This window comes from Pongo abelii, chromosome 3, assembly GCF_028885655.2.
Source record: "Pongo abelii isolate AG06213 chromosome 3, NHGRI_mPonAbe1-v2.0_pri, whole genome shotgun sequence".
In the NCBI taxonomy this organism is placed as follows: Eukaryota; Metazoa; Chordata; class Mammalia; order Primates; family Hominidae; genus Pongo; species Pongo abelii.
This window is the reverse complement of record NC_071988.2, coordinates 172,917,840-172,978,787: the sequence shown is the minus strand read 5'-3', so window position 1 is coordinate 172,978,787 and position 60,948 is coordinate 172,917,840. Positions and strand designations below refer to the sequence as shown.

At 44.4% G+C, this 60,948-nt stretch overlaps 1 protein-coding gene and 2 non-coding genes across 3 annotated transcripts; all 3 read right to left on the bottom strand.

Annotated features, from left to right (window-relative positions):
• Positions 1-9,122: 9,122 nt before the first annotated feature.
• On the bottom strand, positions 9,123-14,093 carry RPS3A (ribosomal protein S3A; the record flags this gene model as incomplete). Its single annotated transcript, NM_001133278.1, is given in 6 exon segments — positions 9,123-9,288; positions 9,460-9,569; positions 10,697-10,905; positions 12,603-12,790; positions 13,174-13,277; positions 14,008-14,093. Coding segments are annotated over 3 exon segments (225 nt in total). The 3' UTR covers positions 9,123-9,288; positions 9,460-9,569; positions 10,697-10,905; positions 12,603-12,731.
• On the bottom strand, positions 9,854-9,919 carry LOC112133258 (small nucleolar RNA SNORD73). Its single transcript, XR_002914930.1, has one exon. It is a non-coding gene; the product is annotated as a small nucleolar RNA SNORD73 (small nucleolar RNA).
• LOC112133257 (small nucleolar RNA SNORD73) lies at positions 11,636-11,707 on the bottom strand. The gene has a single exon (XR_002914929.1). It is a non-coding gene; the product is annotated as a small nucleolar RNA SNORD73 (small nucleolar RNA).
• Positions 14,094-60,948: the final 46,855 nt, after the last annotated feature.

The following is a 60,948-nucleotide window of genomic DNA, read 5'->3' as shown; positions in this document are numbered from 1 at the left end:
TGGGTGCCTAGTCCGCCATGGTTGATGTGTTGCCATTGTGAGGACAATCCAGGTGATGCTGGCTTCATCAGCAGCTTGATTCCACTAAGTGTTATCAATCGTAGTGTTATCAGCCCTTAACTATAGTCATCTACATGAATGACCCAGATGTTCTGGTTGGCAGCCACAATTTATTTTCATGGTTTATAGCCTTAAAAGAGATGTCTTTAGTCTGCCTCTCAAGTGGCAGACCAGATGTCTAGGCCATTAGTAACAGCGCAAGTCAGCAAAAACTAGTGTGGTGGCTCACACCTGTAATCTCAACTTTGGGAGGCTGAGGCAGGAGAATCACTTGAGTCCAAGAGTTCAAGACCAGCCTGGGCGACATAGCGAGATGCCCATCTCTACAAAAATTTTAAAAAGCAGGTCATGGGGACACACACCTGTAGCCCCAGCTACTCAGGAGATTGAGGTAGGAGGATCCCTGAGTCCAGGAGGTTGAGACTGCAGTGAGCTGTGATCACACCACTGCACTCCAGCCTGGGCAACAGCACAAGACCCTAACTCTAAAAATAATAATTTTTAAAATAGGGCAAGGTTAATCAAAAGCAGTACTGGCTATGAGAACTGAGTTCCACCCACTGAGCAGGGACTTCATTCACTTTAGTTGCATGGCTAACACTGAGGTTGGATTGCAGCAGCAACACAATGGATACTATCAGCTTTCCATTCTGCAGAGCCATCAGTGAATCAGGCCCAATCATTTAGGAGACTTAGGTGAAGTAAGGACCCCATTGACCCAACAGGTGCAAGTACGCTTCACGCAGTGGAGTGCTAGATAAACAGTTTTCCAGGAGTTTCTACTACCACTTCATGAAAAACCAAGATGATCCTAAGGCTGCTACATCCCAGAACACACTGTTTTTTATCAGCAAGGCTTGTTTAGTGAGGCATGCGGTCTCCAATACCCAAAGCCCTCCAATAAGCCTAGAAGCAGCGAAAGGTTAGAGATAGCAGTTTGTCCTTGACTGCCAGAGGGATTAAGCACTGTGAATCCATCCACACAGTCCCAAGAAACTACTTGATGAACAGGCTCCTGAGTTGTTTTGGAGTTTTATCAAACACTCCTGTTGGTGGAGGTGTGATGAAACCACAGTCAAGGTATGAGATTGAGAATTCTGAGTTGTCAAACAACTGGACAGCATCCTCGCTCTCATGTGAAAACTGTGGCCATCAGAGAGTAGAAACACTTGTGTTTAAATACACACACACACACACACACACGGCAAATGGCAGAGGAGTTTGTTCCATTAACACTTTTCTAAATACAGCAGTGGCATGAATGGGAGAACCTCCTCTGAATACATGAAGTGCACAAGCATGTACACATCAGTCTCACATTTAGCAGTGGAAAATAGAACATTGAATTGGCCCAGAGGGACTCATACACTTAAATATAAAAATATTTTTGCCTGGGCGCGGTGGCTCAAGCCTGTAATCCCAGCACTTTGGGAGGCCGAGGTGGGCAGATCACGAGGTCAGGAGATCGAGACCATCCTGGCTAACACAGTGAAACCCCATCTCTACTAAAAATACAAAATTAGCCAGGCGTGGTGGCGCATGCCTATAATCCCAGCTACTGGGGAGGCTGAGGAAGGAGAATCACTTGAACCTGGGAGGCAGAGGTTGTGGTGAGCTGGGATTGTGCCATTGCACTCCAGCCTGGGCAACAAGAGTGAAACTCCCGTCTCAAATATATATATATTTTTTATAAATTTAAAAAACCTTTTTCTCCACTGCAAGTTTTGCCCAAACCCTGTCAGTTGAATTTGGATGCTTTATTTCCTTATTTACAATAGGCATTGGCAAACTTCTCTGTGAAAAGCCAGATAGATAGTTTTGGCCTTGTGGGCCAAGAAGCAAAACTGGGATGTAGGCATATAACAAGAGGAAACAAATCTCCACAAAATTATTAATGAAGTTCAAACTATCGTGATAATAATTGAGTACTTTTTTTGTAATACAGGTCTACTAATGAGGAAAAAATGGAATTTTTTTCTTTTGGGATGGGGAATAACATTTCATTAAATTAGAGCTTAGTGATTCCCATTATAAAAATGAGTTGCAAATTTTCATCTGTGAACAGTGACTTGTAATGAGATTTTATGTATTTCTTTTTTTTTTTTGAGACGGAGTCTCACTCTGTTGCCCAGGCTGGAGTGCAGTGGCGCAGTGTTGGCTCACTGTAACCTCCACCCACTGCAACCTCTGCCTCCCAGGTTCAAGCAATTCTCCTGCCTCAGCCTCCCAAGTAGCTGGGATTACAGGAGCATGCCATCACGCCTGACTAATTTTTGTATTTTTAGTAGAGACGGGATTTCACCATGTTGGCCAGGCTGGTCTTGAACTTCTGACCTCAAGTGATCCACCTGCCTTGGCCTCCCAAAGTGGTGGGATTACAGGCATGAGCCACAGCACCTGGCCTGTATTTCATTTTTGAAGATGTCTTTTCACAGGTAAAACATGTGGCACTCAAAATGTTTGAGCGCGGTATTGCTGCAGTTTGCAGTGTGCACCTCAGTGTGAAGTGATGAGTGCACCACCTCAGTGTGAACTGCACCTGCACCACTGCAGTTGTAGTGCAGAAAGCAGCAAGTGGGCCAGGGGCTGTGGCTCATGTCTGTAATTCAGCGCTTTGGGAGGCTGGGACAATAGGATCCTTTTGAGTCCCGGAGTTTAAGACCAGCCTGGGCAACATAGTGAGACCCCATCTCTATTTAAAAATAGATTAAAAATTTTAAAAAGCAGAAACAGACAATATTTAAAGATAAATGAGTATGATCATGTTCCAATACGATTTGATTTGTGGATATTTGTGTTTATTTTGAATTTCATATCATTTTCACACATAGTAAAATATTTTTTCAAATCTATAAAAATAGAAAAAACATTCTCAGCTCGCAGACTATACAAAAATGGAAACTGGCCAGATTTACCAAAGGCAGCAATTTGCCAACTCAGCCTGGACTAAGGATTATATCACATGGATGGTTAGCAATTATAACTGCAGCTGCTTATAAGATCATAGGTGAAGAAGTCCCTGATACAGAAAATCAGAGCAAGGACACAGAATGCTAAAAACTGAAATTTAGGAAAACTTTACCTGCAAAAGATTTTTTTTTTTTTTTTTTTTTTGAGACAGATTCTGGCTCTGTCTCCCAGGCTGGAGTACAGTGGCGCAATCTCGGCTCACTGCAACCTCCTCCAGGGTTCAAGTGATTCTCCTGCCTTAGCCTCCCGAGTAGCTGGGATTACAGGCCCACGCCACCAAGCCCGGCTAATTTTTGTATTTTTAGTAGAGACAGGGTTTCGCCACGTTGACCAGGCTGGTCTGGAACTCCTGACCTCAAGTGATCTGCCCAGCTTGGCCTCCCAAAGTGCTGGGATTACCAGCCTGGCCAACATGGTGAAACCCCATCTCTACTAAAAATAACAAAATTAGTTGGGCATGGTGACACACGCCCGTAATCCCAGCCTCTCAGGAGGCTGGGGCAGGAGAGTCGCTTGAACCTGGGAGGCAGAGGTTACAGTGGGCTGAGATCGCGCCATTGCGCTCCAGCCTAGGTGACAAGAGCGAAACTCCGTATCAAATATTAAAAAATATACTGCCTACATAACACTACTTAATCAGAAAAAAACCCTAGTAAGACATATTCAAGCAAAATTACTGGATTTTAAAGAAGCAGAAAGGCTGGGCGCAGTGGTTTACGCCTGTAATCCCAGCCCTTTGGGAGGCCGAAGCAGCCCAGCCCTTTGGGAGGCCGAAGCAGGCGGATCACAAGGTCAGGAGATCGAGACCATCCTAGCTAACACGGTGAAATTCCACTTCTACTAAAAATACAAAAAAATTAGCTGGGCATGGTGGTGGGTGCCTGTAGTCCCAGCTACTCGGGAGGCTGAGGCAGGAGAATGGCGTGAACCTGGGAGGCAGAGCTTGCAGTGAGCTGAGATCACGCCACTGCACTCCAGCCTGGGCGACAGAGCAAGACTCCGTCTCAAAAAAAAAAGAGAAAAAATTGGGGGCCTCTACCCAAAACCAAAGACTTTTAAAAGAAATTTAATTACCATACTTTTCACTAGCAATGCTTTATGTTATTTAAAAAAAAAATGGGAGTAGCATATTTAAGATGCTCAAAGAGTGAGCCAAGGAGCTAAGGATGCAGCAAAAGTGACTTTGAGATATAAAGTACACTGACAAATTATACTCACCATGGAAGAATAAGAACTTCCTAAGGAACCTACAAAAGAACATGCTTCAGACAACCAAAATAACTGGAGAGCCATCAATCTAAAGACTGGTCGTGGGCATTAAACATAGTTACTTGTGGCCAGGTGCGGTGGCTCATGCCTGTGATCTCAGCACTTTGGGAGGCCAAGGCGGTGGATCACCTAAGGTCAGGGGTTCAAGACCACCCTGGCCAACATGGTGAAACCCCGTCTCTACTAAAAAATACAAAAAATTAGCCAGGCATGGTGGCCAGCGCCTGTAATCCCAGCTACTTGGGAGGCTAAGGTAAGGGAATCTCTCGAACCCGGGAGGTGGATGTTGCAAGTGAGCCACGATCATACCACTGCACTCCAGCCTGAGGGACAAGAGCGAGATGTTGTCTCAAAAAACAACAACAACAAAACAGTTACTTGTAGCACTGAGACTAAATGAAGGCTAAGAGGGAGAGTAGTCAAGTGATGGCTGTATACTCAAGCAGTTCTGACACAGTGCAACTATGAAAACTTCATGGGGGAAATTGGGACAAGCACATGCCCCCAAAAATTATAACTGTTTTCAGTAATCACTTTGATCTCCCCTTCCACACTCTTCCACATTTAAGAACTGGTGTCATTACATTAGTCCCACCCAGGTAATTCAGGATACTCTCCCTAGCAGTTTTTCCCCTTTTCACATTAGTATGCACTTTCATTAGTGATATTGCTCAACTGTTCAAATTAAAGAAGCAAAAGCCCATTTCAAATTGAATATTCATTTTGCTGCTAACAACAGCCATGCCTTAATACAAAGGTCTTTTAGTCATGTTTTTGAAGGGTCGTGTATCCCTGATCACAAAAGTTTTCCTATGAGAAACTAAGGTAAAATAGTTCAAGTAAAATCAATAAAGAAAAGCCATCCAGCCGAGATCATGCCATTGCACTCCAGCCTGGGCAACAAGAGCGAAATTCCATCTCAAAAAAAAAAAAAGGAAAAGCCATCCAGATACTTAAAGTGAGAAATTTGCAACACCCCTTACAGTGTTTTCCAGTAGATGGGTATGTTAACCACCTTCGAGTTGGTCTCTGGGAAGGAAACTGGATTAAATCCATCAAATAAGCCAAACCATCTTTTAAAAATAAAATATGGCCACGTGTGGTGGCTCACGCCTGTAATCCCAGGACTTTGGGAAGACGAGGCAGGTGGATCATGAGGTCAGGAGATCGAGGCCATCCTGGCTAACACAGTGAAACCCTATCTCTACTAAAAATACAAAAAATTAGCCGGGTGTGGTGGCGGGCACCTGTAGTCCCAGCTGCTTGGGAGGCTGAGGCAGGAGAATGACTTGAACCCAGAAGGCAGAGGTTGTAGTGAGCTGAGATTGTGCCACTGCACTCCAGTCTGGGTGACAGAGCAAGATTCTGTCTCAAAAAAAAAAGCATTATTTTTGGAACCTTTTTCAAATGAGCCCTTCTAAAAGTAGAATACTATGCCAACCCCTATTCCAAGGTGTAGCAGATTAGAGCTTGATTATGAATTATACCATTATCTTACTAAATGATATCCAGCCTCAGTGCATCAAGAGGAAAACTACCATTTATGTAATAATCGGTCCTCATCCCATGACCTCTGTTTCTACCCTGGGGAGGGAGCCCTTGCCATTTGGGACCAATATCTATGTCTAAACCAGCCTTTAGTAGAAAATAAGGCATTTGCTTCTTGGCTAAGGGGCATTAATAAGGAATATCACTCATTCCTGTATTCAACAAATACTGAACTAGGCAATGACGATCTGACAGTGAATCAGTGCCCTACCACCATCAAAAACACTGTCCTTATGGAATTTTTCTCAGACATGAGTAAACAACTGTGGAAAAAAATCACGAGTGTCACAGGGCATCACCAGATTCTACAGAGGAGACATTATTAGAACAGACTTGTTCCTCATTCAGGTTGCTTAAAAATAAACAAAAAACAGCAGAGACTTCAAGGAGGTGAAATAAACACTGTGGCCATGTAAAGAATATTTCAAGCACAGGGAAGAGCAAGGGGAATAGGAGTAAGAGACAAGTCAGATGCAAGATCACATGGGATCTTTGAATGAATCATCTAAAACAGATTTTCAGGGCCTGGTATAGTGGCTCACACCTGTAATCGGGAGGATCACTTGAGGCCAGGAGTTCCAGACTAGCCTTGGAGCCTTGGGAATATAGCAAGACCCCATTTCCAACAAGCAATATTTTAAAATTAGCCAGCCATGGTGGCACACACCTGTAGCCCCAGCTACTCAGGAGGCTAAGGCAGGAAGATCGCTTGAGCCCAGGAATGGAAAGCTGCAGTGAGCTGATTGTCTCACTGCATTCCATTCTGGGCAACAGAGTGAGATCCTGCCTATAAAAAATAAGACTTCCACAAGATAGGACATAGACAAGGTAGGCAGGAACAATCCAAGTAGTAATGGTGGCTTGTTTCAAATAGTGGAAGATGGTAATAACTGATTAGACTCCAGATATATATAGTTTGAATCAACTGTGAATGGTCAAGGATGACCACAGAGGATTTTGGCCTAAGCAACCAAAAGGGTGGGTACAATTGAGATAATACCATTTTAGAACATTGTATGTTAAATGCCTGTCTGACATCCAAGTGGGGATATCAAGTAGGCACTTAGACAAACCTGGATGTCCCAAAGGTATAGGCTAGAAATACAGAAATCTCATTAATTTAAAACCAAGAACCTAGGGAGAGTATAGAAATGTCTAAGGACAAAGCCCTAGGGCCTTCTTTTTTTTTTTTGAGACGGAGTCTCACACAGTCTCCCCGGCTGGAGTGCAATGGCCCAATCTCAGCTCACTACAACCTCTGCCTCCCAGGTTCATGCAATTCTCCTGCCTCAGTCTCCCAAGTAGCTGGGATTACAGGTGCACACTACCACACCCGGCTTTTTGTATTTTAGCAGAGACAGGGTTTCAGTGTTGGCCAGCCTGGTCTCTAACTCCTGACCTCGTGATCTGCTCGCCTCAGCCTCCCAAAGTGCTGGGATTACAGGCGTGAGCCACTGCGCCCGACCAGCCCTAGGGCCTTCTAAAACTGACTAAAAGTCTAAAAAATAAACTAGTAAAGGAGTAGCCAATGATGTAGGAGGAAAAGCTTGAGTCGAGGATCTGGAAGACAGTTAAAAATCAGGAAGAAATCAACTGTCAAGAGCCACTAATAGGATGAAGTGACAAGCAAGTCACTAATAGAGGTCAAGTAAAAGACCTTTAGTAAAAGAACGGACCACTAGATTTAGCAACAAAATCACTGCTAATCTTGACAATGAAATTTCTTGGAGTGGTGTTGGGAAGAAAGCCTAACTGCAGCAAATTCAAGAAAAATAAAAACTAAAAAATGTGGCTGGGCACCATGGCTCACCTATACTCCCAGCACTTTGGAGGCTGAGGCAGGAGGATCCCTTGAGGTCAGGAATTTGAGACCAGTCTGGACATAACAGCCAAGACCCTACAAAGAACTTAAAAACTAGATTAGGCCTGGTGCAGTGGCTCACACCTGTAATCTCAGCAACTTGGGAGGCCGAGGCAGGAGGATCACTTGAGGCCAGGAATTCAAGACAAGCCTGGCTAACATGGCAAAACCCCCATCTCCACTAAAAAATGCAAAAATTAGCCCAGCATGGTGGTGGGTGCCTATAATCCTAGCTACTGGGGAGGCTGACACGCAAGCATCGCTTGGAACCTGGGAGATGGAGGTTGCAGTGACCCAAGATCGCACTTCACTCCAGCCTGGATGACAGTAAGACGGTCTTGAAAATAAAAAGTTGGGTGTGGCGGCACAGGCCTGTGTCCCTACTGAGGAGGCCTGACAGGGAGGGCTGCTTGAGCCCAGGAGTTTAGGGTTACAGTGAACTATGATCACACCATTCTACTCCATCCTAGGTGACAAAGTAAGATCATCTCTCAAATGTAATTTTCCTTCAAGTCTCACTTTGTAGCCCAGACTGGAGTGCAGTGGTGTGTTCTTAGCTCACTGCAACCTCCACCTCCCAGGTTCAAGTGATTTTCACGCCTCAGCCTCCAGAGAAGCTGGGATTACAGGCGCCCTGCCACCACACCTGGCTAATTTTGGTTTTTTTTTTTAGGTGAGACGGTGTCTCACTATGTTGGCCAGGCTGGTCTTGAACTTCTGACCTCAAACAATCCACCCACCTCAGCCTCCCAAAGTGCTAGGATTACTGGCGTGAGCTACAGCACTTCACCTCTAAAATATAATTTTTTATATGTAAAAACGTTTTAAAAATTAAAAAAAATAAATGATACAGACATATAAAAAATTCCTTTGGGCTTTGCTATAAAGGCACTTAGTAAGGTGCTCTGGGAGGGTATACTAGTATTTGTATGGTGATGGAAAGGACAGCGAAGAATTGATAAAGGTGTGAATTGCTGAAGCTGTGAGGCTGATTAGGCAGAAACAAAAAGGCTGTCTTATGTCTTAGCACAATCCATCCAGTGCTATGACAGAAGGTAGTATGATTAACACATGCATAGGTGGCAGAGTATAGGTAACAGAAATTTGTGGGGTTCTTTTCTCTGCTTTACAACTTTTTTAGTGATTATAGGAAGCAAGGTTATCAGCTAAGCAACAAATGAGAAAACTGAAGGCTTGAGAAGAGGCAGAAACTGAATGAGTGACTGTAGGTGGATAGCACTAAATGCCCACTTGGTAACAGCTTCTCTGCCCCATTTCAGCTTCACAGTAAAGTTGCATAGTAGTATGTTTATATCCAATTTGTCTGGGTCAGAAAAGTTTACCAGCTGTCAAATTTACTAATCCACCAAGCTGTCAGATTATTTTTTTAAAAAGAATGTTCAGAAGCAAACCATCACAAATAGCACTTTTTATTTGCCACTATTTGAAGTCTGAACTTTAAACAGATTCTTGGACTGGTGGTTCATATCCATCAGCTCGTTCAACTTTAGCACCTGTCTCATCCCCAGTGGCTTTTCCAGAACTACTGCCTTCACCATGAAGCTCCATGAGCTTTCCCACTAAAAGGCAAAAAAAAAAAAAAAACCTGTTAGTGTATCTTGAAATAATGGTCATCACTACTATGCAAGCATGACAGGAAGAAAAAGAAGGCCATAATATGGCCCCACACTCCTCCTCCACCCAAAAACAATGTATTTGGCCCTACAGGAATCACATGATTTCTCACTTACATTCAAACTTGGGCTTCTTCAGCATTTTTACTTTTCTAACGAAGACATCATGGAGAGGATAAATAGATTGGCAAGCCTTTTCTATGTCTTTTCCAATGCTGTCTGGAATCCTGCAAACCAGTAACAGTAAATTTTTTTTCTTAAAGTCCTAATTCTCAGATATAAGATACGCCATTTCCTTTAAAAGTAGAGAAGCCTTGGAATAAACCTACACATAAGACCTACCTCATTTAACCTGCATAAATCCTCCTGTAAGATAACCTATTATTTTCCTTTCACATGTAAAGGATGATCTGAATTACATAGCTAGCTAGTGGCAAACTTAGTATTCTGAGTCCAAGCCTTAGGCTTTTTCCATTAACCCTCTTAGCTAATTAATTGTATATTGCATGGGAACATCAGAAAAATGTAAGTTATCACTGGCCATCATCTGGGACCGAAACTTTTTTCATCACTTATTCCCATGCATTATTAATCATGAAAGGTTTTGTCTATTCAGTGTATTTTCTCTTTGTGTGTGTGTGTATATATATATATATATATATGTATGTTTTTTATTTTCTGGGACAGGGTCTCCCTATATTGCCCAGGCTGGCCTCAAACTCCTGGGCTCAAACAATCCTACCACCTCAGCCTCCTGAGTAGCTGGGACTCCAGGAACGTCCCACTCCACTCAACTTATTCAGTGTATTTTCCAAGTAGGGGAAAAATATTTCCTGTCCTTCAACTCCATCTACTGTGAGACAGCTTCATTCAAAATAAATAAACACGAAAAAACTGTTATCATTTACAGAGTACTAGCAGATCACCTGAAGTCAGGAGTTCAAGACCAGCCTGGCCAACATGGTGAAACCCCATCTCTACTAAAAATCAAAAAAAATTAGCTGGGTACGGTGGCAGTCCCCTGTATTCCCAGCTGCTCAGGAGGCTGAGGCTCAAGAACTGCTTGATCCCAGGAAGCAGTGGTTGCAGTGAGCCAAGGAGGATCGCAACACCACTCCAGCCTGGGCAACAGAGCAAGATTCTGACTCAAATAATCATCATCATCATCATCATCATCATCATCATCATCATATTTACTGAGTACTTAACACTCTTTCACTTGAAGAGATATAGCTAGAAGGATTCACAGACAAGATTTCAACAGACCTTTACCTGGTCTCATATGCTTTCCCTCATCTGAGGAATAATCCAATACTCAAGGTTGTGTTGTGTGAGGAAGCAAAGAAACACTTACAATTTATTGACCACTTCTTTCAAGTCATTGGTCTGCACCTCTCGGGTCATGATTTCCATCATCTTCTTCCGGATTTGGCGGACCTGTTGGTGCTGAGCATAAGAGGTCTTCCGTATCTGATTGTTGCGTTTTTTAGTAAAACCAACACAGAACAGACGAAGCAAATAACCATCGGTAGTCTTGACATCAACATGAGCTTCAATCATTGTCTGGAGAAAAAAGATACCGTCAGATTTAACAGGTTTTACGTTATCCATTTATCCCTCAAGTTCTAATTTTAAAAAGCTGGATTGTCAAACACTCATTATTAAAGTATCCTAATATAGGTAACATCTCTTAAGTTTACAGAATTAACTTCGTTGAACTTACCAATAGTTACCCCCAAATTCTTACCCAATTAAATAACCAGGTCCTCTCAACTGCCCTCCCTCCTCCTTTCTACCCTCCATTATATCACCACCACTATCTCGACGGCACCCAACCCCACATCCATTGCACATACATATACCCCTTTAAACAGCTCATACCCCCTCAAGTGTAAAACTACGCCAGAGGAAAATAGGTTGAGAGGATCCATGGTATTCTATGGTATGAACATCTACAGTGATTATGTCATTTTTCAAAAAACTGTTGTAAATAGGTGACTGCTATAACTCCTCTAAATGCACACTTTGAAAGATGTCTTTTATGTTCCAAACTAAAGCCATGTGATGATTAAATACCCAATTTCAGAGCTAATTAAAAACCCCTAGTTAGTGGTCATATTATTGCCTAAATTGAAAAAACAAAAACCATCTTGGGTAGTGATGAAACCGGATTTACCTTGTTTGCATTTTGTAAATTTTATACCTTAGTATAAAAAAAAAACTAATCAAATACAATTTACAGCTAAGGGACCTTAAAATATTTCTAGAAATGTAAACCATAAAGCCTTAGAGGAATGTCAGGATAAATGTAATGGTATAATCAGTATGTATCATTTGGGACCAAAACATTTTGTCATCATTCATTCCCACATACAAAATATTCGAACTATGCCAGGTGCAGTGGCTCACACCTGTAATCCCAGCACTTTGAGAGGCTGAGGCAGGCAGATCACTTGAAGTCAGGAGTTCGGGACCAGCCTGGCCAATATGGTGAAACCTTGTCTCTACTAAAAATACAAAAATTAGCTGGACGTGGTGGCGGGTGCCTGTAATCCCAGCTACTCGGGAGGCTGAGGTACGAGAATCGCTTGAACCCAGGAGGAGGAGATTGCAGTGAGCAGAGATGGTGCCACTGCACTCCAGCCTGGACGATAAGAGACTCAATCTCCCAAAAACAAAAAACTCCCACAAAATATTGCAACTGAATAGTTAGCCAGACATGTCTGAAATATTTTCATTTCATCCTCACAATTCAATAAAATGACACTCTTACTTGCACTTTACAAATAAAGAAACCGAGGCTTAGAAAGCAAGTTACTTTCCAAAGAGAACACAATAGGGAAATGGAGCCCAGATTTTAACCTCACTCCAGAGGCTCTGCCACAATTATGCTCTATTGCCACAGTTAATCAACATTCACTCAATTCTGAGGGCAAAAAATATTCTTAAGACAGGCAAAACCGCCCACCTGCACCTAAACATTCCTCAAAAAAAGCACTAATTTATGCAGCAAGAAAATCTGACTTTGATGATACACCACTATTAAATCTTAGATTTAAATGGTAAGTAAAATATGGTGTGGCAACCCCAGAGTTAGCACTCAACAACGGCAAGAAAACAAAAATTTTAAATGAACTTTGTGGACATTTCACTGGTCTCAATAAATAAATAAAACGAACTTGCTCCTTCCGGTCATCAAACCATGCTATCCTTGGTCAAACACCCATAGCACAACCACTCTAACGAACTTTGGGTCTCACCTGCCATTTTTTGACCATGGAACACATTTTGTCACGGGTAAGATCCATGCCATGGAAGTTAGTCAGGCAGTTTTTACCCTGAACATCTTCAGTAATCAGCTTGAATTTTCTAAATGCAACTTCATCATTCTGCAAATCAGCAAGACTCACTTCAAACACACGACCCTTGAGACCATCAGATGCAATTTCTACAAAAGAAAAAACAAGTATCTTAACATTTAGGAACCATATAAGCAAAGTCAAGCCTGTAAACTGAGGGTAGAAATTAAGTTAATGGTAAATTATAAAGACCTTAACCTTTGTTATCAAATCTATCCAGACACCAGTGACTTATCGACAGTACTTATTAGAAGCTCAGAACTACCTAAGGCACATTTTCTTAATTCAAAAAGCACCATCTTGCTTCTCCAAGTGCTGTACTAAAAACGAGCACCACAGGTGCCAAGGCTGCAACCAAGAGCTGACATTTCCTTAAAGTCTCCCACCACAGGACCAACAACAGACCAAGATGCCTGCTACAATATACAAGCGCCAACTTAAGGAAAATACAAACCAAGAATAAGCTACTTACTGGTTCCTTGGGTCCTGGTGACGAGCGTCTTTCCAATATTTCTTATATTGAACATAGCGGGTGCTTTCACATCATACCAATCTTTCTTAGAAAATGGATCAACCCTGGATTTTAAGAAGATGCTTAAGTTCCATTGCAGATCATTCTTACTGTATTTATCACTGTTAATGTTATTTCCCATTAATATTTTAAAAAGCTAACCGGAAATGATACCAAAGTGTATCTCACAGTGAGGTGAGGGGCACGAACATAAATCTAGCTCTTCCCACTGTACGTTTCACTGCATGCATCAGACTTTGAAAGGTTATATCTATTTCCTACCCTCATCGGTCCTTCCACTACACAGGCACGAATAACATGCAATCTCATTAACTTTGCTGGCACGTAATGGCATGTACTGGTAACTAAGACCCTGCATGGCCTCAAAGCTTAGTAGGAGCTCGCAGATTCCAGCGGGACCACGCAAAGACGGGATTGACGGGTCCTGAATGGATAGAAGGGTGCTTTCCTCAACTCCTGCTGTCGCAGTGCCATCAAACACTCGCGGAATTGAGGCAGCCCGTGAGCCCACAAAACTAACATTCCAGCCGAGTCACGGCGGCAAGCCGACTCAAACGCGACGCGCGCAAGGACCAGAAGGCCTGGGAAAGGCAGCCGACCTGCCGCTACTCAACACCCAGACCCTCCAGGCCGCGTTCCTGGGTGCACCAACCGGCCACGGACCGCACAATCCGACTGGAATCCTCGCCATCCGGCCTACGCCGCGATCTAGGACCAGCCCGCCGATTCCAGCAGACCCCCAAAAAGCAGGACGCCACGACAGTCGCCACTTACACTTTCTTCTTGGCTCCCTTTTTGCCGCCTTTCGTAAGGCGCTTGTTCTTGCCAACCGCCATGGTGCTGGTCAGAGAGCCAAAAGGGCGGAAGTGGGAGTCACGCGAGAACTTAGGCGTATGGGGCGGGGCGCGCCGTCTACGTGACCTTTGCCCTGTTATTCTTCCGGCCTCAAGAATTCCGCGACAGTAGAGAGTGCCACTCTTTCTACTGTGGTTGCGACAGCGCCGTCGTGTGTGGGGAGGTCGCGCGGCATGCCGCGGGCTCACTGGAGGCTGCGCTGTGTAGACCAAGGCTTCGGTGGCCTGACGTGCAGGCGTCTGGTTACCTGTGGTTTCTGTGGCTGTGACGTCGGGAAGTAAGTTTCTGTAAAACGAGACGCCCACTCAACATTGTTCAAAGCTGAACTCACCGTCTAACCCCTAAACCTGCTTTTTGAGAGTATTGGCTTTGGAGTCGGTCCGCGGATCTGATTCAAATGCCAGTTTCAACAGGGCTTTGCTTGAGACCGACCTCTCCATGCTTGTTTCCTCATGCGTAAAATGGGGATGATAAAACGGTCGGCTTCATGAGGTTTCGTAGGGCTAAATGAGCATCACTCCAGAGATGCTAGCAACGTTCTGTTTGTTGATGTGGGTGCTGGTTCATCTCAGGTGTTGTTGCTTTGTGAACATTCACTAAGCTCTACGCTTATTTGTGTCCTTTTCTATATGTCTGTTATACATTGATTAAAAGGTTTTTTTAAAGTAGAGTGAGACCGAACTCGTTGGCTCACACCTGTAATCCCAGCACTTTGAGAGGCTGAGGCAGGGGAATCAGTTGAAGCCAGGAATTGGAGACTAGCCTGGGCCACACAGCCAGACCCCAGGTCTACAAGAAAATGATAAAATTAGCAGGGCGTTGGCCGGGCGCGGTGGCTCACGCCTGCAATCCCAGCACTTTGGGAGGCTGAGGCGGGCGGATCGCCTGAGCTCAGGAGTTCGAGACCAGCCTGGCCAACATGGTGAAACCCCGTCTCTACTAAAAATACAAAAACTTAGCCGTGCGTGGTGGTGGGTGCCTGTAATCCCAGCTACTCGGGAGGCTGAGGCACGAGAATCTGAGCTCAGGAGGCAGAAGTTGCGGTGAGCCGAGATCGCGCCATTGCCTGGCCAACAAGAGTGAAACTGCGTCAAAAAAAAAAAAAAAGTGAGATCTCCAAATTTTTCCATTTTTGCAACTAATCCGACACCCCCTCCCCCATTTTTTTTAACTGTAGGGGTTAACAGAGCACATCCTGGCAAGATGTGGCTGGCTAGCTCAAGTGTGCAACCCTCGGAAAGCATCTGGCCCATACAGGCTTGGTACTCAGCCAGTGGTGTGTTGAGTTCTCTTCTCTAACTTCCCCTCTGGCAGAAAACCCTGTGACCAAGCCAAAAACCAACCCTCACTTACAAGGCCCCCTGCAAGCTTTTAAACTTACAATCCCTTCCAGTCCTGCTAGCCTCCATCCGCTACCTCCCACTACACCCACCCCCCAAGACAACCTTCCTAAACCTCTAGTAGGGTCCTGAAATCTTTCAGTAATTCCATAAATCTCAGTTGCCTGGAGGATAAATTCAAAGTCTTAGTTTCATAATAGTATGAATGTACTTAACACTACTGAACTGTACACTTAAAAAAGGTTACGGTAGCCCTGCCAGGTGCCTCAGGCCTGTAGTTCCAGGTATTCGGAAGGCTGAGGCAGGAGGATCACTTGAGGCTAGGAGTTGGACTCCAGCCTGGGCAACATAGTGAGACCCCATATCTTTTTTAAAAAATGGTTAAGATGGTAAATTTGGCCAGGTGTTGTGGCTCATGCCTGTAATCCCAGCACTTTAAGAGGCCAAGGCAGGAGGTTTGCTTGAGCTCAGGAATTTGATACCAGCCTGGGCAACATTACAAGACCTCATCTCAACTAAAAATCAAAAAAAATTAGCCCGGCATGATAGCTCATGCCTGTAGTCCCAACTACTCGGAAGGCTGAGGTAGGAGGATCCCCAGCACTTTGGGAGGTCGAGGCAGATGGATCACTTGAGGCCAGGAGTTTGAGACCAGCCTGGACAACATGGTGAAACCCCATCTCTACTAAAAATACAAAAATTAGCTGGGCGTGGTGGTGCACACCTGTAGTTTCAGCTACTCGGGAGGCTGAGGCACAAGAATCGCTTGAACCTGGGAAGTGGAGGCTGCAGTGAGCCGAAATCACACCACTGCACTCCAGCCTGGGCTGGACAGAGTGAAACTCCGTCTAAAAAATATATATGTATATATATTATGGGCCCCCATTCTGCCTACTCCAGCATAAAAACCAAACTTACCTTCTTCCTGGTCTGATTCCTCTTTCTGCCCAAGAGTGAAAGCCACAGGGAGAGGCCTTAATGAAGTCAGCTGCATCTAATTTATTTTAGCAGCACCAGCACCTAAGGGATTTGTCAGAGGTCTGTATTTCAATCCTCAACTTTGTTTTGTAGTAAAAGCTTTAAAAATTTTCTATTAATATTATCCTGACCCTTTACATTAAATGGTGCAATCAGCAGTTTTAATGTAATTGTGTTGAATAAAAGTTAGGGGGTGTGAAATTAGTTTATTGGGTCTCAACCATCATTTAATGTTTTCAGATAGAATAAAATGGAACAGGCCAGGCACGGTGGTTCACGCCTCAGCATTTTGGGAGGCTGAGACGAGTGAATCTTTTGAACTCAAGGGTTGCAGACCAGCCTGGACAACATGGCAAAAAACCTGTCTCTACAAAAAATACAAAAATTAGTCAGGCGTGGTGGTGACTTGTGGTCCCAGCTACTTAGGAGGCTAGGTGGGAGGATCGCCTGAGCCCGGGAGGTTGAGGCAGCAGTGAGCCATGATGGCACCACTAAGTGAGACCCTGTCTCTAAAAAAATAATAATAAAATGGAACAGAAAAATGTCAGAATACATCAAACCTAGTAAGGTGTCAATATTGTTTCATTGGCTGGGCATGGTGGCTCACGCCTGTAATCCCAGCACTTTGGGAGGCTGAGATGGGGGGGGTCACCTGAGGTCAGGAGTTGGAGACCAGCCTGGCCAACATGGTGAAACCCCATCTCTACTAAAAATACAAAAATTATCCAGGCATGGCGATGGGCACCTGTAATCCCAGCTACTTGGGAGGCTGAGGCAGGAGAACCACTGGAACCTGGGAGGCACAGGTTGCAGTGAGCCGAGATTGTGCCACTGCACTCCAGCCTGGGTGACAGAGCGAGATTCCATCTAAAAAAAAAAAAAAAAAAGTACAGTATTATAATCTTGTGGGATACTGGTATTGACCGGACACATAATTGTAGTAGACATTCAGTAAATTTAACTTTCCTTTTCTCTGTTCCCCAAAATAAATATAAGATTTATTATCTAGCTTTCTCTCCACTACCCACTGACATTTATATCAACATCTCCCTGTCCTCAACCTTGTGATAACTTTATGCCGCGTGTTGCTCTTGTTGGGGTCGTTTCCCATCCTTGCCTCCCCTGCAGAGTTTGTTGTGATTCCCAGATAGGAAGAAAGAACTTGTTCCTGGATATAAAGCAAGAGGATTGAGAACAAAAGCTGAGATTAAATCTGTACATGGTGGTATTAGTGTCATTATAAAAGTACAGAGGTACAACCAAACTGGATTCCTTCATACCATTGCTGTTCCTAAGAGCGGCACACGTCTAGGGCAGGGGCACTCCCTTTGCTTCACTATCCACACTGCCATCATTGTTGCTGTTTTAACATGGGAATTGAAACCACTGCACTCCAGTGTGGGTGACAGAGAAACTCCATCTCAGAAAAAAAAAAAAACAACAACAACAAAAAACACTTTGCTCATACTCTAAAAGCACAAGTGCTGGAACTTTCCTTCTAGTCAGCAACATTTCACAAAGTGAAAATCTGGGGCTAGAATCTAGAATCTAGTACAATCACTATTTGGTATCATGTAGGTCTAGGTTCAATCCCATCTCATCACATAGTAGTTTTTTTGGTTGTCATTTCTGTTTTTAAAGATTTACTTTAGGTTCAGGGGTACATGGGCAGTTTTGTTATATTGGTAAACTCGTGTCATGGGGGTTTGTTGTATAGTTTATTTTATCACCCAGGTACTAAGCCTAATACCCACTAGTTATTTTTTCTGATCCTCTCCTTCCTTCCACCCTCCACCCTCCATTCTCAAGCAGGCTCCAGTGTCTTGTGTTCTCCTCTTTGTGTCCATGTGTTCTCATTATTTAGGTCCCACTTATACACTTATAAGTGAGAAAATAGTATTTGGTTTTCTGTTCCTGTGTTAGTTTGCTACGGATAATGGCCTCAAGCTCCATTCTTGTTCCTGCAAAAGACATGATCTTGTTCTTTTTTTACGGCTGTGTAGTAGTCCATGGTGTGTATATACTACATTTTCCTTATCCAGTCTGCCATTGATGGGCATTTAGGTTGATTCCATGTCTTTGCTATTATCACGTAGCAGTTTGACTTCACAAAAATTTTTAATCTTTCTGAACTTGTTTTCTCATTACCATATTAGTTCAGTTCAAGGCTGCTGTGTTGAACAAGTCCAGAAGAGCCACTCACATAGATTGCACAGGGAGTTACACAACAACTTGGTTCAGAAGCTGTAACAGAGACTTAAATAACAGTGGCATAAACAAAGTAGAAGTTCGCCAGGTGCAGTGGCTCACGCCTGTAATCCCAGCACTTTGAGAGGCCGAGGCGGGCAGATCATGAGGTCAGGAATTTGAGACCAGCCTGGCCAACATGGTGAAACCCCATCTCTACTAAAAATACAAAAATTGCCTGGGCGTGGTGGCAGGCACCTGTAGTCCCAGCTACTCGGTAGGCTGAGGCAAGAGAATCGCTTGAACCCAGGAGGCGGCGGTTGCAGTGAGCTGAGACAGCGCTGTTGCACTCCAGCCTGGGGTGACAGGGCGAGACTCTGTCTCAGAAAAAAAAAAAAAAAACAAGGTAGAAGTTATTTCTCACTTATGTGACAGTCCAAGTGGATGCAGTCCAGGGCTGATGATGTGTATGCCCCATAGTGTTGGTTACCTAGGTGTCAGTGATTTCATCAGTGCTATTACTCTGCTATCCATACTGTGCTGTCATCCATGTGGTCTGGAATGAAAAGTCAGCATTTACGCTGGGCGTGCAGTGGCTCGTATCTGTAATTCTAGCACTTTGGGAGGCCAAGGCAGGAGGATTGCTTGAACCCCAGAGTTCAAGGCTGGAGGGAGCTGTGATTGTACCACTGCACTCCAGCCTTGTTGACTTGTCTCTAAAAAATAGAAAGAAAAGTCAACATTTAGTCCAGCAGAGAGAGGGAGAAGCAAAGAGGAGGGCACATTCCTTTCCTTACACAATCCCATCCACAAGTTACACACATCCATTCTGCTCATGTCACTTTCCTGTGTCCCTAGCTACAAGATAGGCTGAGAAATGTAATCATAGAACTTAGCAGAAGAGCCATGTGCCCACCAAATATTCTGTTACTTTCCAAGAAGGCAAGAACAGATATTTAGGAACAATTATTATCTGTCTCCCTTACTTATAAGGTTTTTTGTGAAAATTAAATGCATAGCAAAATATCTGGCATAAAGTAGGCACTCAAAAAAAGTTGCTTCCTTTCATTTTTTTCCCATTCTTCTTACCCTCACCCTTTTACCAAAAAAGACAACTTATTTCCAACATTTGTTGATTAACAATCCATTTACAACAGATCAATAACAATTGTTTAGAGTGAATTTTTTTTCTTTTTCTTTTTCTTTATTTTTTTATCTTATCGAGACAGTGTCTCGCTCTGTTGCCCAGGGTGGAGTGCAGTGCTTACTGCAACATCTGCCTACTGCAACCTCCCACCTGGGTTTAAGTGATTCTCATTCCTCAGGCTCCCAAGTATCTGGGACTACAGGCGCGCGCCACCGTGCCCAGATAAGTTTTTTGTATTTTTAGTAGAGGCAGAGTTTCACCATGTTGGCCAGGCTGGTCTTGAACTCCTGACCTCAGGTGATCCACCCATCCCGGCCTCCCAAAGTGCTGGGATTACAGGTGTGAGCCACCATCTCCAACCAATTTTTTTTTCTTAACTGGCTAATCGCAAAGTTCATACATCTGTAAAACTGTGGAATACATTGCGTGAAAGTTTCTGAATATAAACCAAAAATAAAATTCTAAGCCCCCAACCAACTGAACGGACTCCTCGTGTCGGCCAAGAGCATTCCAAAGTAAACCTAAAACACTAGTTCAGGCCATGATGGGTCATACATGCCTCATTATACCCTCCTCCCCTTGGAATTCAGGTACAACTGACCAGCATTAACGTTGACAGAGACCTTAAGACTGACAAAGCCAACTCTTGTGGCAAGAAGATACCAACATGACAGATAGTGGGCCCTGAAAGAAATAAAATATTCTATCCCAAAATATATACTTTGGGGGATATGCTGGGGATTGGGAGGGGAGACAGGGTCCCACTCTATTGCCCAGGCTGGGGTGCAGTGACCTGATCTCAGCTCACTGCAGCCTTAATCGTCCTGGCTGAAGCAATCTTCCCACCTCAGCTTCTCAAGTAGCTGGGACTACAGGCATGTGCCATCAGGTCTGGCTAATTTTTTGGTATTTTTTCTAGAGACAGGGTTTCACCGTGTTGCCCAGGCTGGTCTTGAATTCCTGGGCTCAAGCAATTTGTCAGCCTCGGACTCCCAAAGTTCTTGGGATTACTGACATGAGCCACCACGCCTGACCCCAAAATATATTTCTTTGACATATTTTTAAATGACCTTGAAAAGCTGTCTCTTGTGGAGAAAAAGCTACATTCTGTAGAGAATCCCCTTCCCTCTCCAGGTCTTTTTCCTCATCCAGGAGCGAATTAAGTCTGGCACCTTAATTAAGTCTGGCACCTTTTCATGTCTCATAAGAATCATTTACAATCTATTCTCTCTAAGCCTGCTACCTGGAGGCTTCATCTGCATAGTAAGAACTTTGGTCTCCACAACTCCTTATCTTAACGCAGACACTCCCTTCTATTGATTCTAGGTCTTTAGATAAACTCTTTCAACCTATTGCCAATCTGAAAATCTCTGAATCCATCTGTGACCTGGAAGCCCCTCCACCAGACCTGACTTCAAGTTGTCCTGTCTTTCCTGACCAATGTACATCTTTGTGTATTTTTGCTTTTTGTTTTTTGTGTTTTTTTTTGAGACGGGGAGTTTCGCTCTTGTGCCCCAGGCTGGAGTGCAATGGCGCGATCTCAGCTCACCGCAACCTCTGCCTCCCGGGTTCAAGTGATTTTCCTGCCTCAGGCTCCCGAGTTGCTGGGATTACAGGCACCCACCACCACCACCTGGCTAATTTTTGCATTTTTAGTAGGGACGGGGTTTCACCATATTGGCCAGGCTGGTCTATAACTCCTGACCTCAGGTGATCCACCTGCCTTGGCCTCCCAAAGTGCTGGGATTACAGGCGTGAGCCACTGCACCTGGGTTATACATCTTACATGTATTGATTGATGTCCTGTGTCCCCCTAAAATGTGTAAAACCAAGCTGTAGCCTGACCATGTTGGGCACAGGTTCTCAGGATCTCCAGGGCTGTGTCATGGCCCATGGCCACTCATATTTGGCTCAGAGTAAATCTCTTGAAATATTTTGCAGAGTTTGACTCTTTTCATCGACATGCAGAAATTAAACGCTTGGAAAATAGAATAAGCAGTAAGAACCTTGAATGTGCTGATTTCGATCAGAAGCTTGGGTTATAAAAACTGAGTAAGATAAATTCCAGCACTTTGGGAGGCCGAGGCGGGCAGATCACGAGGTCAGGAGACCGAGACCAGCCTGGCCAACATGGTGAAACCCCATCTCTACTAAAAATACAAAAATTAGCTGGGTGTGGTGGCGCGCGCCTGTAGTCCCAGCTACTCCGGAGGCTGAGGCACAAGAATCGCTTGAACCCAGGTGGCAGAGGTTGCAGTGAGCCAAGATCGTGCCACTGCACTCCAGCCTGGCAACAGAGCAAGACTCTGTCTCAAAAAAAAAAACCACACAAAAAATCTGAGTAAGATAATGGAAATTGTAATAAGCAAATATATGTGAGCAGTCCAGAAGACCCCAACGTAGTCAGGGGCCAAATGACTGTGAGAGTCACCTCGATCTGTCATTTATCTTCCCCTAGATTAAAGGGAAGAAAGGATCTTGTTTCTGGAGGGAATTCAGTCTGGTCCTGGAGTGCAAATATTTTTGACTGAGGACAGAAAGTAGACCCCAAGGGTCAGAAGTAGAGAAAGGTACTTTTGACAAGATGAGTTGGAGAAGGATAATTTTAAAGAAAATGAATTCATTCACTCACTCATTTATGTATTCATTCATTAGTGCTAGGTACTGTGATGTGGGTGTGAGAGGGAACAGGCTCTATCCTCGGGGATCTTGTGGTCTGGAATCTAAGGATATTGAGTAATATGGATCTCTGTTTTCTTACACACTCCCATATCCATATATGGATTGTACTCAGTGATACCTTCACATGGTATACTAAAACAGCAATGTCCTCTACACACTACCATCAAGTCCATGTCAAGTCAAATTACAAAGCTTTCTTTTTTTTTTTTTCTTTTTGAGATGGAGTTTCGCTTTTGTTGCCCAGGCTGGAGTGCAGTGGCATGATCTCGCCTCACAGTAACCTCTGCCTCCCAGGTTCAAGCGATTCTCCTGCCTCAGCCTCCCGAGTAGCTGGGATTACAGGCATGCGCCACCATGCCCGGCTAATTTTGTATTTTTAATAGAGACGGCGGTTTCTGCATGTTAGGCTGGTCTCGAACTCCTGACCTCAGGTGATCCACCTGCCTCGGCCTCCCAAAGTGCTGGGATAACAGGCATGAGCCACCGCGCCTGGCAAATTACAAAGCTTTCAAAAGATTCACTCATTTTGTTTAAACTTTTTATTTTGTTTTATTTTTTTTGAGACAGGGTCTTGGTCTGTCGCCCAGGCTGGAGTGCAGTGATGCCATCACGGCTCACTGCAGTCTCGACCTCCTGGGCTCACAGGTGATCCTCATAGTAACCTCTGCCTCCTGGATTCAAGCGATCCTCCTTCCTCAGCATCCTGGGTAGCTGGGACTACAGGCACGCACCACCATATGCCTGGCTAATTTTTTGTATCTTTTTGGGGAGACCAGCTTTCACCATGTTGCCCAGGCTGCTAAATTTTGATCAGAATAAATATCCATACATATGCTTCCTACCCTCTGTTCCCAAAATCTGTATTGGAAATAGGGATCTCCTCTTAAATAGCATGGAGATCCTCTTTGCTTCCTTTCCTATGGAAATAGCATTCATTGCGTATATGCAATGGTATTCACTATAATAAGATTTTTACTGGCTGGAAGTGGGACTCACACCTGTAATCCCAGCAGTTTGAGAGGCCAAGGTAGGTGGATGACTTGAGGTTGGGAGTTTGAGACCAGCCTCACCAACATAGTGAAAACCCGAGTCTACTAAAATAAAAAAAAAATACAAAAAATACAAAAATTAGCCAGGTGTGGTGGCGAGCGCCTATATATAGTCCCAGCTACTCAAGAGGCTAAGGCACGAGAATTCCTTGAACCTGGGAGGTAGAGGTTGCAGTGAGCGGAGATAACGTCACTGCACACTGCACACTGCACACCAGCCTGGGCAATAGAGGAAGACTCCATCTCAACAATAAATAATTTTTATTTATAAATCAATATTTATTTATTCAATAGTATTATTAACTATTAACTATTGAATAAATAAATATCAGATTTATAAGTGCATAGTGACCCTTATCCTCTCAGTATTACCTTTGTATTGAGATATTCTCAAAAGCTCTGAGACTATGTAATTTGTAATTAATTGACATGACTTCAATTCCAGCTTCCTCATCAAATAGTTTTGTCATCACAGGCAAGTCACTTAATCCCTCTGTGTTTTAGGTCCCTGTAAAATGGAGGTAGTAATGCCTGTCCTACCCACCTCAAAGGATTATTGGCATTCTCTCAGTAAAATAAAAAATACATAGAATGGTGATTTTTTTTCAGTTATTTTTATTTTTTTTATTATTATTTTTGAGACAGAGTCTCGCTCTGTTGCTTAGGCTGGAGTGCAGTGGTGCAGTCTCAGCTCACTGCAGCCTTTACCTCCCAGGCTCAAGTGATTCTCCTGCCTCAGCTTCCCCAGTAGCTGGGACTACAGGTGCATGTCACCATGCCCAGCCAATTTTTTTTTTTTTTTAAGATGGAGTCTCACTCTGTCGCCAGGCTGGAGTGCAGTGGCGTGATCTCAGCTCACTGCAACCTCCGACTCCCTAGTTCAAGGGGTTCTTCTGCCTCAGCCTCCCGAGTAGCTGGGATTACAGGCACGTGCCACCACACCCAGCTAATTTTTTATATTTTTAGTAGAGACGGGGTTTCACCATGTTGGCCAGGATGGTCTTGATCTCCTAACCTCATGATCTGCCCGCCTCGACCTCCCAAAGTGCTGGGATTACAGGCATGAGCTACTGTACCCGGCCTTTTTGTATTTTTATTAGAGACAGGGTTTCACCATGATGGCCAGGCTGGTCTCGAACTCCTGACCTCAGGTGGTCTGCCTGCCTCGGCCCCCCAAAGGTCTGGTATTACAGGCGTGAGCCACCACGCCCGGCCTTTTCAGTGATTTTTTAAAACATTGCTATCATTGCAGGCTTTGAACATACACCAGCATTCAGGGTGGTATGTCAAATAATTTTTCTGAGTACCTTGAAAAATGATCTCATACTGAATTTCTCTTTTTCTTGGAAATACCATGCAACCTCATTTTTCTATTCCTATTCCTGTTTGTGCATTTTTCCTTCCCAATAATTGCCAAAATGAGTAGTTTAAGTAATTTAAGCCTCTGGTAGTTACAATAAAATAATGAGAAAACAGGTAGAAGCTTTCGTTATATTATGGTGTGATAGGAAATTAAAATAAATCTTGGGACCCCAAAATCACTAAGTCAAAGGGAAAAGTCAAGCTGGGAACTACTTGAAAACCTGATTTTCATTCTTTTTATTTTCATTTTTAAAAATTTTTGACAGTCTTGCTCTGTTGCTCAGGCTGGAGTACAGTGGTGCAATCTCTGCTCATTACAACCTCCGCCTTCTGGGTTCAAGGGATCCTCCTGCCTCAACCTCCCAAGTAGCTGGGACTATAGGCACATGCCACCACACCTAGTTAATTTTTGTATCTTTAGTAGGACGAGGTTTCTCCGTGTTGGCCAGGCTGGTCTTGAACTCCTGACTTCAGGTGATCCACCGGCCTCAGCCTCCCAAAGTGTTAGAATTACAGGCATGAGCCACCCCGCCCAGCCCCTGCCTTTCATTCTATTCCTTAAAAAAAATAATAGCTACTAAGATTAAAAAGCTACATACCAACCTCACAGGGAATTCCTTGTGGACAAAGGACAGACAGAACTCAAAGTCATCCCTTTGCTCACTGAGATAAATATCTGATTGCCTCCTTTGGAAAGGCTAATCAGAAACTCAAAAGAATGCAACCATTTGTCTCTTAACATCTATGACCTGGAAGCCTCCTGCCCACTTTGAGTTGTCCTACCTTTCCGGACGGAATCAATGTCTATCTTACACATATTGATTGATGTCTCATGTCTCCCTAAAATGTATAAAACCAAGCTGTGCCCCAACCACCTTGGGCACATGTCATCAGGACTTTCTGATGCTGTGTCAAGGACGCGCGTCCTTAACTTGGACAAAATAAACTTCCTAAATTGACTGAGACCTGCCTCAGATATTTGGGGTTCACAATGACAATGGGAAAGAAAACATCGTGGAAATCCTGACCTAGTAGTGTAACTGCCCGATGGCTTTCACCTTGACTACTGTCGAGATCTAGACAGAGCCGATTCATCAAGACAGGAGAATTGCAATAGAGAAAGAGTAATGCACACAGAGCCGGCTGTGCGGGAGACCAGGGTTTTATTATTACTCAAATCAGTGTCCCCGAGCATTCCAGCATTCAAGCATTCAGGAACCAGAGTCTTTAAGGACAACTTGGTGGGTAGGGGGAATCCAGTGAGCCGGGAGTTCTGATTGGTCAGAGATGAAATCATGGGGAGTCGAAGCTGTCTTCTGTTCCTGGGTGGAGGCCGCAAGATCAGATGAGCCAGTTTATCCATCTGGGTAGTGTCAGCTGATCCATCAAGAGCAGGGTCTTCAAAATATCTCAAGCGCTGATTTTAGGAGCAGTTTAGGGAGGGTCAGAATCTTGTAGTCTCCGGCTGCATGAATCCTAAACCGTAATTTTTAATCTTGTGGCTAATGTTAGTCCTACAAAGGCAATCCAGGCAAGAAGGAGAAGTGCTTTGGGAAAGGGCCATTACTGTCTTTGTTTGTTTTGTTTTGTTTTGTTTAGTCTCGCTCTGTCGCCCAGGCTGGTTGGAGTGCAGTGGCGCTATCTCAGCTTAACGCAACCTCTGACTCCCTGGTTCAAGCAATTCTCCTGCCTCAGCCTCCTGAGTAGCTAGGATTACAGGCACCCGTCACCACGCCCAGCTAATTTTTTATTTTTAGTAGAGACCGGGCTTCACCGTGTTGGCCAGGATGGTCTAGATCTACTGACCTCGTAATCCGCCCACCTCAGCCTCCCAAAGTGCTGGGATTACAGGGGTGAGCCACCATGCCTGGCCTCTGTCTTTGTTTTAAACTATAAACTATAAACTAAGTTTCTCCCAAAGTTAGTTCAGCCTACGCCCAGGAATGAACAAGGATAACTTGGAGGTTAGAAGCAAGATGGAGTCAGTTAAGTTAGATCTCTTTCACTGTCTCAGTCATAATTTTGCAAAGGTGGTTTCAGTAGTAGAATTATTTACATGATCTCATTTACTCTCTTTTAGTCCTCACGACACTGCTGCAGGGGAGGATTAGTGTGGAGCTAGAATTCAAACCCAAATTTGACCTCAAAGATTAACTTTTTTTTTTTTTTTTTGAGATGGAGTCTCACTTTGTTGCCCAGGCTGGAGTGCAATGGTGCGATCTCGGCTCGCTGCAACCTCCTCCTGGTTTCAAGTAATTCTCCTGCCTCAGCCTCCTGAGTAGCTGGGATTACAGGCACCCACCACCGTGCTCAGCTAATTTTTGTATTTTTAGTAGAGACCAGGGTTTTGCCATGTTGGCCAGGATGGTCTTGAACTCCTGACCTCAGGTGATCTGCCCGCCTTGGCCTCCCAAAGTGCTGGGATTACAGGAGTCAGCCACCGTACCCGACCGAAGATTAACCTTTTCATCTAACAAATTCTCGGGTGGTGCCAATGCTGCTAGTCTGGGGTCCCCATTACGTGAACCACTGGGCAAAACTCTGCGGTATTTATTCTCCAGTACCTGTGTTCCGTGTTATTTTATGTGATTATGAGTCAGGTGTGGCCACAAGGGGAGATAAAGGAGATGCACAGGAAAATAGATAATTATACTTACAGGTCCTGAAGAGGGGGTCACTGCATACCATGCAGGGTCACAGGGGAAGCACCAGGTTTGGGTCAGGTGGCAGAAGCTAGAATTGGGTTTGAATTGTAGCTTGGGAAACCAAGGCTAGAGCCTTTATTGGGATTTTGTAGAAAGGCAGGGCAGGGCAGGGTAAATGGTTAAGGCCTGGTGCATGGGTATAAATAGAGGCCATGGGGCTTTGGATTGGTTAGTTTGCATATAGAAAGCATGCTCTCAGCTGAGTTCTTTGCTATCTTTAACTGGCACCAGCCTGGGCAACATGGCAAAACACCATCTCTACAAAACCATAAAAATTGGCTGGGCTTGGTGTCTCATGCCGGTAATCCTAGCACTTTGGGAGGCTGAGGCAAGTGAATCACCTGAGGTCAAGAGTTCGAGACCAACTTGGCCAATATGGCAACCCCCCTCTACTAAAAATGCAAAAATTAGCCAGGCATGGTGGTGCATACCTGTAATTCCAGCTACTCAGGAGTCTGAGGCAGGAGAATCTCCTGAACCCCTGGGGGCAGAGGTCGCAGTGAGCCGAGATAGCGCCACTGAACTCCAGCGTGGGCGACAGAGTGAAACTCTGTCTCAAAGATTAAAAAAAAAAAAAATTAGCCAGCCTTGGTGATGTGCACCTGTAGTCCCTGCTACTTGGGAGGTTGAGTTGGAAGGATAGCTTGAGCCTGGGAGTTTGAGGCTGCAGTGAGCCATGATCACACAACTGCACTCCAGCCAGGGTGACTTTGTGAGCTTGTCTCAAAAAAGTAAAATAAAATAAATAATTGGGATTGAACACAGTAGCGCATGCCTGTAATCCCAGCACTTTGGGAGGCTGAGACAGGCAGATCACTTGAAGTCAGGAGTTTGAGACCAGCCTAGACAACATGGTGAGACACTGACTCTACTAAAAATACAAAAAGTAGCCAGTCCTGGTCCCATGCACCTGTAATCCCAGCTACTCGGGAGGCTGAAGCACAAGAATCAATTGAATCCAGGAGGTGGTGGTTGCAGGTGGGAGCCGAGATGGCACCATTGCACTCCAGCCTGGGCAACAGTGAGACTTTGTCTTTTTGTTTAAAAAAAAAAAAAAAAGCCGGGCACAGTGGTGGCTCACGCCTGTAATCCCAGCACTTTAGGAGGCTAAGGCAGGTGGATCACCTGACATCAGGAGTTCAAGACCGGCCTGGCCAAGATGGTGAAACCCCATCTCTACTAAAAATACAAAAAATTAGCCAGGTGTGGTGGTGGGCGCCAGTAATCCCAGCTGCTCAGGAGGCTGAGGCAGGAAAATCCCTTTAAAAACTCAGGAGGTGGAGGTTGCAGTGAGCCTAGATTGCGCCATTGTACTCTAGCCTGGGCAACAAGAGTGAAACGCTGTCTCAAAAAAAAAAAAAAAAAAAAAAAGAATTGGCTAGCCCTGGCATGGGCAATCACCCTAGACAGAAAAGTTTTTTCAGATATCACAACATCATTATATACAGAAAATAAAAAATGGCCAGGCGCGGGGCCTCACACCTGTAATCCTGGCACTTTGCGAGGCCAAGACGGGCAGATCACCTGAGGTCAGGAGTTCAAGACCAGCCTGGCTAACTGGTGAAACCCTGTCTCTACAAAAATACAAAAATTAGCTGGGCAAGATGGTGGGTGCCTGTAATCCCAGCTACTCAGGAGGCTGAGGCCAGAGAATCGCTTGAACCCAGGAGGTGGAGGTTGCGGCGAGCAGTGAGCTGAGATGCGCCATCGCACTCCAGCCTGGGCAACAGAGCAAGACTCCATCTTGAAAAAAAAAGTAAAAATAAAAAATATATACTATATTGTCTATAATACTGGGCCGGAGGCAGTGGCTCACACCTGTATTCTCAGCACTTTGGGAGGCTGAGGTGGGTGGATCACCTGAGGTCAGGAGTTCGAGACCAGCCTGGCCAACACAGTGAAACCCTGTCTCTATTAAAAATACAGAAATTAGCTGGGCGTGGTGGTGGGCGCCTGTAATACCAGCTACTCGGGAGGCTGAGGCAGGTGAATCACTTGAACCCAGGAGGTGGAGGTTGCAGTGAGCTGAGATTATGCCACTGCACTCCAGCCTGGGCAACAGAGCTAGACTCTGTCTCAAAAAAAAAAAGTAAGAGCACTGAAAAGTAAGAGTTACAGACCAAGATCCTGACAGTACCAAAAAAAAAAAAAATTTTGCCAGGCCTAGTGGTGCATGACTGTAGTCCCAGCTACTAGGGAGGCAAAAGTAGGAATATTATTTGAATCCAGTTCAAGGATAGTGTGGGCAACATAGCAATACCCCTTCTCTTTAAAATGAATATATAGGCCAGTCGTGGTGGCTTGCACCTGCAATCCCAGCACTTTGGAAGGCCGAGGTGGGTGTCGCCTGAGGTCAGGAGTTCGAGACCAGCCAGCCTGGCCAATATGGCAAAACCCAGTCTCTACTAAAAATACAAAAATTAGCCAGGCGTGGTGGCATGTGCCTGTAATCCCAGCTACTCAGGAGGCTAAGACAGGAGAGCCAAGATTTCACCACTGCACTCTAGTCTGGGCAACAGGGCGATACTCCGTCTCAAATAAATAAATATAAATTAATTAATTAAATAAAATAAATAAGAGAAATAGAAAACACATGAGACATAATAGAAAACAAAAATGTAAAATGGCAGATGTAAATGTAATCCAATAACACTGAGTGTGAATAAATTAACCAATCCAATTAAAAGGCAGAGATTGGCCAGGCGTGGTGGTTCACACCTATAATCCCAGCACTGTGGGAGGCCGAGATGGGCAGATCGATCGATCCCAGGAGTTCAAGACCAGCCTGGGCAACATGGCAAAACACTGTCTCTACCAAAAATACAAAAAATTAGGTGGGTGTGGTGACACATGCCTGTGGTCCCAGCTACTCAGGAGGCTGAGGTGGGAGGATTGCTTGAGCCCAGGAGATGGAGGTTTTAGTGAGCCAAAATTGTGCCAATGCACTCCATCCTGGGTAACAGAGTGAGACCTCCTCTCAAAAAAAAAAAATAATAATAAAAGAAAGAAAAGAAAGAAAAAAATTGCAACTATGACTAATTGTGGATCTATCCCAAGAACATGAAGTTGGTTTAATATCTGAAAATCAGTAAGTGTAATGCATCATATCAAATGCATTGACAAAACTCAGCATTCTTTCATATAAAAACCCCTAAACTGGGAATAGAAGAGAACTTCCCTAATCTAATAAAGAGCATCTATGAAAAACTCACACCTAACAGTATACTTAATGGTAAAAATGGGATGACTTTTCCCTAAGATCTGAAAAAGGGAAATGGGGAGAAGTTAGTCAAAGAGTACAAACTTTCTTTCTTTCTTTTTTTTTTTTTTTTGATACAGAGTTTTGCTTTTGTTACCCAGGCTGGAGTACAATGGTACAATCTCGGCTCACTGCAACCGCCGCCTCCCAGGTTCAAGCGCTTCTCCTGCCTCAGTCTCCTGAGTAGCTGGATTATAGGCACCCACCACCATGCCCAGCTACATTTTTGTATTTTTAGTAGAGATGGGGTTTCACCATGTTGGCAAGGCTGGTCTTGAACTCCTGACCTAGGTGATCCTCACCACCTGCCCCACAGCCTCCCAAAGTGCTGGGATTACAGGCATGAGCCACCATGCCCAGCCAAGTACAAACTTTCAATTATAAAAATAAATAAATTCTGAAGAGCTAATGTACAGCATGGTGACTATAGTTAATACTGTATTGTATACTTGAAATTTGCTAACAGAGGAATTTTTTTTTTTTTTAGACTGAGTCTCGCACTGTCACCCAGGCTGGAGTGCAGTGGCGCGATCTTGGCTCACTGCAACCTCCACTTCCCAGGTTCAAGCGATTCTCCTGCCTCAGCCTCCCAAGCAGCTGGTATTACAGGTGCCTGCCACCACGCCCAGCTAATTTTTTGTATTTTTAATAGAGATGGGGTTTTACTATGTTGGCCAGGCCGGTCTCAAACTCCCAACCTTGTGATCCACCTGCCTCGGCCCCCCAAAGTGCTGGGATTACAGGCGTGAGCCACCATGCCTGGCCGTAAATCTTTTTTTATTTTCTGTTTTTTAGTCCTGATCATGGCAAGGACAAGAGAGTAAATCTTAAGTGTCCTCACCGCCCCTCCCCCCGCCCCCACACACATACAGCTATGTAAGGTGATGGATGTGTTTGTTAACTTGATAGTGGCAATTGTTTCACATATATGTATACTTAAATGATCATGTTGTACACCTTGAAAATATATATAATTTTTATTTGTCAATTATACTTCAAACGAGACGATGATGTCTACTCTCACTACTTCCTCAACATTATATTGGAGGTTCTAGCCAGGGAAATAAGGCAAGAAAAAAAAATAGGGATCCAGATTGGAAATGAAGAAGTACATCTACCTTTATTCACAGTTGACATGATTTTATATACAGAAAGTCAGATTGAGCTCAGTGGCTCATGCCTGTAATCCCAGCACTTTGGGAGGCTAAGGTGGGAGGATCATTTAAGGTCAGGAGTTGGAGACCAATCTGGCCAACATGGTGAAACCACATCGCTACTAAAAATACAAAAAATTAGCTGGGCGTGGTGGTGTGTGCCTGTAATCCCAGCTACTCAGGAGGCCGAGGCATGAGAATTGCTTGAACCTGGGGAGGCGGAGGTTGCAGTGAGCCGAGATCACACCACTGCACTCCAGCCTGGGTGACAGAGGCTGGGTGACCCTGTCTCCAAAAAAAAAAGGAAAGAAAATAAAAAATACACAATAAAAACTATTAGAGTTCATAAACCACTGCAGCAAGCTTGCAGGACACAAAATCAATATACAAAAGTCAACTATTTCTATACACTAGCAATGAACAATCAGAAAATAAAATTAAGAAATAATTCTATTTACAATAGCATAAAAATAAGATACTTAGGAATAAGTTTAATAAATGAAGTGCAAAATATGTAGATAAACAGAAATAAACCCATGTGTATGTGATCAACTGATTTTTTTTTTTTTTTTTTGAGATGGAGTCTCCCTGTGTCACCCAGGCTTGGGTGCAATGGCGCAATCTCGGCTCACTGCAACCTCTACCTCCCAGGTTCAAGCAATTCTCCTGCCTCAGCTTCCTGAGTAGCTGGGATTACAGGTGCGTGCCACCATGCCCGGCTAATTTTTTGTGTTTGTAGTAGAGACGGGTTTTCACCAAGTTGGTCAGGCTCGTCTTGAACTCCTGACCTCATGATTTGCCCTCCTCGACCTCCCAAAGTGTAGGGATTACAGGTGTGAGCCACTGCGCCCAGCCAACTGATTTTTGACAAAGGTGCCACGACAATCTAATAGGGAAAGAACAGCCTTTTCAGCAAATGGTGCTGGGACAAATTGATAGCCACCTACAGAAGAATGAATTTGGACCCTTACTTCACACCATATACAAAATTAACTCAAAATAAGTCAAATACTTTTTTTTTTTTTTTCAGATGGAGTTTTGCTCTTGTTGTCTAGGCCGGAGTGCAGTGAATGGCGGATCTCAGCTCACTGCAACCTCCGCCTCCCAGGTTCAAGTGATTCTTCTGCCTCAGTCTCCCAAGTAGCTGGGATTACAGGCAACCACCATCACACCCGGCTAATTTTTGTAATTTTTTTTTTTTTTTTTTTTGAGATGGAGTTTTGCTCTTGTTGCCCAGGCTGGAGTGCAATGGCAAGATCTTGGCTCACCGCAACCTCCATCTCCTGGGTTCAAGCAATTCTCCTGTCTCAGCCTCCCAAGTATCAGGGATTACAGGCACATGCCACCACACCCGGCTAATTTTTGTTTTTTCAGTAGAGACGGGATTTCACCATGTTGGCCAGGCTGGTCTCAAACTCCTAACCTCAGGGGATCCACCTGCCTCGGCCTCCCAAAGTGTTGGGATTATAGGCGTGAGCCACCGCCCTGGCCCAATTTTTGTATTTTTAATAGAGATGGGGTTTCACCACATTGGCCAGGCTTGTCTCAAACTCCTGACCTCAGGTGATCCACCCCCCTCGGCCCCCTAAAGTGCTGGGCTTACAGGCGTGAGGCAGCGCACCCGGCCAGATCAAAGACTTACGTGTAAGAGCTAAAATTATAGAACACTTTAGAAAAAAAATGGTAGCTGGGCACAGTGGCTCATGTTTGTAATCCCAGCACTTTGGGAGGCTGAGGTGGGTAGATCACCTGAGGTCAGGAGTTCGAGATCAGCCTGGCCAATATGGTGAAACCCCGTCTCTACTAAAAATACAAAAATTAGCCTGGCGTGGTGGTGGGTGCCTGTAATCCCAAGTACTAGGGAGGCTGAGGCAGGAGAATCGCTTTAACCTGGGAGGCGGAGGTTGCAGTGAGCTGAAATTGCACCATTGCACTCCAGCCTGGGCAACAAGTGCAAAACTCTGTCAAAAAAAAAAAAAAAAAGAAAGAAAGAGAGAGAGAGAAAGACAGAGCGAGAGAGAGATAAAGAAGAAAGAAAGAAGGAAAGAAAAGAATGAAAGGAAAGAAAGAAAAAGGAAAGAACAGAAAAGAAAAGAAAGAAGGAAAGAGATAAATATTCTTGTTCTCAAAATGTGGTAATAGGGCCAGGTGTGGTGGCTCACACCTGTAATCCCAGCACTTTGGGAAGCTGAGGCTGGTGGATCACTTGAAGCCAGGAGTTCGACACCAGCCTGGCCAACATGGTAAAACCTTGTCTCTACCAAAAAATACAAAAATTAGCTGGGTGTGGTTGCAGGCACCTGTAGTACCAGCTACCTGAGGCACTGCAGCCTGGGTGACAGAGCCAGACCCTGTCTCAAAAAAATAAAAATAAAAAAAGGTATATAAATGATGAATATGCAGAGGTAAAACTGATTCCTGATAGTCATCAGGGAAATGCAAATCACATTTCACCCATTTTACATTTTATCCACTAGAATGGCTGTAACAAAAAAGTCAGATAATAAATGCTGGTGAGAATATGGAGAAATCAGAACACTTATACACTGCTGTTGGGAATGTAAAATGGTGCAGCCACTCTGTTTATTTTAATTAATTTATTTTTATTATAGAGGCAGGGTTTCACCATGTTGGCAAGGCTGGTCTCAAACTCCTGACCTCAAGTGATCCACCTGCCTCAGCCCATGGAGCAGCCACCTTGCAAAACAGACTGATGGTTTCCCAAAATGTTAAACATAAAATTTCCGTATGACCTAGCAATTCCACTCCTGGATATATGTACCCTAAAGAATTGAAAAAAAGGCCAGGTGCAGTGGCTTATGCCTGTAATCTCAGCACATTGGGAGGCCAAGGCAGAGGGATCGCTTGAGCCCAGGACTTCAAGATCAGCCTGGGCAACATGGTGAAATCGTGTCTCTACAAAAAGTACAAAAATTAGCTGGGCATGGTAGCACATGGCTGTAGTGCCAGCTACTCGGGAGGTTGAGGTGGGATGATCACCTGAGTCAGAGGAAGTCAAGGCTACGGTGAGCCATGATCACACCACCATACTCCAGCCTGGGCAACACAATGAGTAAGAGCCTGTCTCAAATAAAAAAAAGAAAGAAAAATGAAAAAAAGAAAATAAGTATTCATACAAAACTTGTCCACAAATATTCATAGCAGCACTATGTGAAATAGGCAAAAGATGGAAATAACTAAAATGTCCATCTTGGTATGAATATTATTCAGGTATATAAAGAATGCAATGCTGATATATGCTACAACATAGATGAAACTTGTGAACATTTTGCTAAGTGAAAGAATTCAGACAGGCTGGGCATGGTGGCTTACGCCTGTAATCCCAGCACTTTGGGAGGCCAAGGTGGGCAGATTACTTGAGGTCAGGAGTTCAAGACCAGCCTGGTCAACACGGAAAACCCCACCTCTACTAGAAATACAAAAATTACTCCAGTGTGGAGGTGCACACCTGTAATTCCACCTACTCAGGAGGCTGAGGCATGAGAATCGCTTGAACCCAGGAGGCAGAGGTTGCAGTGAGCCGAGATGGTGCCACTGCACTCCAGCCTGGGTGACACATCAAGACCCCATCTCCAAAAAATAAAATCAAGAAAGAATCCACCCAAAAGGCCACAATTATATGATTCTGCTTATTGAAATATCCAGAGTCGGCAGATCCTTAAATACAGAAAGCAGATTAGTTCCCTGAGGCTAGGGATGAGGGAGAAATGGGGAGTGATGGTTTAATGGGTACAGGGTCCTTTTGGTGTGATGAAAATATTCAAGAAGTAGATAGTGATGTTTGTGTAACATTGTAAATACACTAAATGTCAGTAATGGTGAGTTTTATGTTATGTGTCTTACCACAATGTAAAATAGAAACAAACCATGTACCTACCATTCAGTTTAAGAAAAATCACTTTCTGCAGCCATAAAAAGAATGAGTTCATGTCCTTTGCAGGGACATGGATGAAGGCGATTTGAAACCATCCTCCCCAGCAAACTAACACAGGAACAGAAAACCAAATACCGCATATTCTCACTCATAAGTGGGAGCTGAACAATGAGAACACATGGACACAGGGAGGGGAACATGGGACACAGGGAAGGGAACATCACACACCGGGGCCTGTCAGTGGGTGGGAGGAAAGGGGAGGAAGAGCATTAGGACAAATACCTAATGCATGTGGGGCTTAAAACCTAGATGATGGGTTGATGGGTGCAGCAAACCGCTATGGCACATGTATACCTATGTAACAAACCTGGACGTTCAGCATATGTATCCCAGAAATTAAAGTAAAATACATTTAAAAAAAAAAAAAAAAGGATAAAAAGGGCCAGGCACGGTGGCTCACGCCTGTAATCCCAGCACTTTGGGAGGCCGAGGTGGGCAGATCACGAGGTCAGGAGATCGAGACCATCCTGGCTAACACAGTGAAACCCCATCTCTACTAAAAATACAAAAAATTAACCAGGTGTGGTGGCGGGCACCTGTAGTCCAGCTACTCAGAAGGCTGAGGTAGGAGAATAGCATGAACCCAGGAGGCGGAGCTTGCAGTGAGCCGAGATTGTGCCACTGCCCTCCAACCTTGGCGACAGAGTGAGACTCCGTCTCAAAAAAAAAAAAAAAAGATAAGAAGAAATAACACTTTTCAAATACAGAATAAAGGTAAACTCTCTTCAGCAATAAAAATGGGCTGGGTACAGTGGCTCACACCTGTAATCCCAGCACTTTGGGAGATTGAGGCAGGCGGATCTCCTGAGATCCGGAGTTTCCTGGCCAACATGGGGAAACCTTGTCTCTACTAAAAATACAAAAATTAGCCAGGCATGGTGGTGGGTGCCTCTAAACCTAGCTACTCGGGAGGCTGAGGCAGGAGAATCGCTTGAACCCTGGAGGCAGAGGTTGCAGTGAGCCGAGATTGCACCACTGCACTCCAGCCTGGGTGACAGAGCAAGACTCTGTCTAGAAAAAAAAAAATAATAAAACTAAAATAAAGAAGCACGTGAGAGCCTTTTACTGCATATGGTACATCAAATGCCAAAATATACAGTTCAGATTTCCTTTGTAGGCTGTGAGGAGTCATCCTAGTTTATTGAGAAGTGAAGTGACAGATTCCAAACTGTGCTTTAGGAAAACCAACTGGCATCACAGGCTTGATTGGTAAGAGATGGAATGGAGTTTGCCCTTTTGTCTTCATTGATGCCCATTTCTCCTATAATCAGGTTTTCACTGTAACTGGAGTTAGCCGACCACAAGATCTATAGCAGTGCTGGGCATAGTGGCTCATGACTGTAATCCCAGAATTTTGGATGGCTGAGAAGGGAGGATCACTTGACCTCAGGAGTTTGAAACCAGCCTGGGCAACATAGTGAGATCCCGTCTCTATTAAAAAAAAATCTATAGCACTGTCCTTCCGGATACAGATATATCTAGGGCTTCCCCAAAGGGAGATATCAGACCAGACTGAGTGCAGTGGCTTACACTTATAATCTCAACACTTTGGCATTTGGCAGGCTGAGGTAGGACGATTGCTTGAGCCCATGAGTTCGAGACCAGACAGGGCAGCATAGGGACACCAAGTCTCTACAAAAAAAATTTTTTTTTGATTAGCTGGATGTGATGGCCCATGCCCATAGTCGCAGCTACTCAGGAGGCTGAGGCAGGAAGATCACTTCAGTCTAAGAGGCTGCAATGAGCTATGATCATGCCACTGCACTCCAGCCTGGGAAAAAGAACCAGACCCTGTTTCCAAAAAAAAAGATATCAGACCAGGAAATATTGAGTAATCTAAAACTTTTTTTTTTTTTTTTTTTTTTGGTTTGAGACAGGCTGGAGTGCAGTGGCACAATCAGGGCTCACTGCAGCCTTAACCTCCCTGGGCTCAAGTGATCCTCCCACCTCAGCCTTCCAAGCAGCTGGGACTACAGGTGTGCACCACCACACCCAGATAATTTTTGTATTTCTTGTAGAGACAGGGGTCTCATTATGGTGCCCAGGCTTGCCTTGAACTCTTGGGCTCAAGTGATCCACCCACCTCAGCCTCCCAAAGTGCTAGTATTACAGGTGTGAGCCACCATGGCCAGCCTTAAAACATTTTTTTGTTAAGGAAGCATTTACAATGTTTGCTTTCTTAGCGTGTATTCATCTGACCTAAGATAAGCAGCAGCTGTCATTTATTGATGATTTGCTAAGTGAATTATATATACTATGTATATATAGCTCACAATCATTTTTACAACCCTGTGAAGTACTGCTTCTGTCCATCTTACAGATGAGTAAGCTGAGGTTCAGAACAATTAAGAAACTTGCTCTTAAGGTTAAGGGAAGTCGAACTTTGTACCTGACTCCAAAGCTTGTGTGCTCTTATGAAGAAAATAGAAAAGAAAGCTGGAATTGAGAAGTATGGTGTTTTTGCTGCTCTAATCATACCTCTAAGCCATCTGAACTTATCATGGTCTTCTTTATGATAATCTGAACCTACCTTAAAGTTTAAAAGTAAAACACAGGACACCAAAGATAGGGGTTAAGCAGCTCAGTCACTTCTCACGATTGCCCATATAGACAATCTCCTTCCCTCCTCTTCCTGCTATGGAAGAGCAGGATTTGTATTAATGGAGCCAGGCATTCCTTATCCATTTAACCTAGAATAATGTGTTTCAAATTGCAGGTCAGGTCTATTAGTGGGTCATGAAATCAAGTTAGTGGATGTGAATCAGTATTTATTTTTTGTTTGTTTGTTTTTGAGACAGAGTCTTGCCAGGCTGAATTGTAGTAGCTATTCACAAGCACCGTTATAGCTTATAGCACACTGTGGCCTCAAGCTTCTGGCCTCAAGTGATCCTCCCATCTTAGCCTCCCAAGTAGCTGGTACTACAAGCACGCATCACTCAGCTAGCACTTGTTTTTAAATCAAATAAAATTGAAAACTATTGCATCCTTGGAAAGTGCAATTGTCATTTTGTGAGCTTCTGTTTCCGTTTTTAAAAACATAACTCTGTGTGTGTGTGTGCCTGTGTGTGTGTGTGCCTGTGTGTGTGTGTGTGTTAGGTCACCATGTAAAATGTATTTCTTATTGTGGTTTATGATCAGAGAGGTTTGGAAACCACTGCTACAGGTATATATCGAATGAAATCAATTAGCTAAAGTCAGACTTATCAAGGGAAAAAAATTGGGTCCTCATATTTTATTTATTTATTTATTTATTTTTGGAGACAGAGTTTTGCTCTTGTTGCCCAGGCTGGAGTGCAATGGCGCTATCTTGGCTCACTGCAACGTCCGCCTCCTGGGTTCAAGCGATTCTCCTGCCTCAGCTTCCAAAGTAGCTGAGACTACAGGTGCGTGCCACCACACCCAGCTAATTTTGTATTTTTAGTAGAGATGGGGTTTATCCATGTTGGTCAGGCTGGTCTCAAACTTCTGACCTCAGGTGATCTGCCCGCCTCGGCCTCCCAAAGTGCTGAGATTACAGGTGTGAGCCACCACGCCTGGCCAGGTCTTTATATTTTATTTTATTTTATTTTATTTTTTCAGAGACACAGTCTTGCTCTGTCACCCAGGCTACAGTGCAGTGGCATGATCTCGGCTCACTGCAACCTCTACCTCCCAGGTTCAAGTAATTCTCCTGCCTCAGTCTCCCGAGCAGCTGGGACTACAGGTGTGTGCCACCATACCTGGCTAATTTTTGTATTTTTAGTAGAGACGGGGTTTCACCATGTTAGCCAGGCTGATCTCGAACTCCTGACCTCAGACAATTGGCCTGCCTTGGCCTCCTAAAGTGCTGGGATTACAGGCACAAGTCACCGTACCCGGTGGGTCCTTATATTTTATTGTTTCTTTCACTTTAGAATTTGTACACTCAGAGTTTGTGAAAAAATAAACTCCCTTACACAATTATTTTTCGTGCTTTCTTTCAGGAATTTTGCACTGTTTAATAGTTCATAGCTCTGTCAACATTTTAGTGTGGCCTTTTGCTTGGCCTGCCCAAGTAAAACAAATCCGCTAGTGAGACACAAATCCACTAGTGAGTTTAGGTGCCTGGAAATGGTGATCTCTTGTGGGATTCAAACTTCTTTAACCTCTTGACTTCCTTCCAGAGTGAAAGGTAGGCATGCCAATGGATGGACACTGTGATGTCACCCGAAAGATATCATTTGTAATCTCTCAATGAACTACTAATCATCACCCCTTAATTTCTTGGTTCTGTAGTCTTTTTATTATTTTTTATTTTTATATATATATACTTTTTTTTTTTTTTTGAGATGGAGTCTCACTCTATCACCCAGGCTGGAGTGAAATGGTGTGATCTTGGCTCACTGCAACATCCGCCTCCCGGGTTCAATAGATTCTTCTGCCTCAGCCTCCCAAGTAGCTGGGATTACAGGCACCCGCCACCATGCGCGGCTAACTTTTGTATTTTTAGTAGAGACAGGGTTTCACCTTGTTGGTAGGCTGGTCTCAAACTCCTGACCTCAGGTGATCCACCCTCCTTGGCCTCCCAAAGTGCTGGGACTATAGGCGTGAGCCACCGTGTCGGGCTGGTCCTGTTTGTGGTCTTTATTATAAATTCAAATATCATAATTTAACTACAACTTTAAAATATTAACTTTGAAAATTTAACAGTGTAAAATTTTTTTACAAATTTAACTTTGTCACAATGCCCCCCTGACACCCTCTGCCCCTTGAGTACAAGTATTTAAATAATTAGTTCTGAATCTTAATCATACCAAATTACGTGACTTTCATCTGTGCATGCCATAGTTCATGTTCATTCATTTATTTCCCAGATAGTTTTTATCACTTTATAAATTTGGTTTACAAGCCAAGGACTCAGAAATCCATTTCCTTCTAGGTTATAGACAGTAGCATCTTAGGACTTCAGAGCTTGGAGGGGAAAAAAATAGAGTTTTGTTTTTACAGACAGGTCTCACTCTGTTGCCCAGACTGGAGTGCAGTGGAGGGAACACAGCTCACTGCAACCTTGACTTCCTGGGCTCAAGTGATTCTCCTACCTCAGCCTCCTGGGCAGCTTGGACTACAAGCACACGTCACCATGCTCAGCTAATTTTCTTCTTTTTTTGGTAGAGGAGGAGTCTCATGTTGCCTAGGCCAGTCTCAAACTCCTGGGCTCACTTGATCCTTCTGCTTCGGCCTCCCAAAGTGCGGGATTATAGGCGTGAGCCACCATGCCCGGCCAAGGGTAGAGTTCTTTACCAAGACAGATGAGCAAAGAATATTGACTGACATCTCTAGTAATATCAGTCAATAATTAATAAGTTATAGACAATTTAAGGGAAATTTAAGGAAACCCCAACAAAAGTAAAATTCAGTTTTTGGTTTTTTTTTTTTGAGATGGAGTCTTGCTTTGCCACCCAGGTTGGAGTGCAGTGGCGTGATCTTGGCTCACTGCAACCTCCATCTCCTGGGTTCATGCAGTTCTCCTGCCTCAGCCTCCTGAGTACCTGGGATTACAGGCATGTGCCACCATGCCTGGCTAATTTTTGTATTTTTAGTAGAGACAGGGTTTAATCATATTGGTCAGGCTGAAACTCCTGACCTCAAGTGATCCACCCACCTCAGCCTCTCAAAGTGCTGGGATTACAGGCATGAGCCACCATGCCCGGCCAATTTTATTGAGTATAAGTACTTGACTCCCTGTCATTTATTCCACCTCAGATAACTAGTCTAATCCAATTCTGGTTATTCTATCATCCCCTTGGCAGTAATTGGTTTTAGAGTAGGAGTGTGGCCAACTGTGCAGGGTTCTTAGAAATACTTTCTTGTGGTCGGGCGCGGTGGCTCACACCTGTAAGCCCAGCACTTTAGGAGGCCGAGGCGGGTGGATCACCTGAGGTCAGGAGTTTGAGACCAGCCTGACCAACAGGGAGAAACCCCGTCTCTACTAAAAATACCAAATTAGCTGGGCGTGGTGCATGGTGGCGCATGCCTGTAATCCCAGCTACTTGAGAGGCTGAGGCAGGAAAATTGCTTGAACCCAGGAGGCAGAGGTTACGGTGAGCCAAGATTGCACCATTGCACTCCAGCCTGGGCAACAAGAAGGAAACTGTCTCAAAAAAAAGAAAAAAGAAGAAATACTTTCTCACTCCTAAGAGTACTCTTCTTCCTCTGCATATTGGCATGGTTGAGTTAAAAGAATTTCTGCCGTTATCTTGCTACTGCCTGAGGATAAAGCTCTTACTAAGAATGGGACAGGGTAAAGGGATGGATGAACCCTGGATCCTTCATGACATTGTAATACAACTGCATCAATCAACCCTGTCCAATCTCTGAGCTTCCTTGTTGTATGACATAGTAAATATCCTCACTGTTTGATTATTATTCATAGTGTGAGTGGGTTTTATTAATTATTTACAACCAAACCATTCTAACTGATCTGCTGAACATTAGTGCCAATTGGTAACACTGATTTTCCCTAGATTCAGGTAAAATGCTTTCTTCAATTCATCCTGTATTTTCCAGTATAGTTAGAGAACCCTCTGAAGAATACACATGGCTCCAAAATTTTAGAAACTCTACCAGGTACCCAGTCCTCAACATCTTGTCAGGATTAGTTTACATCAGAAGCTGCGACTCTCTTCCTTTCAACCAGATACTCCACTGACCTCCATGGCAAACGCAGGCCAGGTTGGAGAATTCAATTCTTCCCTTAAGCATGTAAAAATTTCCAGGTGTGAAGATCCTGCTTACTGCTGGTGCCTTATATCTTCTACTTAACTCTGCTTGAATTCCGAATTCTTTTGGCTAGACTTCTTGAATAGGTTCCTCACCCACATATTGCCCTTCTTGCCTGTGCTGCTGACCCAAGCTGATGAGACTGCTTCCAAACTTACCTTCAAGAGCTCCCCTGTTGTTTCAGCCTCACCTGCCTACCAGAATTCCTGATCCATTCCTTCTCCAACTTTCAGTATCTTCATGTTTATTTAAAGCACTGTATTTACAGGAAGGAAATAAATAGCCCAAAGTACACTGGAGAAATATTTTAGCAGGAGTGACCACAATAATGGTTCATGGTTTTTTATGTCTGTTTTCTTTCTTAAGGTTAGGAGAATTTATAAGCTGTTAACTTTGTAGGCTCTACATGAACTGTTGTAAAAGTTTCAGATGTAATTGAATGTAGTTTTTTTAACTACTAAAGATTCAAAAGAGAGAAGATAAATTAATAAAAAAGTTTTATCTCAAGAGCAATTTTTATTAATTAAAATATAACTAGCAGAGTTCATTATATAAAGTTAATAACTTCTTTCATATAGCCATTTGTCATTTATAGACATCAACCCCTTAACTTGACTAATCAACTCTGGTTTCCTTTCAGTCCCATTTAGTCAGGTTTAGGGGTAAGTATGGATTTTTCTCTGGCTTTTGTTTTGTGTAATAACCTCTTGCAATCTGCTTTATGTGCATTTACACATATGAAAAAAGTCCAAATATATTACCAAGTCTTTATTCTTATATATTAACTGTGTGAAATTTAATTTCCTACCCATTAAAATATTTTTCCTTTCAATTAATTATCAATTAGTTCCTCTTGTTCTTCTTGTAATACACTCCTGAATTACTTTCCTACTTGCTATAAAATTCTATGAAACTATTCAGTATGTGTTAGGGACACCCTATCCTCTATCCAGATTTCCAAAGATATTTTTAAAAAGCAATTTATCATTAAAATTAAAAAACTTTTTTTTTTTTTTTTTTTGAGACAGAGTCTCGCTACGATGCCCAGGCTGGAGTGCTATGGCGTGATCTTGGCTCACTGCAACCTCCGCCTCCCGGGTTCAAGTGATTCTCCTGCCTCAGCCTCTTTAGTAGCTAGAACTACAGGTGTGCGCCACCACGCCTGGCTAATTTTTTTTTGTATTTTTAGTAGAGACGGAGTTTCACCATATTGGCCAGGCTGGTCTCGAACTCCTGACCTCAGGTGATCTGCCCGCCTTGGCCTCCCAAAGTGCTGGGATTACAGGCTTGAGCCACCATGACTGGCCCTCACAGTGGCTCAAGCCTGTAATCCCAGCACTTTGGGAGGCCAAGGCGGGCAGATCAAGAGGTCAGCAGATCGAGACCATCCTGGCTACCACGGTGAAACCCCGTCTCTACTAAAAATACAAAAAAATTAGCCGGGTGTGGTGGCGGGCACCTGTGGTCCCAGCTACTCAGGAGGCTGAGGCTGGAGAATGGCGTGAACCCAGTAGGTGGAGCTTTCAGTGAGCAGAGATCGCGCCACTGCACTCCAGCCTGGGCAACAGAGCAAGACTCAGTCTCAGAAAACAAACAAACAAAACAAACAATCAAAAAACTTTTATGCTTCTAATCATACTGTCAAGAAAATGAAAGGCTGGGCGTGGTGGCTCATGCCTATAATCCCTGAACTTTGCGAGGGCAAGGCAGGTAAATCACTTGAGGTCAGGAGTTTGAGACCAGCCTGGCCAACATGGTGAAAGCCCATCTCCACTGAAAAATACAAAAATGATCCAGGACTGGTGGCGCATGCCTGTAATCCCAGCTACTCAGGAGGCTGAGGCATGAGAATTGCTTGAACTCAGAAGGCAGAGGTTGCAGTGAGCAGAGATCGCACAACTGCACTCCAGCCTGGGCAACAGAGTGAGACTGTCTCAAAAAAACCCCAAAAAACAAAAAACAAAACACCAGAAAACCAATGTACATCTATTAGGTATCAATTAAAAAAAAAAAAAACCCAAAACAACCCAATTTAAAATTGAGCCAAGGAACTGAATAGACATTTCTCTAAAGAAGATATACAAATGTCCAATAAGGACATGAAAAGATGCTCAATATTATTAGTAACTGGGAAGTGAAAATCAAAACCACAGTGAGATACCACTTCACACCCACTAGAATGGATGGTGATAATAAAAAAAGACAGGCAATAACAATTATCGAGAATTTGGAGAAATTGGAACCCTCATACATTGCTGGTGAGATTGTGAAGTTATGCAGCCACTGGGAAAATCAGATTGGCAGTTCCTCAAGTGATTAAGTAAAGAGTTGTTATATAACTTAGCAGTTCTACTCCTGGGTATACATCCAAGAGAATTGAAAACGTATGTCCACATAAAAACTTGTACACAGATGTTCACAAAAGCCAAAAAGTAGAAACAACCAAGTGTCCCTCAACTGATGAATGGATAAATACAAGTGGTATATATTATACAAACAGTGGAATATTTTTCTGTCATATAAAGGAATGAAGTGCTGATATATGCTATACATGGACGAAACTTGAAAGCATGCTAAGTTAAAAAAAAGCAGACACAAAAGGCTACATATTGTATGATTCCATTTATATGAAATGTCCAGAATTGGCAAATCTATAGTTTGAAAATAGATTAGTGTTGCCAGGAGTTTAGGGGGAAAAGGAGGCATGATGAGTGACATAATGGGTATAGGATTATTTTTAGGGTGATGAAAATGTTCTAAAATTAGATAACAGTGATGGTTATCTAAATAACTAAATGGTTAACTCTGAATATGTTAAAAACCAGTGAATTGTATACCTTAAAATTATGAATTAACCAGGGATGTGGCACATGCCTATAGTCCCAGCTACTTCGGAGGCTAGGGCCAGAGGGTCGCTTGAGCCCAGCAATTCAAGGCTGCGGTGTGCAATGATTGTTCCTGTGAATAGCCACAGCACTCCAGCCTGGGCAACATAATGAGATCACATCTCTTAAAAAAAAAAAAAAAAAGCTTAAATTAAATTTATATCTATTCAGCTTCTGTTTTATATCTATTTGGGTTCTGTTAAAGTAACAAAACTTTAACTCTAGAAATATATTCAGAATTGAGATAAGAAGTAAATGGGAAAAAAATAGTCAACAACAATGAATCATGTACAAATTCACATTTTACTCTCTCAAGTATTTTCCCCATGATTGATACTCACATGTGTTTTCCCTGAAGTACTTACTGTTCTCTGCATTGAAATAACAAGGTAACTATCCCTGGAGACCTCTCTAAATATTCTAGAGGAGATAAAGGGTACAATTAGAGTAATAGACCATTTATTGCCACTGACTAAGGGTGAAGTCAAAATTAACACTCATCTTTATCTGCTCCATCCAATTTGTTTCCAAACCTTTAGAGATTTTTAAAAGGTGTCTCTAGGTTATCTACAGAATGCAATATTTTTCTCTTTTAAGAAGTACAGCTTTTAAAAAGAAATATTTTAGGAACCTTAGAGTCAAATTAAATTTGCCATTTATTACATTTGCCACCATTCCTTAATAAATATAACGAGAATCCCATAGATGATGACTACTCATAGGAGTGTAAGTGAATCTGAAAAGATGCTAAACTTCACTGAAAATTAAGGAAGTGCACCTTAATATGCCTTTTTTCTTTTTTTTCTCACATTTATTTTTTTTCTTTTCTTTTTTCTTTTAGAGACAGGATCTTGCTCTCTCAAGGTTGGAGCAACAGTGCAATCATAGCTCACTGAAACCACGAACTCCTAGGCTCAAGTGATCCTTCTGCCACAGCCTGCTGAGTAGCTAGGGCTATAGGCACAAGCCACCATGTCCAGCTGTGCACATTAATATAATAACAATAAATTATTTTACCCCACTCAGATTAGCAAAGATTTAAAAGATTGCTAATATTCAGTGTGGAAGAGAGTGTTTGGAATAAGCACTCTCACTTTACTGGTGATGGGAGAATAAAAATATAGGATCATTTTGGGTGGTAATTTGCAATGTTATAATTTTAAATGTGTACACTCTTTGACTCAGCATTTCCATTTCAAAAAATGTGTTTTAGAAAAATGTATATAGATTTTGACAGGGTCTTGCTCTGACACCCAGGCTGGAGTGCAGCAGCACAATCTCAGCTCACTGCAACCTCGGCCTTCCAGACTCAAGCAATTGTCCCACCTCAGCCTCCCAAGTAGCTGGGACTACAGAAGTGCACCACTATGCCAGGCTAATTTTTGTATTTTTTATAGAGACAGGGTTTCATCATGTTGCCCAGGTTGATAATTTTATTTATTTATTTATTTATTTATCGAGACCAAGTCTCACTCTGTCACCCAGGCTGGAGTGCAGTGGCATGATCTCGGCTTACCACAAACTCCGCCTCCCTAGTTCACGCCATTCTCCTGCCTCAGCCTCCTGAGTAGCTGGGACTACAGGCGCCCGCCACAACGCCCAGCTAATTTTTTTTGTATGTTTAGTGGAGACGGGGTTTCACTGTGGTAGCCGGGATGGTCTTGATCCCCTGACCCTGTGATCCACCCGTCTCGACCTCCCAAAGTGCTGGGATTACAGGCATGAGCCTAACATTAATTTTATTTCAACTGGATTAGGAAAGTAAGGTTATTTTGTGTCACAAATAAACAGTGATTTTAAGTAACCCAAAGAAATTTAATTAACTACTATTCAGTTCCTACAAGGCTTGGGTACTCAGAAATTGAAAGGGCCCTTAGAGACCAACAGAGATATAATAGTGTACAGTCATCTTCTATTAATTTAATAAAGAATGTTTATTTAGGTTTTTTTTTTTTTTTTTTTTTGAGACGGAGTTTCGCTCTATTGCCCAGGCTGGAGTGCAGTGGCGCAGTCTTGGCTCACTGCAAGCTCCGCGTCCCGGGTTCACGCCATTCTCCTGCCTCAGCCTCCTGAGTAGCTGGGACTACAGGCACCTGCCACCACGCCTGTCTAATTTTTTGTATTTTTAGTAGAGACGGAGTTTCACTGTGTTAGCCAGGATGGTCTCGATCTCCCGACCTTGTGATCCACCCGCCTCGGCCTGCCAAAGTGCTGGGATTACAGGTGTGAGCCACCGCACCCAGCCTGTTTTAGTTTTATAAGAGACTTTGAAGGCTTAATAAGAATTGCATTTACTCATGATACAACTTTAAACCCCCAACTCTCAGGAAGTATTACAGAAGTTACTGAAAGCAGCCAGGCATGGTGGCTCACACCTGTAATCCCAGCACTTTGGGAGGCCAAGGTGGGCAGATCACTTGGGCGGGCCAGGAGTCTGAGACCAGCCTGGCCAACATGGTGAAACCTCGTCTCTACTAAAAATACAAAAATTAGCTGGGTGTGGTGGTGGGCATCTCTAATCCCAGCTACTCAGAGGCCAAGGCAGGAGAATCGCTTGAACCTGGGAGGCGGAGATTGCAGTGAGCCAAGAGCACGCCACTTCATTCCAGCCTGGGCAATAGAGAAAGACCTTGTCTCAAAAAAAAAAAAAAGTTAGAGACAAATTAAATAAAATGTATTAGAGATAATATCCTGCATTAAGCTTCAAAGGATTAATTGCCAAATCAATGGCTCTTTAAAAAACAAGTAGAAGGCCAGACTGGATGGCACATGTCTGTAATCTCAGCACTTTGGGAGGCAAGGTGGGCAGATTGCTTGAGCCCAGGAGTTCGAGAACAGCCTGGGCAACAAGAGGAAACCCTGTTTCTACAAAAAAATATAAAAATTGTCTGGACATGGTGGTGCATGTCTGTAGTCCCAGCTACTTGGGAGGCTGAGGTGAGAGGATCGCTTGAGACCAGGAGGTCGAGGCTACTGTGAGCTGTGATCACACCACTGCACTGCAGCCTGGGTGACAGCATAAGATTCTGTTTCAACATAAATACATAAATAAAACAAATAGAAACTTTTTGTCTTTTAGTTGACTAGAAGCTCAATATAAACCATTGGCACAAAAATCATTCTGCAATCTTAGGCTGCATGCATAGAAGATGGTATTCAGGACCGAAGCAGGCAGCATCTAAGATGGGTCATTGCCTATATGTAATCCTTTGGACTGGACCTAGTGGCTATTCTAACAAATAGAATATGGCAGATGTGAAGGGATACTCCTTCTGAGATTATATTATAACAAGACTGTGATTTCTGTCTTAGATGTCTCTCTCTCATTCTTCCTCCTTCCCTTCCTCTGGGATCCCTTGATCTAGAATTAGCAAGCTGCCACGATGCATGATGGAGAGGCCTATGTGGTGTGGTGAGTAACTGAGGCCCTCAATTTAATAGCCCGTGAGAAAGTTAAATCTGACAACAACCCATGAGTGAGCTTAAAAGAGGATCCTCAGCCCCAATTGAGTTTTTGTTTTTGTTTTTCTTGAGACAGAGTCCTGCTCTATTGCCCAGGCTGAGAGTGCAGTGGTGCTATCTCAGCTCACTGCAACTTTCCCCTCTCGGGTTCAAGCAATTCTCGTGCCTACACAGTTACCCAGCTGATTTACTTTTCTTTCTTTTTTTTTTTTTTTTTTGAGATGGAGTCTCACTCTGTTGCCCAAGCTGGAGTGCAGTGGTGCTATCGCAGCTCACTGCAATCTCTGCCTCCTGGGTTCAAGCTATTTTCCTGCCTCAGCCTCCCAAGTAGCAGGGGTTACAGGTATGTGCCACCATGCCCAGCTACTTTTTGTATTTTTGGTAGAGACAGGGTTTCGCCATGTTGCCCAGGCTGGTCTTGAACTCCTGGGCTCAAGTGATCCGCCCGCCTTAGCCTCCCAAAGTGCTGAGATTACAGGCGTGAGGCCTGGCCCCTAGTTGAGTTTTGAGATGACTACAGCCCTGGCTGATGACTTCAATGCAACGTCATGAGAAACCTTGAGCTGTTATGCTTCTCCTGAATTCCTGACCCACAGACTTGTGAGAAATAAATGTTTTGTTGTTGTCCTAAATTGTTAATTTTTAAGGTAATTTGTTACTCAGGAATAGATAATGAATGCAAGGATAATGAAGTACAGTCATGCCCGGTATCTGACAGGGATTGGTTCCAGGACTCCCACAGATACCAAAACCTAGGGATGCTCAAGTCCCACAGCTGGCCATGTGGAACCCGTGGATATGGTGGACCAGCTGTACTAGTAACATGGAACTCCGTAGGGAGATCACATCTAGAACATTTATTTATTTTATTTAGTTTTGAGTGCTATCTTTAAGCATGTTGACAATTTGGAGAGTATTTGTGGGGTGGGCAGTAAGGATTGAGAGGAAGGTAGAAATCATGTCACAAAAGTCACAAAAGGAAACTTTGGCCCTCTCCCTCTCCCTCTCCCTCTCCCTGTCCCTTCTTCCATCTCCCTCTCCCTCTCCCTTCTTCGGTCTCCCTCTCCTTCTTTTTTCGGTCTCCCTCTGTTGCCGAAGCTTGACTCTACTGCTGTGATCTCGGCTCACTGAAACCTCCCTGCCTCGGGCTCCTGTGATTCTCCTGCCTCGGCCTGCCCAGTGCCTGAGATTGCAGGCGCGCGCCACCACGCCTGACTGGTTTTTGTGTTTTTGGTGAAGACGGGGCTTCGCTGTGTTGACCGGGCTGGTCTCCAGCTCCTGGCCTGGAGTGATCTGCCCACCTCGGCCTCCCGAGGTGCTGGGATTGCAGATGGAGTCTCGCTCACTCAATGCTCAATGTTGCTCAGGCTGGAGTGCAGTGGCGTGATCTCGGCTCGCTACAACCTCCACCTCCCAGCCGCCTGCCTTGGCCTCCTAAAGTGCTAAGATTACAGCCTCTGCCCCGCTGCCACCCTGTCTAGGAAGTGAGGAGCGTCTCTGCCTGGCCGCCCATCGTCTGGGATGTGAGGAGCCCCTCTGCCCGGTCGCCCCGTCTGGGAAGTGAGGAGCGCCTCTACCTGGCCGCCCCGTCTGGAAAGTGAGGAGCGCTTCTGCCCGGCCGCCCCGTCTGGGAAGTGAGGAGCACCTCTGCCCGGCCGCCCCGTCGGGGAGAAGGGGAGCGCCTCTGCCTGGCCGCCCAACATCTGGGAAGTGAGGAGCGCCTCTGCCCGGCCGCCCCGTCTGGGAGGTGAGGAGCGCCTCTGCCTGGCTGCCCCGTCTGGGAGGTGAGGAGCGCCTCTGCCCGGCCGCCACCCCGTCTGGGAGGAAGTGAGGAGCACCTCTGCCCAGCCATCTGTCTGGGAAGTGAGGAGCGCCTCTACCTGGCTGCCCCGTCTGGAAAGTGAGGAGCGCTTCTGCCCGGCCGCCCCGTCTGGGAAGTGAGGAGCACCTCTGCCCGGCTGCCCCGTCTGGGAGAAGGGGAGCGCCTCTGCCTGGCTGCCCAACGTCTGGGAAGTGAGGAGCGCCTCTGCCCGGCCGCCCTGTCTGGGAGGTGAGGAGCGCCTCTGCCCGGCCGCCACCCCATCTGGGAGGAAGTGAGGAGCACCTCTGCCCGGCCATCCCGTCTGGGAGATGAGGAGTACCTCTGTCCGGCCGCCCCGTCTGGGAGGTGAGGAGCGCCTCTGCCCGGCCGCCCATCGTCTGGGAGGTGAGGAGCGCCTCTGCCTGGCCGCCCATCGTCTGGGAGGTGAGGAGCGCCTCTGCCCGGCCGCCCCGTCTGGGAGGTGAGGCGCACCTCTGCCAGGCCGCCACCCCGTCTGGGAGGAAGTGAGGAGCACCTCTGCCCGGCCGCCCTGTCTGGGAGGTGAGGAGCGCCTCTGCCCAGCCGCCCCATCTGGGAGGTGTACCCAACAGCTCCGAAGAGACAGTGACCATCGGGAGCGGGCCATGAGGATGATGGTGGTTTTGTTGAAGAGAAGCGGGGGAAGTGTGGGGAAAGGAAGGAGAGATCAGATTGTTGCTGTGTCTGTGTAGAAAGAGGTGGGCATAGGAGACTCCATTTTGTTCTGACTAGGAGAAATTCTTCTGCCTTGGGATGCTGTTGATCTACGGCCTTGCCCCCACGCCCGTGCTCTCTGAAACATGTGCTGTGTCAACTCAGGGTTAAATGGATTAAGGGCAGTGCAAGATGTGCTTTGTTAAACAGATGCTTGAAGGCAGCATGCTCTTTAAGAGTCATCACCACTCCCTAATCTCAAGTACCCAGGGGCACAAACACTGCAGAAGGCCGCAGGGACCTCTGCCTAGGAAAACTAGAGACCTTGTTCATGTGTTTATCTCCTGACCTTCTCTCCAGTATTATCCTATGACCCTCCCATATCCCCCTCTCCGAGAAACACCCAAGAATGATCAATAAATACTTAATTAAAAAAAAAAAAAAAGGAACCTTTGGCACTAGGGTGGGGAAAAAGTATACTTGGGGGGAACACAATCACTACTTTCTGATATCATAAGATACTGTTGAAGGGCTATTAGATACATGGAATTTAAGAGCTAGAAGAGGGATCCAATGGTCCAAACCCCTTCATCTTACAGACCAGAAAAGTGAGACTCAGCATGATTATGGTTCTGACCTAATGTCACACAGTTAGTTACTGGCTAACTTGGGAATCGAATTTTGAATGTCTGATAGAAGCAATAGAAAGGCCAAATTTAGTTGTGAGAAGGAACTTTCTAGCAATTAGATCTCTTTAAAAATGAGATGAATGAGGCTGGGCGCTGTGGCTCACTCCTGTAATCACAGCACTTTGGGAGACCGAGGAGGGCGGATCATGAGGTCAAGAGATCAAGACCAGCCTGGCGAAAATGGTGAAACCCCGTCTCTACTAAAAATACAAAAACCTGTCTCTACTAAAAATACAAAAATTAGCAGGGTGTGATGGTACGCTCCTGTAGTCCCAGCTACTGGGGAGGCTGAGGCAGGAGAATCACTTGAACCTAGGAAGCGGAAGTTGCAGTGAGCCGAGATCGCACCACTGCACTCCAGCCTGGTGACAGAGCGAGACTCCGTCTCAAAAAAAAAAAAATGAATGGACTGCCATACGGTATAGAGGGCTCCCTAATACTGACTATGGTTTAAAAAATGAGCTGGGTACAGGCACAGCGACTCACATCTGTAATCCCAGCACTTTGGGAGGCCAAGGCATGAGTATCACCTGAGATCAAGAGTTTGAGACTAGTCTTGCCAACATGGCGAAACTGCGTCTTTACTAAAAATACAAAAATAAGCTGGGCATGGTGGCACACACCTGTAATCCCCGCTACTCGTGAGGCTGAGGCAGGAGAATTGCTTGAACCTGGGAGGCAGAGATTGCAGTGAGCTGCACTCCAGCTTAGGCAAGAGAGTGAGACTCTGTCTAAAAAAAAAAAAGAAAAGAAAAGAAAATGAGCTGGGAAACTGTAATTAGACATTAAATTCAATCAGATTATTTTCAAGCTTCTCATCAATTCTAACATGTGATTCCATATTAATTTTAAGGTTGAAAAGAATGTAAAACAGATAAATATTTTTCATGCATTGAAAACAAAATTCTAGGCGGGCGTGGTGGCTCATGCCTGTAATCTCAGCACTTTGGGAGGCCAAGGTGGATGGATGACTTGAGGTCGGGAGTTTGAGACCAGGCTGACCAACATAGAGAAACCCTGTCTCTACAAAGTATACAAAATTAGCCAGGTGTGGTGGCACATGCCTGTAATCCCAGCTACTCGGGAGGCTGAGGCAGGAGAATTGCTTGAACCTGGGAGGCGGAGGTTGCAGTGAACCGAGATCACGCCATTGCTCTCCAGCCTGGGCAACTGGAGCGAAACTCTGTCTCAAAAAAACAAACAAACAAACAAAAAACTTGGCATGGTGACACATGCCTATAGTCCCAGCTGCTGGGGAGGCTGAGGCAGGAGGATCACTTGAGCCCAGGATTTCAAGGCTGCAGTAAGCCATGATCACACCACTGTACTCCAGCCTGGGTGGCCAAGATCCTGTTGCATAGAAAAAAAAAAAAAAGTAAATCTCTGAAAGCAAAGAGTTTTCTTTTTCTCTTTCTTTCTTTCTCTTTTTTTTTTTTTTAAGATGGAGTCTCGCTCTGTTGCCCAGGCTGGAGTGCAGTAGCATGATCTCAGCTCACCGCAAACTCCGCCTTCTGGGTTCAAGAGATTCTCCTGCCTCCGCCTTCCAAGTAGCTGGGATTACAGATGTGCACCACCACGCCTAGCTAATTTTTGTATTTTTAGTAGAGACGGGGTTTCGCCATGCTGGCCAGGCTGGTCTCAAACGCCTGACCTCAAGTGATCCGTCCCCCTTGGCCTCCGAAAATGCTGGGATTACAGGTGTGAGCCACCGCACCTGGCTGCAGCTTAATCCTAGCACTTCGGGAGGCCGAGGAGGCAGATTGCCTGAGGTCAGGAGTTCGAGACCAGTCTGGCTAACATGGTGAAACCCAATCTCTACTAAAAATAAAAAAATTAGGCCAGGCGCGGTGGCTCATGTGTGTAATCCCAGCTACTTTGGAGGCTGAGAATTGCTTGAACCTAGGAGGCAGAGGTTGTGGTGAGACGACATTGCGCCACCGCACTCCAGCACGGGTGACAGAGGGAGACTCCGTCTCAAAAAAAAAACAAATACAATTATTAGCCGGGTGTAGTAGTGCATGCCAGTAGTCTCAGCTACTCAGGAGGTTGAGGCAGGAGAATCGCCTGAACCCAGGAGGTGGAGGTTGCAGTGAGCCGAGATCACACTACTGCACTCCAGCCTGGGCGACAGAGCAAGACTCTGTCTCCGAAAAAATAAAAAAAAAAGTAAGAAATGAAAAGAGATTAGATCTGATTGGTGGCCTTAAAAGAAGAAAAAAAGGAAATGAAAAGGGAAGAGAAGAGCATATATTTTTAGATTTAGATTATTTGTAGAAATAGAAAGGGATCCTATGGTGAAATATGCCCTTCTGAAATTATCAATAGAGAACATATTCTTGTCCTATTTACATCATAATGAACAAGTTTAAGAATTACCAGTATAGAACAGTGGGTAGTCACTGTAGAAATTCTGTGTATAATTCTCTTTAAAGATAATTTAAAGGCTGGGTATGATGGCTCACACCTATAATCCCAGCACTTTGGGAGGCCGAGGTGGGCAGATCACCTGAGGTCAGGAGTTGAAGACCAGCCTGGCCAACATGGTGAAACTGCGTCTCTACTAAAAATACAAAAATTAGCCAGGTGTGGTGGTGGGCGTCCATAATCCCAGCTACTTGGGAGGCCGAGGCTGGAGAATTGCTTGAACCCAGGAGGTAGAGGTGCCAGCCAGTGACTGGAGATTGCACAATTGCCCTCCAGCCTGGGTAACAAGAGCGAAACTCCGTCTCAAAAAAAAAAAAAAAAAAAGATAATTTAAAAATCGGAAAATAGGCCAAGAGATAATTCCTGCAATTAAAGTGCTATACTGACAGTACCAGCATGTATCACCCCTACTTTATCACCCACAATACAATAAGTCAACAAGGATTTGAGCAGCTCAACTAGAACAAAGATTGCAAATTATACTTAACAATTATGTTACAAGTTTTTTTTAGAAGAATGATTGTGAATGTTTTCTCATCAGATTCTCAGGAATAAAAAAGTCACATTCTGATTTAAGTTGCTTTGTAATTAGAAATAATTATCTCTCACTGTAAAGTACTTTGCTCAGTAATGAAACGTTATTTAGAAATAAATTACAACATTTGTAAACCTGGAGGCTCATATTCATGACAGGATATGCCCTTCCCCATCTTAGTAATGGCAACTGAATTCTTCCAGTTGATCAGGCATAAAACTTTAGAATTTTTCTCGACTTTTATCTTTTCCGTACCTAAAACCCATCTTCAAAATATATTCAGAATCTGAACGCTACTCACCACTTCCACTGCTATAACCCTGGTCAAGGCCATCATCATTTCTCTCTCTCTTTTTTTTTTTTTTTTTTTTAGAAACAGAGTCTCGCTCTGTCGCCCAGGCTGTGGAGTGCAGTGGTACCATCTCTGCTCACTGCAAGCTCTGCCTCCTGGGTTCACGCCATTCTCCTGCCTCAGCCTCCCTAGTAGCTGGGACTACAGGCGCCTGCCACCACGCCTGGCTAATTTGTTTGTATTTTTATTAGAGACAGGGTTTCACCGTGTTAGCCAGGGTGGTCTCGATCTCCTGACCTCGTGATCTGCCCTCCTCGGCCTCCCAAAGTGCTGGGATTACAGGCGTGAGCCACCGCGCCCAGCCTATTTTTATTTATTTTTTGAGACGGAGTCTGTCACCTCCGCTTCCCAGGTTCAAGCGATTCTCCGTCCTCAGCCTCCTGAGTAACTGTGACTACAGGTGCGCACCACCATGCCCGGATAATTTTTGTATTTTTAGTGGAGATGGGGTTTCATTATGTTGGCCATGCTGGTCTCTAAGGCCTGACCTCAGGTGATCCACCTGCCTCAGCCTTCCGAAGTGCTGGGATTACAGGCGTGAGGCACTGTACCCGGAGTTTTCTGTTTTCTATATAGCAGCAATATTATATCAATTCCCTTTTGAATGGAATGGTCCAGACATAGGGGTTTTATAAAAACTGAATTTCTTTATTTTTTTCTTTTCTTTTCTTTTTTTCTTTTTTTTTTTTTTGAGACAGGGACTCACTCTGTCGCCCAGGCTGGAGTGCGGTGGTGCAATCACGGCTCACTGTAGCCTCGACCTCCCACACTCAGGTGATCCTCCCACCTCATCCTCCCGAGTAGCTAGGACTACAGGCATGCACCACCATGCCTAGCTAATTTTTGGTATTTTTTATAGAAACAGGTTTCCATCATATTGCTGACCAGTTGCTTGATGATCTCAAACTCTAGGACTAAAGCAATCTGCACACCTGAGCCTCCCAAAAGTACTGGGATTACAGGCGTGAGCCACCATCCCAGCCGTGAATTTATTTTTCTTTTCTTTTTTTCTTTCTTTTTTTTTGAGACAGAATTTCGCTGTTGTGCCCCAGGCTGGAGTTCAATGGCGCGCTCTTGGCTTACTGCAACTTCCGCCTCCTGGATTCAAGCGATTCTCCTGCTTCAGTCTCCCAAGTAGCTGGGATTACAGGCGCCTGCCACCATGCCCAGCTAAAAATGCTGGGATTACAGGCGTGAGCCACCGCCCTTCCGGCCTCTGAATTTCTTTTTCTTTTTCTTTCTTTCTTTCTTGTTTTTTTTTTTTCTTTTTTGAGAGGGAGTCTCACCCTGTCACCCAGTCTGGAGTACAGTGGTGCTATCTCAGCTCACTGCAACCTCAGCCTCCCGGGTTCAAGTGATACTCGTGACTCGGTCTCCCGAGCAGTTGGGATTACAGGCATGCGCCACCACGCCTGGCTAATTTTGTAGTAGAGACGGGGTTTCACCATGTTGGCCAGGCTGATCTCCAACTCCTGAGCTCAAGTGATCTGCCCGCCTCGGCCTCCCGAAATGTTGGGATTACAGGCGTGAGCCACCGACCGACCCCCGGCCCTGAATTTCTTTAAGATCTGAAATCAGGCCGGGGGCGGTGGCTCACGCCTGTAACCCCAGCACTTTGGGAGGCCAAGGCGGGCGGATCACCTAGAGGTCGGGAATTCAAGACCCGCCTGACCAACATGGAGAAACCCTGTCTCTACTAAAAATGCAAAATTAGCCAGGCGTGGTGGCGCATGCCTGTAATCCCAGCTACTTGGGAGGCTGAGGCAGAAGACTTGCTTGAACCCGGGAGGCTGAGGTTGTGGTGAGCCGAGATCATGCTATTGCACTCTAGCCTGGGAAATGAGCGAAACTCCATCTCGAAAAAAGAAAGAAAAAGATCTGAAATCAAAGTTGGTAATGAAACAGAAGCCTCTTTTAAGAAAACGCAGTTAAATAATTTTAATAAAATGCCTATTTAAATTATTTTTTTTTTTTTTGAGACGGAGTTTCATTCTTGTTGTCCCAACTGGAGTGCAATGGTGTCATCTTGGCTCACTGCAACCTCCGCCTCCCAGGTTCAAGCGATTCTCCTGTCTCAGCCTCCCAAGTAGCTGGGAATACAGGCATGCGCCACCACGACTGGCTAATTTTTGTACGTTTAGAAGAGACGCGGTTTCTCCATGTTGGTCAGGCTGATCTTGAATTCCTGACCTCAGGTGATCAGCCCGCCTTGGCCTCCAAAGTGCTGGGATTACAGGCATGAGCCACTGCGCCTGGCCAAGATGTTTCATTCTGAAATGCATCATATATATGGACAGAGTGTTAAATGTATACATATAGTTTAAATAACCATGATAAATCTATGTAACCATCACCTGGGTGAAGAAGTAGCATTAACAGTCCGGGCGCAGTGGCTCACGCCTGTAATCCCAGCGCTTTGGGAGCCAAGGCAGGAGGATCACAAGGTCAGGAGTTTGAGACCAGCCTGGCCAATGTGGTGAAACCCTGTCTTTACTAAAACATACAAAAGTTAGCTGGGCCTGGTGGCCCATGCCTGTTGTCCCAGCTACTCAGGAAGCTGAGGCAGGAGAATCACTTAAACTTGCACTTTGGAGACGGAGGTTGCAGTGAGCCAGAATCACGCCACTGCACTCCAGCCTGGGCGACAGAGCAAGACTCCGTCTAAAAAAAAGAAAGAAAAGATACACAGGAAAACATTTTTGAGACCTTGAATGTCTGAAAATATCTTTGTTCAATGCCCATCCTCTTTTTAAAATATTATATTAAATTTATTACAAATCAAACAACATCATGCCTGATGATAAAACACTGAGGGCATACTATGGGCACATAATTGCACATTGATTTAACAGTACTGACTGTCTACAGCTGATATCTGGGTTTTTTTAGAGACAGAGTCTTGCTCTATCACCCAGGCTGGAGTGCAATGGCTTGATCTCAGCTCACTGCAACGTTTGCTGCCTGGGATCAAGTTATCCTCCCATGTCAGCCTCCCAAGTAGCTGGGACTACAGACGCTGGCCACCATGCTCAGCTAATTTTTAAATTTTTTATAGAGATGATGTCTCACTATATTGCCCAGGCTGGTCTTGAACTCCTGAGCTCAAGTGATCCTCCTGCTTCAGCCTCCCAAAGTGCTGGGATTACAGGTGTGGGCCACTGTTCCTGGCCCTGATATCTGTTGTGACTGGTGCCTCTATTCTGACTGGTCAGGGCCCTTTTCTAGTTTTTACATATTTTTAAAATGCCATCCCTGAAAACATTATTAATATCAAGAACAAGACAAAGTGGGTAGCTTTCACCATTTTGTAAATAATAGCCAATTTATCAGACAAGGAAATGAAATGAGAGATATAAATATTAGGAAGAAATCATCATTACTTACAGATGATTTGACTTTATATCATCTGCTCAGAATTTTCCCATTTCTCTGCGGCCCCAGGAACTATCTCATCCTCATACTTGACCTCCGAGTTGCTGCTGGTGAAAATCTCAGTGCTGTGTATTTGTTTTTGGTTTTCTGTTCGGGGGAGGAGGGGGTGAGTGAAGCCAGTTTGCCTCTATGCTGCCATTTTGGAACTGGAAGTCCTCAATCTCCATTCTTGCTTAATAATTTCTAAGGACAAAATTCTAGGTTGGAGATCATTTTCAGGATTTTGAAGGCATTTCTCTTGCTTCTTGAAAGGCTGTCTTCTTGTTTCCAGTCCTGCTCTTGGGAAGTCCAGAGCTGTTGTGTTTCTTCATTCTTTATATATAACCAAACTGTTTCCTTTTTTTCCCCCCTGGAAGTTATTCGAATTTCTTTGTCCAGTTGTTGTGAAGTTTCACAATGGGTGACTTGTTATGAATCTATCTTCATCTGTTTTCCTCAGCACTTTGTGGGTCCTTTTAATCTGAACCCTCAAGTTCTTAAACTCTGGTGATTTTTCTTAAATTATTTTGATTATTTGCTTTGTTCTACCTTTTTCTGTTCCTTTGGTTTTGTTATCTTTTTTCTCCTATTTCCATCTCTGTTTTGTTTTGTTCCACTTTTAGTAATACTTCATCTTCTCCTCTATTAAGAGTTGTCTTTTTGTTTCTATCATGTCTTTAATTCCCAACGACTCTTTTGTTCTCTGAGAACTCCTGTTCTATAGCATCCTATTCTTGTTTTGTAGATGCTGTATATATTTTTTAATAACTCTAAGGATATTAATGACATTTTGTTTTTCTTTCTAAAGTTTTATTTTCCCTGAACAGTCTTTAATTCCTCCTGAATGCCTTTTTCTTTCTTTCTTTTCTTTTTTTTTTTTAATAGAGATGAGGTCTTCTATGTTGCCCAGGCTGGTCTGGAACTCCTGGCCTCAAGTGATCCTCTTGCCTCGGCCTCCCTAAGAGCTGGGATTACAGACATGAACCACTGCACCCGGCCTAGATTTCTTCTTCCTGTTTGTATTTGCCTATATCTTTCATATTAGAAAACTTTCTCAATGACTCGTAAACCTTTATTATTTTTTTTAGATGGAGACTCCCTCTGTTGCCCAGGCTGGAGTGCAGGGGCACGATCTCGGCTCACAGCAACCTCCACATCCCAGGTTCAAGCAATTCTCCTGCCTCAGCCTCTTGAGTAGCTGGGACTACAGGCATGGGTCATCACACCCAGCTAATTTTCGTATTTTTACTACAGACAAGGTTTCACCATGTTGGCCAGGAGTCTTGAACTCCTGACCTCAGGTGATCTGCTCACCTCAGTCTCCCAAAGTGCTGGGATTACAGGCGTGTGCCACCATGCCCAGCCGGTAATCCTTGATCACATAATCATATCATTAAAGCATGGCAACTTATCCCCATGATTAAGCATGAGAGAGTAAAAACTCAATGGAAGTGCAAAATATGGGGCTTTTTATTTTTTTTTTAAAGAGACAGAGTGTTGCTATGTTGCCCAAGCTGGCCTCTAGGCCTCTAATTCTTGGGCTCAAGCAATCCTCCCACCTCAGCCTCTAGAGTAGTTGAGACTACAGGCTTGTGCCACCGGGCGTGGCTTGCATATGGGACTTGTTGACTTTACAATTCATTATAGAGTGCCTGGAGTGGGCAAGTTCACCAGGAAGAAACTTCCGATCTCCTGCTAGGTGGACAAATGCCTAGTTGCTAGCATTCTGGATGATAAGTGAGGGGAGAGGGGTGGGGAGGTCTGTGCAATAAACATTCAACATACATAAGCACTAAGTCCCCCTGTTTGGGATATAAGACCTATAACTCAACTGTGCAGGGAACTGTCATAGTCTGAAGACCTTTGGTTTTACTTTCATCAGAGAATAAATGGCTGGTCTTATCACTTAGACAGACATGTTTGCAAGGTTTGACATTGCTTGCTATATTTCTTTACCTGTTTATTTTATTTTTATGATGGAGCGTCGCTCTGTCGCCCAGGCTCACTGCAAGCCCCGCCTCCCGGGTTCACGCCATTCTCCTGCCTCAGCCT